At 45.2% G+C, this 72,089-nt stretch overlaps 1 protein-coding gene across 1 annotated transcript; it reads right to left on the bottom strand.

The window, feature by feature from the left end:
• Positions 1-2,001: 2,001 nt before the first annotated feature.
• ATP1A1 (ATPase Na+/K+ transporting subunit alpha 1) lies at positions 2,002-35,361 on the bottom strand. The gene is made up of 23 exons (XM_065408078.1): positions 35,237-35,361; positions 26,701-26,814; positions 25,689-25,748; positions 23,816-24,019; positions 23,310-23,423; positions 22,584-22,718; positions 22,249-22,366; positions 20,743-21,011; positions 19,664-19,862; positions 18,254-18,363; positions 16,994-17,128; positions 16,275-16,467; positions 15,542-15,717; positions 12,180-12,316; positions 9,310-9,460; positions 8,396-8,564; positions 6,965-7,119; positions 6,457-6,580; positions 5,465-5,610; positions 5,198-5,328; positions 4,621-4,722; positions 3,335-3,426; positions 2,002-2,327 (listed from the first exon to the last, which is right to left on the bottom strand). Exons 1-23 carry the CDS (start codon positions 35,246-35,248, stop codon positions 2,299-2,301), a joined length of 3,075 nt encoding a protein of 1,024 aa, XP_065264150.1. The 5' UTR covers positions 35,249-35,361; the 3' UTR covers positions 2,002-2,298.
• Between the last annotated feature and the right edge of the window lie 36,728 nt (positions 35,362-72,089).

A 72,089-nucleotide genomic window follows, 5' to 3' on the forward strand; every position in this document is an offset into this window, starting at 1 on the left:
GTTATTCCCAGAGATGAGATCAGAGTTAAAGCTACGTTTTAACAATGCACTTCCACACTTTCAATCTTCAGTCTTTCCAACACTGGGGAAGGGAGTTTGTATGAGTTTCATTAAAAAATAATAATCCACACACACCATTCTTAAGTTTCAGTGCCATGTGCACTCAGCATTCACTTCATTTAAGGATTAGCATTAAAAGTTTAAGCATGGTTCATACTGGAATTCTGAGGCATTTGCAAAGCCACCCCAGAAGTCCTTGATGCTACTCTTCCCTGGGGGGCTTCTTTCCTACTCTGCTTAGCTTCCCCTCCCCCACATTCTTTAACTAACCCCTGCTCTCTACAACTCCCAGCCCCATTCCCCCCCAAACGAACAACCCACCACTCCTCCATACATGCAAAGCCATGGCTACCTTCACCAGTTCACTCCAACTGAATCAAGTGCATTAAATATTGGTTATTTCTGCTTCAGATTCAACTTCAGAATGGTTTTCTCTTTAAATATGGACTCTGTCTGGGGTGTAGCTAGCAGCTCAGCATTGTTTATAAATACCAGGAAATTTCAGTACAGGGGCCATTAAAAAGCTGAACAGGAAAAATCCTGGGATCCAAGCTCCTGAAGTAGTTCCTTCCCTCCACAAAGGAAGGTGAAAGCCCCGTTGTTTAGGTCATTTAAAGCTGATGTGGCTGGGTATGATCTCCCCTCATTCTCTCAGATGCAGAGATAAGGCTCCAGGAAGTTACCTTGGTAACATACTTTGCAATTCTCTGCCACCTTTCATTTGAAGGGTTTGTCCCTTTTTAAAGATGAGCAGTAGGCAGTGAAATGGTTACACCGCAAGTCGTGCCTAGAACCCAGATCCCTCCTCTCCTCCCCCATGGGCAGTTTTCCTTCCAGTTCTTAGTGCACTGTACAGAGGTCCATGTTGAACTCCTCAGTCATGAGCACTGACCCTCCCCTGCCCCATGAAGCATTTTTCTGGACTTCTAAGGAGGCTCTCAAGAGGCTGACAGTCTGGAAGCAGCAGCTTGCAGTGACTGGAAAGGCTAGGAAAGGCTGTTTGAATTCTAGCAAGGAGAGTGGGGAGCACATTGGACAATTAGCAGAAACAAACCAGGAAGGAAGAAATCAAGAGGAACAATTCCCCTTAGGGATTTTGTTTTGGGGTTGGGGGGGATGAGGAGAAGAAAGTAGCTGCCCCATAGGGACATTACACATGCAGCTTTATCTCCATCACCGTTTCATACAAATTGCTCAGTGCTTGTCAAGCTTAAGGAACTATATTCCATTGTGATAGGGCTGAAATGCAGGTTCATGTGCATGAACTGCAGGTTTCCCCATTTCTCTTAATGCACCTTCTCCATGCGCCATAAATCTACAGCTTCCACTCTTAAGTACCAAGGCTTGTGCATTAGCACATCATTACAGGAAGAGTCCTAGGGATGAATTCACTACCAAGGTCAGCCAGCATCAGCTGGTGAATCAAAACAAGATGCCAATGTTCCCGCTGCAGTAAAGAGGGGTTTAGAATTGTATAAAAATGCAGAAAATCTCTGCAGTCCTTCCCCAGTCCCTTCCACAACAAGATGTGGTGGCTTGGCAGGGTGATGTCTCTGCTGTCACTAAGCTTGAACGGGGAGGAGACAAAAGACTTCATTCATAGTCTCAATGAGAAAAAGCAACCATGAAAGCTGCTCCAATTAGATTGGGAGAGGGAAAGAAGGAAGATGTAATGTGGATTTTTGATCTAGGGGATCCCCAAGAGTTTTATGAACCACATAACAAACCTAACACTTATAGGGCAGAATTTAAAATATGGTGGCAACAGGTGCCAGCATAGAATTGATCCAGTAGAGAAGTTGAGTTGCTTTGATCATCGTGAAGCAGAACGTACCAGGAGCTAGTGTCTGCACCTCCATGGGTTTTGAACACTCTTATCCATACGTTGCTCTGATACAAGCACTATTTGATACAGCATATGTACAATACACACAAGAAGCATCCTGTTATAATCCATCTTTATTTGTAAAAATCCAAATATTAAAATCTTAACATTTCTCTCCTTTTAAAAAACAAAAAGGCACATAAAAAACTACTCCCATCTTTCATCGCCGTAGACTGATATGTCAAAGAAACTCCCTCCCCCCTCTCTCCGCCAGTCCACGTTTCTTCGGGTTCACTTCGTTCTTCATTTCGTTCTTTTCAGGGCACAATTCTGCATTCAAATGCTGAAAGTACACATACACAGGGGAGGTGGAGGGCTGTGCTGTGCACGGACAGTGGTTTTGCAGTTGAATTTTAGTAGTAGGTTTCCTTTTCCACCCAACCTACAAAAAGAGAGAAAGAAAGAACGAACTAAGTCAATCTCATGAGGCCGTTTATACATAGGGTGACCAGATGTCCTGATTTTATAGGGACAGTCCCGATTTTTGGGTCTTTTTCTTATATAGGCTCCTATTACACCCTCCCCCTCCCCCCATCCCTGTCCTGATTTTTTAACGTTTGCTGTCTGGTCGCCCTAGCTTAGCTTGTCCATTAAACGTCTGAACTCTTAGGTGGAGTAGCACAAATGAATGTCAATGCAAGATTAAGTGACCTTGCTGTAATGGAAAGTCTTTCAAAATACTTGATGACTTGCAATTTTCAAACTGCTCTGACTTCCCTGAGCTAGACAAACATGAACCATTATTTTCTAGTACAGTGTGTAAATACTTCCAGGGAAAGGAAAGAGATTGGGGAGGAAGTATTTCGTAATCTGAGCATATTAAGAACTCAGATGTTAGAGAGATTAAGGCCATAGTAGCAAATCTTCAGGGTAGTTCTTCCCTCCTCCCCCCCCCCTTGCAGATTACTGCCCTTCATGCTGTTCAGCTAGAACAGGATTTTTGTGGGGGGGAAGGAGGCAGTGGCAAGAGGGGGAACAAAATACTGAATCAGAACCTTATTTGTTAGTGATGACACCAGAACAGTGATAAGGGACAAATTTAGATGAACTTTGCCCATTCCTATGGCACGTTCACACACAGGAAGAACTGGGCTTCAAGACTAAAGTATCACTATTCAATTGGTATTGTCCCTAATTTGAGTTTAATCACATTTTATAATTACGACAATCTCATTTTAAAGAAATGAAGTGACAGTGCAACTCCAAAATGTCAACCCCTATAAGCAATGGGATATATGTGAAATGGCAACTGGGGATTCCCTCTCCTCCTCTCCAGCATTGCAATGTTGTGCCCTGATGCCCAGAGACAAAGAACACACTGCTCAACAGGGCTGAGATTTTTACTGCATATGTAACAGTGCTCAGTTCACTGGAACCATATATTCTTACCTCCAGGGCTCCGTCTGATGATTAGTTTTCTGACCTCATCATACACGAAGATAAGGAGAGAGTATGGGAAGGCACAGAACCACCAGCTTGGTCTGTTTCGGGGAAACAGACATGAGTAAGAATACAGACAGTACATTGCAGAAAGATTCATTAACTGGCATTTGGCAGCAGATCTTCACATTTATGCTACGAATTGTGTAGATCACTGAATGGAGGCAAGTCCAGACCTGCCAATACAGTAACTTCTGCAAGGGGCTCTGCTGAACCAAGAATCACCAGGGCCAAGAATTACCACTGAGTTTTCCCACAGGAAACTAATCTGATTCCAGATAAAGATTCCAACAAAGGTGTGCCACTGCACCTTTGTCCCGTTTAGTACTAGCTCCTCCCACCCCCACCACTGATTTAGGAAGATTTCCTTCCAAGCACAGGTAACCTTTGAACCTTCTGAATCCAAACTATCACAGCACAAGCCACTCACACGGGAGACTATCATATCTAGGAGCTGCAGAAGTGGCACCGGTGCCTCAGCATCACACTGGGTGACACTGTACAGCTGGGAATGCCAGCTTTTGTAGATTTAAAAGTCCCAGTAATTTTCTCATTGAGACTACATGGGGTAATTGTAAGTGGTTGTTTAGTTTTGGATAAATTCAACTTCATTCTGCTGCTAAATTCCCCATTCTGGTTTCAATCAATCAGATACAGGATATTTTCCACTTCCTGCCTTGAAGAGTTGTTGTGCAATATTAAACAGATGCCACAACCCACTGCAGCAGAGGACTGCACTTCAGCAACTGGGGAAGGGAGGCCTACAGACTGACAAGTCACCTATAGTATCTTTCATCTGAGGATCTCAAGGCGCTATTCCCCTTCCTGCACATAAATAAGCTCTACTAGTGTAACTGCAGGCACCCTAGGGAGTTGTGCTGCGTAACTACACTGGCATAGGTGAAGTGGTACAACTTGTGTTTAGACAAGCCCTGTGCTTTGAAGAGATATCATCATCATGGTCACCTGCCAAGGAGGGGGAGGGGGAGGGGGAGGGGGAAAAGAGAGAGATGGATTTCTGGTGGGCAATGTAAGCTAAGCAGAGAGACTACCAGTGGGTGACTTAAGAGGTCATTCTCCAGTCTCGATCCAGTGAAGAGTTCCAAAGCTACATTTTATAAGCTACTCAAACTCTTGGAGAGTCAATTTATGCAATCACATCTTAGCAATATGTGTTTGTTCTGTTGCAACTGTTGGGGAGTAACTGTGAGCTGAAATATCAATACATGACTTACTTCAGTGGATACATCCTTAAAGCAACATCCATGCCAGGACAATAAGAGAGGAAGGCAGCCAGGGCAGTCTCCTCAAAGAGACCAAATATTAAGATCTTGTTCCTAGGAAAGACAGAAAAGTTAGTGCCAAGGCATCTTCCTCACCAAACATGCAGATTTTCACTGGGGAATCTGATTCGCTAGGATATTCTTTGTACAAAACAGTTATGGAATTATACCCTCTTTATTTCACCCTTATTGACTACGTTGTGAAGGCCATGTGAAGATATTTGAGAATGAGTTATCTTCAGATGTTCTTACAGCCAAGGATCAGAGACAGTCAGTTGTCCACCTAGTCACATTCTGTCTGATCACAGAGAACTGTGGATTGCTCAGAAGCCATAAGCCTCTCTACTTGACCCATTAATGCACCTAATCAGCACTATGCCACTATTAATGCACCTTATTTAATTGTTTGGTGCTTGCTGAGATAGGCCCAGCATTATACTGAAGAGACAGTGAAGACTATTGCCACTGCCTGCCAGCTGCAGCAGCACATGGACTCCTCCTTAAAACCTTTCCATCCCACACCACTTACTTCATCCCTTGCTGGAAGACTGAATTCCTTCTGGTCTTACAGATGACCAAGTCTGCCCACTGCACCACCACGATGCTGACAAAGAAGGCTGTGTGGCAAGTGAACTCCACAATTTTCCTCTGTTCGTAGGTCTGGAAATGAGGAGGAAGAGCGTTAGTTCTCATACATTCACCTTCTCTATTCCATGTGCAGATCTACTTGTATCCCAATGCAGGATATGCACATTAGTAATTTGGCTTGTAGACCCCACGCTGTGCTCAAACTTACCCACTGCTGCCCATAGCTGTCCTCCACATCATTCACCCACCGGTCATCCCATTTCACTCTGATCCCTATCAAGGAGGAGGGCAAGAACCCATTCTCTGCTAGGATTACAAAGTACGTGAAGAAGCCTCCGAGGGCCTGGATCATACCTGATTGGATTAGAAAGTAACAGATAAAGCTATGCATCCTGTGAAACATGGTCATCACAGACAAGTGATTTGCTAGACAGGAGTTGTTTCTTACACGGAAGCCCCAGGCACATTAAGTCCCTCTTTTCTCATTTACTGGACCCCTAACTACAGGAAATTTGCATTTCTGCAGCTATAACATTCTGTTCCTTTGACCACCATCCAACATCTGTTCCTTCCCCCTCCCCAAGGAAAATGTCCCCAATTTTGTACAGTTACCCATGTTCCATACTTTACTGTAAAGGCCTGAAACTCTGGATCAGGGACACAGGATGAAAACACCCATTTTAAGCCTCATCCCATGTTCCCCACAAACAGCTACATTAATGAAGCTTCAAGGTCTGCTGCAATTAACCACCCTGTGACCTGTGGCATATTTTTGTACTTCCTTTCATCAAGCCTCTAATGATGTGTGTACAGGGGTATACTGGAGAGAATCTTTTACTTCTAATTAAACTAACAATGGGATCTATGTTCCTCCAAACAAGTCTGAACCCAAGGAGAACTAGTTGGCCGCCAGCTACTTTGCAGTGCTGTGTAATTAAATAAAATTACTGTGAAAGTGATTCAGTGGATGAAGTAAGCTGCACAAGCCACCACTATGTGCAGTTGCCTGAAGTGCTCTTAAAAGCCTGAATTTCTGGCTTCCCAAATACAATATGGCCTATGTGGCCAAAAGCCTGTACCCTACAGAAACCTGATAGCAGCAACTGCCCTAGACTGATTGCACAATCCCCCTTGAGGCCAAGCCAGCCCCCCATCAGTGCCGAGCACAGTCCCAAAGGATGAAGCGAAGCAGCAGCTTACCAATCTGCCCATAGGCCATACTGATCAGTCTCTCGTTCACTAGCTTGTCCGTTTTGGGGTTTCTGGGCTGTCTCTTCATGATATCGCTCTCAGCTTGCTCATATGCCAAGGAGATAGCAGGAACCTTTGGGGTGGAGGACAAGAGTTGGCATATTAGGGAGCTTTGAAAACAACATGCTTTTCTATTTTCAAAAAGGAGTGGGCGGCTTCCCCTCTGTCCCATTATAGTGACTAAGAAACATACAGGCCTGTTGCCAAATAATGAAGTTAGACTGAGGGCCTATATGTAGTACCTTGCCCTTATATTGGCCCTGAGAGAGGAGCAAAACACTTTAAGCCATCAAGCTTCGATTCTCAGGAGACAGGTAAACCGGGCTATGGAAAGAGTATCTACTGACCAGCTTTGTTTCAGGGCTAAGAAACAAGCTGGTTCCATATTCTCTTGAATCTGAAGTTCTTTAGGGCTATGTCGAACCCATATGTGCCCCTAGTATTCTAAGGTACTTACCATGTCAGTGCCCAAGTCAATGCAGAGAATAGTGACTGTTCCCAGGGGCAGGGGGATGTTAGCGATGATGAAGATTAGGAAAGGTGTGATCTCAGGGATGTTACTGGTCAAGGTGTAAGCAATGGACTTCTTCAGATTATCAAAGATCAGACGACCTAGGAAGGAACAAATACAGATTCTTTACTACCACATGGCAGCCAGGCGCTTACAGAAAGCTTTATTCCTAAAGCTAACACACCAGTGCTTGAAAGCCTAAACACACTAGTTTTCCCTCTATGCAGAGCTTCTATCACAAGCTGCAGTGCGGTGGAAGTTCGGGTATTCTATTCCAGTGTTTTTCAACCTTTTTTTGGGCAAAGGCACACTTGTTTCATGAAAAAAATCACGAGGCACACCACCATTAGAAAATGTTAAAAAATTTAACTCTGTGCCTATATTGACTATATATAAAGTAATTCTCTTGAATAGGAATCAAATAAACACAAAGAAAGTATTTTATAATTACTTTATTATGAAATAGTAAGTAAACAGAAATATGAAAAATTATAAAATACTTTATTCAGTGCGCAATATTTTTTTCCCACGGCACACCAGGCAACATCTCGCGGCACACTAGTGTGCCGCGGAACAGTGGTTGAAAAACACTGTTCTATTCAAGTAATCATGAAGGCAGTATCACTATCTCAGTTCACCACCAACAGGTTTCCTTTCTCCATATTCAGTGGAACCATCTTATTTTCAAGTTCATTGGGGGAGTTCAGACACAACTGTTCCTGTGAGTCCCCACTTCCAACTGCCAATGCCCTCTCAAAACCCAACACCTTTCAGTCATCGCAAGCAGCTGTGGCTGGGAATTCAACAGCATGCATGGGGAGAGGGAAGCCTTATGGCTGGGCTGCCTTCCATTTCACTTCTGCTGGAGGTAAACAGCCAGATCAAAATCAGGATCCTTACTTCCACAGCTACCAACACATATTAGAGAACAGAAGGGGGATAATAAGTTAACTAACTCCAGACCAGGCCCGGAAGTCTACACAGCAATAAAAAGGTCCCGAGTCCCGCAAGCCCGAGCTAGCTGGCACAAGCGAGCCACAGTTTTTTCTTTGCTGCGTAGGCATACCCTTAGTAACCCTAACTGTAGCTCAGAGAGCCCTACCTTACAACAGGCTTCAGACCTAATCCTAGCCTTGGAATCCCTTCACTTGGTAGCCAGGGGAGCCCGTAACCCAGATTAAGTACAGATCCCAATGACTTTTTCGGGAGTAGAATTTCCTGCTTGGGTAGGTTTTGTAAGACTTAACTTGGGTTTATAATTCACTTTCACAGTAAAGGGAAGTCTTTCAGAGATCTAGTTTATCCCACAGGGTACCGCCAAGTAAGTGGCTACACTTAGTGTGCTAATTGAAGTTCAACAGGGGCTTGGAAACTCACCTTCCTCTACACCAGTTACAATGGAGGCAAAGTTGTCATCCAGGAGAATCATGTCAGCTGCCTGTTTAGAGACGTCAGAGCCAGCAATACCCATGGCAACACCAATGTCTGCTTTCTTCAGAGCTGGGGAGTCATTCACACCATCACCAGTAACAGCTACAATGGCTCCCTATGCACAGAGAAAGGGAAAGGGAAGATTTCAGTTCCTACAATAGGAACGTGCAAACTTGTAACATTCCCTTGAGAGTGTCCCAGTCTTCCACAGGTATTACCGTTAACCCTTCCCCAACCCTGATCAGCTAGTTTTCTGAACAGGACGACGTAGCTGGAAACAGCTCTTTTAGTGCTATGTTTGGGACCCGATCAAGGTTGTAGGTGACCAGTGAAGGATCTTTGAAAAGACAGCCTGTGTCTTCTTTGAAGTACAGAAAGCTGGTATGCCTCTCTGAAGCCTGCAGTCAGTCAGGAATTTCATATCTGGACTTGCTGCTTTCTCTGGAGAACACATTTGGTCTTAGGGTGGGGTGGTGGTAAAGCCTCTCCCCTCCAAAGTGTTTAGACCTTAAACCTAACTTCAGCAACTACTTTTCCCCTTGCAGGTCACTTCAGGGCTGTGCATCACTGCAGGCCTCATATTTGAAAATATATATCATACACCTTTCCTCATAGTGTCCATATTCACATATGAAGTCTATACTGAATACCTAGCTGTGGCTCAGACCAGCATCAGAAGATGCTTCTGCAGCTTTTGCTGTTACTATAAAGAAAACCTTGAACAACTGGGCAGACATACCCCAGAGTGGTGAGAGATGTCTAGGCCATGCTGTTGCTCTTGAACATGCTGCATACTTGAGCTGGTAGTTTAAAGCGAATACTTTTATGGATGATCAAATAGCTTAGCACTTTCTCCTTACCTGTCGCTGGCAACCTTCCACAATTATAAGCTTCTGCTGAGGAGATGTCCTGGCAAACACAATTTCCGTATGATGAGTCAGAATGTCATCTAGTTGTTCACTAGTCATGTCCTTCAGATCTGTGCCATGGACAACACAGGCCTTGGCATCCCTAGGATTTAACAAAAACACTCACACACCTTCCATTAACCCACAACTCTTATACACACTACAAAAGGGAAGTTGCAGCTTTTAATATACTTAAAAGTACTGCCTTCAAGGAGGAGATTCCAAATTTTATAATGTTTGGGGCATCATATCTTGTGTGACCAACTCTTACCGTAGGAGAGGGAAGAAAGACTGTTCCTGTGTTCTTCTACAGTCAGTGTTCCCTCTAATTTTTCCCACCCATGTGCCGAATGAATTTTGTCATGTGCACCAATATGGAGGTGACACATCATTTTCATATTGGTGCACATAAAATTAATGTGGTGGGGGTGGGGCCGAGGGGTTCGGAGTGTGGGCTGGGACAGAGGGTTGGGGTGCAGGGGTGTGAGGGCGCCAGCTGGGGGTGCGGGCTCTGGGGTGGGGCTGGGGATGAGGAGTTTGGGGTGCAGGAGGGTGCTCCAGGGCTACGGCAGGGAGAGGGAGAGGGCTCTCCCCCAACAGCAGCACCTGGCTGGGGGGGGAAGAAGCGGCGCCTCTCACTGCTACAGCAGCTCTGGGGCTGGGGCTGCAGGAAAGGCACCCCTCTCCCGGCAGGTCCAGGCCCCGCGGGGTAGGGGCGCTCTGACCATGACAGAGTTGGGAGCTGGGCTAGGTTGAGGCCAGGGGAGGGGCACCCCTACCCCAGCAGGTCCCTGGGTGGGTTCCCTGAGCGCCTGTGTGGCACTAAGAAGGCAGCTGCACAGCTTACAGGAAACCTAGCCTACCATTACAAAATAGTCTAACAAACACAGCTCATGTTATGTTCTAATATTTTAGATTTTCTTACCCACGTAAGGTGTATATTCATGCCAGACTACATTAGACCACCAGCTCTTATGTAGTCCAGCATCCCACCCATTACTGGCCAAATGGATAATACATGTAGCTAATGATGCTACATTGTACATAAGGGGAAATTACTTTCTGACCTCACTGCCAGCCACCAAGACCCCCAAACATGTGGTACAGTTATTCTCCTTAGCCTGTATGAGCACATAACGAGTGTTATGAAGTTACCCTCTCAAAAATCTAACCACAATATTTCATCTTCCTCAGCAATTCATTCCACGGGCCATCTATTCACAGTTCACAAGTGCTCTGTGGAGATTCTCCAAGCAAAACAAAGGCTTGGTCAGGCTAAACAATGCAGGCAGCCCAGTAACCCTATAAGCAGCCAGCTTATGAATAGGTGAATTTGCCTGATAAATATTTCAAATGTTGTGCTCTCAGGTAGTGAAGGCGCCATGTATTAACCAGTGAGGGGAAGTGAAGTCCTGAAGAGAACCTAAGTAATCTGTCCATAGGACTGTTCTCATTTTGGAAATCTATCTACCCTACTTTGGTGCTATGGACCTTAAGATCAGTTTTGAATGCTATCCCCAGAGCTCCTCAGTTCCTCTGCCCACCCAAAAAATTCAGATTTGGAACTCTTGAGGGAACAGGGTATTGTTTTGACTTCTGAGAATCTTAGCCACCTGGTTTGATTTTAAATTTAAAATATTTATCTTTGGAGTTGAATGAGAGGTCAAATTTTAAGAGAGAGTTCTAGTTACGTTTCCTTACATTACAAGTAAGGAACCTTACACTCAGCATAACTATTTATCCTGTTTGAATTTTTGCAGGCCACTCAGCTTAGATAGTTAAAACAGCCTAGTCATTTTCACTTTTCATTTGAGTTCTTCCATGAACCTTTAATCAATGTTTCAGTGTCTTGGACCTCAAAGGGGGCTTTTAGTCCAGTTTTGACATGTAACTTATTTATAATTAAGCTTTTCTTTAATGAAGCTTGGCAGAATTCACTTATTATTTTTATAATTTCAACTGGTAACTGATTTTTTTTTATGCATATAAAGATTTTTTTTATCTACTTAAATTTTCACAGTTATGGGAAATTATGGGGGAGGATCCGACAATAATTTAATGACAGTAGGCGTTGACATTCAAAAAGTTAAAACTATAATCAGTAAGACACAAACATCAGATATAAAAATTTACAAAATACCGTTAAAACAAACTTAGTTCTCAAAGCAGTGCTTTTCTTACTTTGCTTATCTCAAAATTTCAATTACTGATGGATTTTTTCATCAGTTTGTGCATGTACAGTGAAAACGTTTTCTGGTATTTACCAATAAAACAATCTAATCCTTCCAAGCCTAACAATATTGTTATATTATAAAGAAGTTTAAATAAGTTTTGGGTGAAAACTGGACTAAAGCACACCTTTAAGTACTCAAGCCACTGAAACATTGATTAATCTTAACATTAAATACATCTTCAATGGCGATTTGGTCAGTTGTTCATCTGCTAAATTCCCAGTGAATAATTCCACAATCTCCACTCAGGACACAGTTACCAGTGCTGGCAGCTATGAAATCAGGAAGGTGTGTCCTGCTTTTGGTTTATGCCCACGAACGTAATCCAAACAAGCTTTTCGGGTTTTGCGTCAAAGCTATTTGCCCTTATGTAAAAATCTAGTAGTTACTAGAACATTTTGGAGTCAAGTGAACATTTCATTGGGCATGTGACAAGTGCCAAGAAACACCATGTGCAGCGTTAGACATGTTAACTTCTAGTCTCAGATAAAGAAAAGCGAAGAAGGGATTGTGCAGGGGAGACATGAGAGGCAGTCTTTATTCTAAGACCGCCTTTTCCTTTCTATCTACAATGTTTTTTCTGTTCAGTACCTGGGGTTGACCTGGCTGACTGGGATATTCAGACGAGCAGCAATATCCTCTACTGTTTCATTGCCCTCAGAGATGATGCCGACACCCTTGGCAATAGCTTTGGCTGTGATTGGATGGTCTCCTGTAACCATGATAACCTGCAATGCAAATATCAGACATTGTGAAAGCCTAACCCATCCTGTCAAGCAGCGCTCTGTAAAAGAGAAACAGAGTGCGTACTGAAGGAGTGTTAACATTTCCTTTTGTTGTCCCAAGTAAATTGCAATAAAGATTAAGTCTTATTTCCAGAGTTGCTCTATTCTTGTTGAACCCCGCCATGTCAATTCAGACTGCGAGAGAGTCCGCAAGGTGACGTCCGTGAAGCAAATCTGAGCTCAGCCAGATATTTAATAGCCACTGCATTACAACTGGCCCATTTGCTGGGGATCTCAGGAGGCCAACAAGATATGAACAGGACATAGAAATAGAGCTCTCCATCCCCAGGTGGTTCCCCCGAGGAAGGAAAAAAGAGAGCAGTGTGGGGAAGCTTGCATTTCCTGGTCAGGAAGAACACTTCCATCTATAAAAAGAACAGGAGTACTTGTGGCACCTTAGAGACTAACAAATTTATTAGAGCATAAGCTTTCGTGGGCTACAACCCACTTCTTCGGATGCATATAGAGTGAAACATATATTGAGGAGATATATATATACACACACACACACACACATACAGAGAGCATGAACAGGTGGGAGTTGTCTTACCAACTCTGAGAGGCCAATTAAGTAACAGAAAAAAACTTTTGAAGTGATAATCAAGATAGCTCAGTACAGACAGTTTGATAAGAAGCAAGTGTGAAAATACTTACAAGGGGAGATAGATTCAATGTTTGTAATGGCTCAGCCATTCCCAGTCTTTATTTAATCCTGAGTTGATTGTGTCTAGTTTGCATATCAATTCCAGCTCAGCAGTCTCTCGTTGGAGTCTGTTTTTGAAGTTTTTCTGTTTTAAGATAGCCATCCGCAGGTCTGTCATAGAATGGCCAGACAGGTTAAAGTGTTCTCCCACTGGTTTTTGAGTATTATGATTCCTGATGTCAGATGTGTGTCCATTAATACAATCCATCGGTGATCTTCCAGAAAACACCATCCTGGCCACTATGGACGTAGAAGCCCTCTACACCAATATTCCACACAAAGATGGACTACAAGCTATCAGGAACAGTATCCCCGATAATGTCACAGCTAATCTGGTGGCTGAACTCTGTGACTTTGTCCTCACCCACAACTATTTCACATTTGGGGACAATATATACCTTCAAGTCAGCGGCACTGCTATGGGTACCCGCATGGCCCCACAGTATGCCAACATTTTTATGGCTGACTTAGAACAACGCTTCCTTAGCTCTCGTCCCCTAACGCCCCTACTCTACTTGCGCTACATTGATGACATCTTCATCATCTGGACCCATGGAAAAGAAGCCCTTGAGGAATTCCACCATGATTTCAATAATTTCCATCCCACCATCAACCTCAGCCTAGATCAATCCACACAAGCGGTCCATTTCCTGGACACTACTGTGCTAATAAGCGATGGTCACATAAATACCACCCTATACCGGAAACCTACTGACTGCTACACTTACCTACATGCCTCCAGCTTCCATCCAGGACACACCACACGATCCATTGTCTACAGCCAAGCTCTAAGATATAACCGCATTTGCTCCAATCCCTCAGATAGAGACAAGCACCTACAAGATCTCTATCAAGCATTCTTAAAACTACAATACCCACCTGCTGAAGTGAAAAAACAGATTGACAGAGCCAGACGAGTACCCAGAAGTCACCTCCTACAAGACAGGGCCAACAAAGAAAATAACAGACCACCACTAGCTGTCACCTTCAGCCCCCAACTAAAACCTCTCCAGCGCATCATCAGAGATCTACAACCTATCCTGAAAGATGATCCTTTACTCTCACAGATCTTGGGAGACAGACCTGTCCTCGCTTACAGTCAACCCCCCAACCTAAAGCAAATACTCACCAGCAACCACACATCACTGAACAAAAACACTGACCCAGGAACCTATCCTTGTAACAAAGCCCGATGCCAACTCTGTCCACATATCTATTCAAGTGACACCATCATAGGGCCTAATCACATCAGCCATACCATCAGTGGCTCGTTCACCTGCACATCTACCAATGTGATATATGCCATCATGTGCCAGCAATGCCCCTCTGCCATGTACATTGGCCAAACCGGACAGTCTCTACGCAAAAGAATTAATGGACACAAATCTGACATCAGGAATCATAATACTCAAAAACCAGTGGGAGAACACTTTAACCTGTCTGGCCATTCTATGACAGACCTGCGGGTGGCTATCTTAAAACAGAAAAACTTCAAAAACAGACTCCAACGAGAGACTGCTGAGCTGGAATTGATATGCAAACTAGACACAATCAACTCAGGATTAAATAAAGATTGGGAATGGCTGAGCCATTACAAACATTGAATCTATCTCCCCTTGTAAGTATTTTCACACTTGCTTCTTATCAAACTGTCTGTACTGAGCTATCTTGATTATCACTTCAAAAGTTTTTTTCTGTTACTTAATTGGCCTCTCAGAGTTGGTAAGACAACTCCCACCTGTTCATGCTCTATGTATGTGTGTATATATATATATATATATATATATATATATATATATATATATATATATATATATATATATATATATATATATATATATATATATATATATATCTCCTCAATATACGTTTCACTCTATATGCATCCGAAGAAGTGGGTTGTAGCCCACGAAAGCTTATGCTCTAATAAATTTGTTAGTCTCTAAGGTGCCACAAGTACTCCTGTTCTTTTTGCGGATACAGACTAACACGGCTGCTACTCTGAAACTTCCATCTATGGGGCTGTCAGCAATACTTTTAGACCAGCTCGGGTTAAGAGACAGGAGAGAACCAACAGAATATTAGGCCCAATTTTGTCTGACTCAGACCAGTTCAGCCATTGGTATGAAGAATTTGGACTCTCCATCAAAAAAAATTTTTTCAGTCTGCTATTTGATTAGCATGGACCCTGCATTACTCTGTTAGGTTAAATGGCAAACTTCCAAAGCATTAAGTGTCTTAGCCTTTAAGAATGGCATCAGAGTGAACTGGGCCCAGGGAAGTATTCACTACTAGCTACAAATCTCCAGTCTCAGGCACATGCAGTACACATGTACCCACATGTGGAACACACAAGGATCAGCACTCGAAGGAGAACCTAGTTTCTTCCAGGTCTGAATACTGGGCTCACTCATTTCATTTGTACTTTAGCTTATGTCATCGCACACACTTAAAAAGAGAGATACCTTGATTCCAGCACTTCTGCATTTGCCAACAGCATCTGGCACAGCAGCACGAGGAGGGTCAATCATAGAAATCAACCCAACAAAGCAGAGGTTTTCTACAGGAAAGTTGATGTCATCTGTGTCAAACTGGAAGCCTTCTGGGAATTTATCATCTGGCAGAGCCAAGTGGCAAAAGCCTGCAGCAAGTCAATAACGATGATTAGTTTGTGCCCCTAAGCAGGCAAGTTTAGTGGTGAATTCACTTATTGTGAATAACAGTGGTGAGGAGCTCTGTAAGTTAGTGCCAGGTCTTCTGCTCAGGAGCCCAGTCAATGTTATTCAAAGTAAGCATCACTCCTGCTGGCTTAAAAGTTTTCCTAGACTACTGGCTAGTTGCCAATGCCAGGTGACCGAGCACTACTTAGTTTACATGAAATGGAGCAATTTTTAATATAATGCAGCCCATGGAAATGATAGGTTCTGGCATGCATTGATTCATTTTGATCCAAGCAGTCTGGCTACCCTGTATGATGGGACCCCAAAACGTCCATGTAGGCTGCACCCAATATTAGAACAAGTGCATATCCCTCCCAAGGGACAGATTCTTTCCAGATCAATGCTGAAGTGCCCTGTAAGTTAGAGACAGTTGCATTGCCAGAACAGAACACAACCCCCTGTACTTAAATCCATGCTTCTGTGGCATTGTGTGTGGAGCCCAAGCCACTGGCAGTGCGCTATGACTACATTTCCTTACCTAGTACTCTCTCCCCAAGGCCGCCCAATTCAAGGTAGGCATTTTGAAAAGCATCTTTTGCCTCCTCATCCAGCGGCTGTTCTTTTCCATGGATCAAAATGGAGCTGCAGCGGTCCAGGATTCTCTCCGGGGCTCCCTTCATCACCAGCAGGTAGCGAGACTCTGATGGATTGGCATTCATATGGATAGACAGCTAGGTTGTAAGAGAAGAGCTTTTACAGCTTTATATATGTACAGCATGAGATTAATGGGATTGGTCCCATTAAAAATGCCACACAGAATGGTTAGTTTCCACAGTGATTTGGAAGAGTTGTATAGGCAGAAAGTGCTTAACACTCATTCCAAGTATTTAATAGTGAATTGGAGAATTAAGGCAGATCCCTTTAAGGTACTCTGGAAACACAGGAATTCTGGCAAGTCCTCTCCCACAACTTTGGTTATATGTGGGTGTCGAGAACTCTCTAGCGTGTTTCATTTATTTTAAAAGATCACATTTGCAATTTGGTTAGTTCCCCAGACTGAACCTCTCCTAGTCTCCCATCACAACACTGAGATACATAACAAAACAAAAAAACAAAACCCTATTGGCAGCCAATGCAATCCCATTGCAGACAGTGCTGCATGTTATACAGGGCTGATCTAGCCCGAGGCACTTTGTATAAACTAACATATAGGGGCTGGGAACCCTTCTTCCTCAGGAGGGTCTTGCTCCCTTTTACCTGGTATTTGTTGGTAGAGTTGAATGGTATTTCCACTACTTTGGCATTCCTTTCTCTCATCTCTTTGACAGAACCACAGCACACTTCAATACATTTTAGAAGTGCAGATTCAGACGCATCACCTGCAACTGCCCTCTGTTAAAATAAAAAAAAAGTTTCACACATTGTAAACTTGCATGCGTTCACTCTTTCAGTGAGGAGACAAAGCATCTCAAACAAGGCTGAAGCCGAAGTCAAGTAGACCTCTAGAGTGTGGAGAAAGTTATGTAACCAACAGGACAATCTAAGAAGAGTTGTGGCAGACAGGTATTACAGTAATAAGAAATTACTTTTTAACGGCTTCAAGTCATGAACGAAGAGATGCAAGAATCAGGATTACAATAGGTATAAGATTTCATGGTAGCGGATTGATATTAAAAACAGATAGAGGATTTATAGTCACAGAACCAGTATTGCTGAATAGTCAAGACAGTTATTCTGTCCTACATGGCTTCTTCTACACTGTTATCAAGCATAGTATCTAAGCACCTTCCAGTAATGCATTAAGTGACATAATTAACATGTCAAATGCTGGATACAAAAGCAGTGCTTCACTTGTGCAGACATTAGACTAGGCTGGATCTTAGCATTTCTCCTCCACAATTATCGCCATGTGGCATTTGCTTTAGTGACCTACAGTTATGTCAGAAGGTCAGACAACATTAGGCACAAGTGTACTGTGAAGTTAATGAAAGATCCTATGACACCTGCTCACTCTGCTCCTATGGCCACCACTGCCAGTTTCTTTAAAGCGAAGTATACTTTTATGGAACCCACTCCCCACATACTATGCGGGAATAACCAAAAGAGGAGAGAGAAAAAATGCACCAAGCTGTGTAGGAAACCTTGCTCTGGCACATTCCTAGCCTGATATGTTCTACTCCCTTAACCTGCAGACGTCAGGGGTCAGCCGAAGGCAAAGATCATGCGGCAGGAGCCATACATCTCAGAACCACCTCCCACCCCTGCCAGAAGCACAGAAAGGGAAATTGTTTCTCCAGCTTTCCTCTATGGGTCTGTTCACAGGAAAAGCCAGGAGTACCAGCTGGCCTTCCCTCCCTACATGTCCACTGCAATCCCGGGACTGGCGGGCATGTGACAGACAGGGCATAAATTGTTACTGCACTGCCTTCACCAGTCTAGACAACTGGATTGTAACACCAACAAATCAGAGCAAAAACGGTTGTCAGGATAGTTTAGAATGCCTTTAACTGAACTCACCTTGAGAATAGGTACATTTTCTTGATTAGCCTGGAACACAGCACGATTGCAGAGACCTGCAACTCTGGACAGAGCAGCCCAGGTAAGAGAACTCTTGTCAAAGGAGGCACCTGGAAGCAGGGGAAGAAGGGAAATGTTATGGTGCCAAATAGATATGGGAAAAGGCTTCATTCAGCTCAGCGTAAAGTCTCAGTCTTTTCTACCTCAGACTATAAGAAAGCTCATATTTGTCCTACTGGGTGTTTTGCATCTGCTTCTTTTCCCCTAAATTTTAGTCACTCATCTAGTCACAAGTTACTCTGGGGAGCAGGTGGTGAGTAGGGAAAGGCCTGGGGATTAACAGAGTAGCTAAATATTTTAAGAATAGGCTTCTGTAGTCTAGATTCTATAGACTACTAGTTATGTTTTCAGTAGTAGCAAGGGTCAGACTGACTTCCTTTCATAGATCGGGACACTAGGAATCAGAATTCCTGGGTTCCACTCCCGCTCTCCCACTCATTGTTAGGGAAGTCCTGGCCTCACTGTGCCCAGTCTGCAAAATTAATTTAAGTTCTATCACAGGGATGACAATTAAAGGACTCATCCACTCCATTTACCCCATGTTTATTGTTGAGGAGCTTCAAATGACAAGAATTGAACACGGTTTCCCTGGAAAGAGTAAACCAGGCAAAAGCCTTTTAAAAAGTCATTTGCTAGTTGGGAGGGACACAACTATTAAGCCTCAAAGATTTTTCTTCATTGAATAAACACTGGTTTATTCCTACTATCGTCAGCCCAAATGTTTATACTGCACTTCGTGTGCTTCCAATAATGCTTTGTATTTATATAGCTTGATACTTTGCACTGTATTAAACATGGTTAAGTACTAGTGTAGACTAGACACAACCACTTTCAAAACTGGATCAGACAAGCACGATCAGACCTAGGGAAAATCAAGTCTTCCTCACCAGTGCAAGTTCACCTGATAACTAAAACAACATTTTCTAGTTTAGAAAAAAATTAGACAGTGGCAGAGCTAGGACTGAAACTCATGATTTACAGGCACTTTACATAATAGGTTTGTAAGATTCTACTTTGAGTGGTGATAAGACTTTGATATCTTGCCAAACGATAACATCAAGGTCCTAGATCAAATCCAAAAACTGATTTGGAACTAGGGGAAGTGATCTTTCCAATGCTCACTGTCTAGGAGTTATCAGTTCAATGAGATATACATTCAGGATAAAAGAGGAAGTTAGCATGGGGCCATAATGAGGTTTATATTGATTAACCAGGAACTGTAGCAGACAAGTTCTAAATCCTTCCAACTCTGCACTCCAGACACCAAAGTCTTTTTACACTATCTGTAAGCTAAGACACCTCTAGCACAACATGCTAATTAGAAACTTCAATTGAGAGAACTTTTCTTACCGCTCTGGTTCTCTGTGGTGTCAGCCTCATGAATCTGATTGTCAAACCACATGTGGGCAACTGTCATGCGGTTCTGAGTCAGGGTGCCAGTTTTGTCGGAGCAGATGGTGGATGTGGAGCCCAGGGTTTCCACGGCTTCCAAGTTCTTCACCAGACAATTCTTACGAGCCATACGCTTGGCCGTTAGTGTCAAACACACCTGGGAGAGGAAGTGAGAAAGATGGAAGAATCAGACAGGTGCTTGTACACTAATTTAGTTCTACATAGCCCACAACTGGCACTAGAGTGCAGTAATTTTGCGTTTAGAAGCTGCAGTTACCACTCCCTCACAAGAACAGAAAGCACGGATTCTTAGACTTGTTTAAATTTAGACCAGACTGTATTTTCTCCTTCATAAACCTCTCCTAGGATATCACATCCTGGGTCAGAACGCCTTAAAATGAAATGCCAATAAAAAAAAAAAAAAAAAGTGTACAGAAACTACTCAAGAACATGAGAAGTTTCTGAAACAATTTGGCAAATCAGGCTATCTAAAGTAAGTGGAAATGGCCTTTCCCAGCCATTCAGTTGGGAACTCAAAGGCATGAGAGTAGGCAGGTGGAAGGTACCTTTTTACTTAAACACAACCCCCCGCACCACACACACTATTTTGAAGTAAAGAGGTTAAATGTCACCACATTGGATAGTCTCCTGCTTTTCACTGTATCAGAAAGGGAACTGCATTTACAGTCCTGACCTTTTGACTAAAGAGAGTTAATAATAGTCTTGCAATATGAAACTTATTTTATGATTTAGTAATTTGGGGCCCCATCTACACTAGCTGAAGAGTTTCAAAACTGTGGTTAATTTTGCAAAAGGGTTCAAATGTAGTTTGGATGAGTTGGTACTAGGCAGAAACATGGGATTGTTTCTCAGACTAAATTAATCACTATCACAGGTTGGCCCCACCCACACAGACCAAGACGACTGTTCAGCAATGAGAATACCCTTTGCTATGCTACGGTTTGCCTTCAAGTACAATCTGAGAAAGATTAAGTGCAACTGCTTTCAAACCATCTTGATATTCCCCACCAGCTCACCGTGACAGTAGCAAGCAGACCCTCAGGAACGTTGGCAACAATGATTCCAATGAGGAAGATGACTGCCTCCAGCCAGGTGTACTCAAGGATCAATGAGAGGATGAAGAAGCTGACTCCCAGGAACACAGCCACTCCAGTGATGATGTGGATAAAGTGCTCGATCTCAGTTGCAATGGGAGTTTTCCCCCCTTCCAGTCCAGATGCGAGAGTGGCAATACGGCCCATCACAGTATTATCTCCAATGTTAATGACAACACCACGGGCAGTGCCTGGAAGTGAGAGATAACAGGCTTTAATAGAGTACTCACTGATGCCAGACACAGAAAGCTACTTTGCTCTGGTTTGAGTTTGGAGGTGCTTAATCAGATCTCCATACATTTATTTAAAACGACCGTGTTTGTTCACACCACAATAGCCTTTACGACCTCATCCACATCAAGCATATGTGAGGAGGAATCTCTAACCCAGCCCCAGAGCAGGAATTCTTGTGTAAATAAAACCACCACTGCCATGCAGCCTTCCTGCACACCTCCTCCCTTGGATTCCAATTAGGGAACAAGGACCTGCTGCATGGCAGTGCACCCACAGGGTTTTTAAGAGGGCAGATAGCTTTCCGACAAAGGGATGACGAAAGCCAGGCACAAGCAGGCACAGACTTTTGCTTGCTTATTACGGCAGAAGGGGGGAATCCCTTCCAAATGCCAGTCCCTATTTTGGGGCCTATCCCTCTGGTACAACATAACAAGTGTCAACCAGCTACAAAGTACAACATTTCTGCTCCAACACTGGACTGATAGAGTGATCTAGGCATATTATGTGTGTTGCCATAAAGGTATGTACGTGCATATCTGAGGGCAGAACTGAGCCCCACATGTTTACCAAAAAAGACACTACTTTTTATTTGTAAATCCTCATTGCACTTTATCTGGTTACATCGGGGCATGTCTGTCACACAAATGACAAAGGGAGGGGCTAATTTATACAATAGCCACTGAGTCTGCTGAAGAATTCTGCAGGAGGAATACTAGTTCTGTTTGAGGGGCACTGGAATTCTAAATTCTCTAAAGCAGCTGCGTTATTTTCAAACACAACACCTGTGTCTGAATATTATATTAGTGCCCCAGACCTCAATTGGGCCTTTGGGCGAGAACGATGCCAGGGGAGCTGTACAAACCCATGTTCCTTTTCCTTTTTAAAGATTTGAAATAGTTAAATTAATAGAAGTTGAGTAAAGCAACATCTTGGAGGAAACCAGAAACTCCAAGCTAACATTGCTGCAGAAGCTTACTGTCCAATTACACACTGTCAATTTCCTATCAGAAACAGCCTCTCTCAGGGGCTATACCCTGGTTGTTTGCATGGGAGTTGGAAGTGGAGTCCATGTGCTTCCAACTACTTAAAGCTATACATTAAACATTTATACTGCCATAGCAGTTTCTTGATTTAATGTTTTAACCCCCCCATGTTACATTAGTGCACATTTTATGGAGTATTAAAGCCAAGTACCTTCTACACAGTTGGTGGAAAAGAAAGCAATATTCCTGGTCTCCAGTGGGTTCTCGTTTGTGAAATCTGGAGACCTGGTCTGAGGCTCTGACTCACCAGTGAGTGAGGAGTTATCCACCTGCATGGAAGATACATCACACTGTTTCTTGCACAAGCGGACAAATACACAGGAAGGAAAAGAAATTTGAGGGGAACACACTGGAATTCTAGGGCACTTCTATATTATCATCGAAAAAACTAACGTCCCATAAATTCAGCATTGAATTTAGCTAGTTAGAAAAGTGACTCCCTTAGTATGGAATAGGGTTTTCAGAGACATTTGAAAATGCACCCACCTTACAGCCATGAGCACTTATGATACGAAGATCAGCTGGAATTCTGTCTCCTCCTTTCACCTCCACTAGATCTCCAACTACAACACCTTCAGCATTTATGCTCAGCTTCTCACCATTTCTGATCACAAGGGCTTGCTAGAAGAGTCAAGGAATACACTACTTTAAATAATTCAAAAAAGGCTTCAAGGGGCCAGCGGGTCTTTCCTCTCATGGTGGTAAGTCAACTTATTTACCTCATATGGGAATGTGGTTGAAGAAAACAGATGGGTTTAGTTTTCCTGTCATTAAAAGCTCCTTCTTGCCATGGTGAAGAGGGCCTATGGCAGTTATGTGCGACATGGGCTATTTAATCCAAATCAGAGCTAAATTTCTTTAAGTGCTTTATAATCAGGCCAACAGAAGTCCAATATACTAAGAAGCTGCAGTCAAGTGCTTTACTGGACACCAATAACTGGTGATACTCATCCAGCGAGGAGTATAGCTAGCGTTTGTTATTGTGCACTAAGTAACTTTGCTAATGCCAAGAGAAATATGAAACTTCCACTTTTAACAGATGGAGACCCATACTGACAGGTTGGCATTAAAGAAGTCAAATCTGCTAAAAACTAGTAAAATACTCCCTAAATCCAGTCACATCTTTTGCAGTGACAGCAACATTCTAATCTGGTTAACAATCCTGAGCTAGCTAAAGCCTGATCGACCGCTGGGTGATTAGACATTACATACCTGAGGCACCATGTTCTTGAAGGATTCCATGATCTTAGAACTCTTTGCTTCTTGGTAGTATGAGAAGCAGCCAGTTATGATAACAACAGCAGCCAACACAACACCCAGATACAACTGCAATGAACAAAAAGTCAACTGAGAGCAGATTCTGACTGAAGGGTTTAGTTATCAATTTCTAACGCTTACACTAAATTGGACAGCTACTTGCAGTCTTTGCATAATGTCTGCGCACAAGTTAATCAAGAGCTACAGTCAATTTTATGTTCCAGGAAACAGCTGAAACTTCCGTTAATGAGATTGGATGTAAGCTGGAATTCAGCTGCTGAAGGCATGGATTGAAGACCATATATGTAGAAGCACAGAAATTAAACTAGAGTGAGACCATAGTTATGAAAATACTACCATTCACTAAAAACCTTAGGAAGAGTTCCTGGACTGAAGGTTTAGATGCAAGACAAACAACATGTCTAACTCAATGCAAATGAGCCTAGTACATAAGTACTCACATTATCATTATTTGCCTCCTCCTCCATTGCAGCCTGGATGCCATAAGCCAGAAAACAAAGAACAGCTCCAATCCACAATAGAAGGGAGAATCCTCCAAACAGCTGCCGGCAGAACTTTACCCATTCAGGAGTGGTAGGGGGAGGTGTGAGGGCATTTGGGCCATCCCGAGCCAAAATCTCAGCAGCACGAGCAGTTGTCAAACCCTAGAACGCAGGTTGGGAAGGTAGTCTAGTTATAGCACTGCAGTAAGGTCACACCACCAGGCTCTTCCTCAGTTTGAGGCACTGTGGTCAAATGTGATTGAGCAAGCCATTCTGAGCTCATTGCAAGAATGAAAGCAAAGGCCTGCCTCTGCTTTGCTTCCCGCTCTGCTCCTGCAAACTAAAGGAGAGAACACTTTCCTTTCAATAAAAGAGCAAAGACAATGGGAGCTTATGTAGCCTTTTAGTGTCTCCAGGTAACTATTTGTACTACAAATCTGCACAATAAAATAACCTCACTTCTATTTCCAGCTCGCAGATGAAAGTACAAGCTGGCCAGGTGAAAGGAATGGTACAGGAGTTCACAATGATGATGGGCCTTCAACGTCAAAGGTGTGACGGGACCACTATTGTGGAAGTTATGATCCCCTACCCCCACCGCGAGAACGGTCCACAGCAGACTGTCAGAGGCTCGGAAGTTATGGTACAAGCAAAAATCAAAATGGCCTTCTGTGGCTATTTTGATTTTAGTCTTCCCGAAAAAGTCTCTCTCAAGTTTTCAAAAAGCTTGACTTGTATGAGAATTAAGTTTTTTGCCCTACTGTGTTATAAAAGACCCAAAATAAAAGATATCTGCTGCATCAAACCTTGTAGGAAACAGCTGTCAACAAAACAGTACCAACCAAGGTGTGAAACCAGCATTGTACCCTGCTCAAAGTGCTGACCAATTCATTTATGTGATATTAATCTTAGTAAGCTAGCATATTTTACACGTTTCTACAAGTCTCAGAAAAAAAACAGTCAAGTGGGAGATAAGTGATGTAGAATTTTTTTTGAAGTTTGAAGATTTTTTTTTTTAAACCAACTAGCTGCTACACCATCTACCTACAAGATTTTTTTTTTTTTTTTGCCTGAAAGCTGGAAAAAAAATTTTTCCCCCAAGTTGCGTGCGCCCTATACAGTCAGTTTCTCTCTTGCGGAGAGGCCCCTTTTTTAGGAGAGTAGAAATATACTTGTACAAAACAATCAGGACATTAAGTTGCTCTTTAAACAAGACTATTTCAAAATGCTCTATCCCTTTAGTTATCAAGTAAAATAACTCAGTGGGGGTTTGCTTCTTGTCTCTGTTTCCGGCACCCTTTGTTATAAAAGTAACATTTTAACTACATGCGTCTGACGAAGTGGGTATTCACCCACGAAAGCTTATGCTCCAATACTTCTGTTAGTCTATAAGATGCCACAGGACTCTGTCGATTTTAACTACTGATGGTCAGTGTTACGTTTGTGGCCATGTCCTGGTTTACAGCAGAGGATTACCAGACAAATACATGTGCAAGAGAACACAAGCAAGAACACTCAATGCAAAACCTAAGAATCAACCTGACCTTGGAATACTTAAGAGGCAGATGAATAAATCCCAACTTTGTTAACGAACAGTCACTAAAATATTTGAGCCAATCAGTATAAAGGGAGGAAGAGGAGAAATATTTGTGAACTCTAATGCTAAAACTGTTAATGCACAGACTCCCTCAGAGGCTGGAAGATTAACTGGAAGAGTGGTGCTAAACAAATTTGACAGCACCCAGATCTCCCTTCACAGCAGGCTTATCATATTGGTGAAGCTGTTCCTTTTTAAAAGTTGACAAATGGGACATGCAAAAAATCTACCTACCCGACTCAAGTCTGTTCCGTATTTACGATGAAGTTCATCAAGGCTGAGTTTATGATCATCCTGGAGGAAAGAGAGAAGAGATTGGAGTGGGAATGTGTAATAACAGTCCATGCATAACAGTGAGCAGAGGCTACTTACTGGCTTTCTACTCTCCATTCCCTTGCCAATAATAGCTTCATAAGATGGAGGTTTTCATGGCAAGGAAGAGAGTTAAAACTGAGACGGTTCCAAAGTTGTAACTTCACCATTTCATTCCTCTCACCCTACTTATCACTATTCAGAATAGATTTATTCTAGGCAGCATTGCTGAGTGTTGTTAGAAAGATGTCGTGCTCCATCCAAGAGGCGGTTGCATTTCTAATGATGTAGAGTAGCCTGAAAGTGGTCTGCATCCCAGGAGGTTTTTTGGGTGTTTTTTTTTGTATTATTATTTTTTTTATTTTATTAAATGGAAGGGAAGAGGCATACAGAAGACTTGCTAAGCAATCCAACCTCCCCTTCCTAACATGCACAGCAAGCTTGCAACTGGTTAAGAGCTTATACACTTTTGTTTCCACATTGTACATCACAGCAAGGAAACACGATCTCAAGTAGAACCTGGTGAAATTTAGATACTAGCCAAATGTGATGCACAATTCACTCATTGTGGACAGATGTCCACAGCACTAAAATGGATTAGCAGTAATGCACACTACTGCTGACAGTCTCTGCAGGGGCCAATGTTTAAGTCTAGCCATAGAGACTGAACTCACTGGCTAAATAGGCAGTTGCTCCACAGCAGACCAGAGTCACACTGGCAGGACAATGTGGAGAAGACTGCACTTCCGCTACCCGAGCTGCACTTACTCTGGGGTATACATTTATACTACGGCTGCACTGAAAACTTACTAGATGCCTTTAGTCTCTCTAGCAATGTTAGATTTTTAAAGGTAGGCACCTAAAGACAGAGTGTTTTCAAGGAAGTGCATGTTGTTGAAGAGCCACCAATTCTTCCCCTTCCTCGCTTTCTTACCAATGAGACTTCCTTTTTCAGTTCATCCATATCCTTCTTTTTCTCCTTCTTCCCCTTTTTCTTACCCGCACCATGTTCTGATGTAGCAGTAGGCTCATACTTGTCACGTCCAGTCTGAGAAAAATAAGGTGTTTTGAGAAATGGCTGATGTTTAACTACTTCAGTAGTGTGTATGGTTTCTATATTCCCCATGCACAGAATTTCATGTCAGTCAACTATTTACATTTAAATTATGCTACTTTCTTAAAAACAAGCTGGTAAAAAGACTAGTCTGCTCAATAACATCCCAATGCTGCACGGATTACTGCCAGGGATTGCACAAGTGCTGGCTGAAGTTACTAGACAAACAGTAAGCTGCACACTATTCACAGATCAGTTTTGAGGTCTGAGCCTCAGTCCAACCAGAAGTGATCCACATCACAAGAATCCAGCTCCAGACTACATACAAAATTCCTTCAGATGTGTATTAACTCTTTGTTTTCTCATGTATCAGGGGGTAGCCGTGTTTAGTCTGGATCTGTAAAAGCAGCAAAGAGTCCTGTAGCACCTTATAGACTAACAGACGTATTGGAGCATGAGCTTTAGTGGGTGAATACCCACTTCCGTTGCATCCGACGCAGTGGGTATTCACCCACGAAAGCTCATGCTCCAACACGTCTGTTAGTCTATAAGGTGCCACAGGACTCTTTGCTGTTTTCTCATGTTAATCTAAGCAGGGCTTTGGAGCTGTGCTCCGGCTCCGCTCCAGCTCCAGGCAAAAACCTGCAGCTTCACTGCTCCGGAGCAGCTCTGGGCTCCGCTCCAAAGCCCTGAATCTAAGGGGGCGAGTGTGGGGATGATGGAGCAGGAAGAGAAGAGATTCAATAGTTTAATCAATCTGAAAACAGATTTGACATTTCATGCATCCCCAAAACTTGGCAAGAGTTCATTTCAAGACACTTTCATACTTGCTCTTTGACAGTCTCCCAAACAAACAGTGCAAATTATTTTTGAAGACTGGTTTTATTTTATAGAGCAGATCCCCCTATAAATATTTTGGCATATAAGCAGGATGTGTGTTATCACAAAAAATAACAAAAAATCCACCCACGTAGAGAGCTGCATATGCCTCATGGAACAAATTGATTATGCTTACATAAGTCTATTTTCAGACATCTTATTCTCCTTAATTACATAGGACATTTGCATGAAATTGTGGTCTTTGATGCTTAGTTCAGGTTGTGGAGGGTAATAAGCAGCAACAGACAAGCACCTAAACAATAGAAATTGCTACAGACATTTGTATGAAAACAATCAAGAGACAAGGGAAGAGAGAAGTACAGGACAATTAAGAAGCAGAAACATTTCTAAATAAAAAAAACAATTGGAGTTTCCCTATGAGGCACTAGTAGCCCTAGGCACTTTGTGTCCCTGCCTATTGCAGTGGGACCATGAAATGCAAATACAATCTCCCGCTCCACCCATCTCAAAGGTAGATTTCCATACTTGCACAAACCTCTAGTGACACAGCTCTTCCCCCTCCCATTTTGCGCAACATCTAACAATTACTAACATTTTCCCTTGGCACATTTTCCACCACTGTTAAAATGACAGGCTCTGATAAAACCTTAAACTGTAATGGCTAATATGAGAAATGGATGATAATAAAACTAATACAATAACCTATGTTGTGCATGCACCTCTGATCAGAAACTGGATTACTGGTAAGTTAGAGTAATGCATGCCAAGAACCTGTTAACAGGGTCCAATATTCAAGTATTAAGAATGACCTTTCACAAAATTAAGAAATATTTAATTACACCAGTGGTTTCAAACTATGGCCCGTAGACCCTGGGGGTCTGCAGACTATGTCTAATATTTCCAAAGGGATCTGCACCTCCATCTGAAATTTTTTTAGGAGTCCGCAAATGAAAAAAATAAATAAATAAAAAAAGGTTGAAAACCATTAAATTACACTGTACATCTGAAAGTGAAACTGACCATAAACTAAACAAGTGAATCCAAGCAGTCTATTTTCATTGCCCAAGCTGACAGAAAAGATTCCATAAAGCACCATATTCCCTTCTTCACTGGAGGTGAGCATTTATGTTCTTCATACTTCTGCATGCAGCCACAGGAGAGCTGTGCAACAGTCAAAAGAACACTGCAGGCTATTTTTAATGAATGGAGTGGAACTTGTCCTTTACCTCCTCTTTTATCTGTAAAGAATGAAGTATAGCTAAAGATTGTCAGCATTCTTGACATTGTCTTCACCATACTAAAACCACATTTTTTTTTAAAAAGGCGAAAGCAGTGTTACATGCTTAGGACAGCACTGAACTTTTAAATACTGACATTCCAAGATCACAAGAATTTGCTACAAGGCAATTTGAAAGATATTTTCAGAGTACAGAAAGTTGCCATAATTTCAATCCACATCCTCCAGCCTAACACAAATTATTTGACTTTAAATTATGAATGGATACTAGACGTACATTGTGTACAGCAGAGGGTAAACATTTCATGATCTTCCTGCAGCTTAAAAAGCCAGTGTGATTTCCAAATGTACATACAGGGTGGGGTGCACAGTACTGTGTAAAATCTGTCTGCTTCACATTACTTTCCCCAATACTTTTGTAATTCTGCCTGTTCAGAAAGTAGCTGGAGGTTAACTTGCTCATTTCAGCCTTTTATTCCACCCTCCACCCCAATCCAAGGTCACATGCTGAGGGCACTCTGACCCAAGGACACTGCCCAGAATCCTGTTTGAATGAGTAAAGTATACTGAGTGGTCCTTGCAAGGCCTACACATCAAAAAGCCAATTCAATCTAGCAGTCTAAACTGAAAGCATAATTCAGAGTTCATACTGCTCTGACTCACATTTCTCATTTCTACTCTACCATTTATTGAATGTTTGTTTTGTTTCAGTACTGAGATTTTCAGTCTAAACATGGATACCATTCTGCTCTCACCCTGAACCTAAAGCTACAGCAGCTAGGCAGTTTCTGCAAGTGGTCTTAAATGCAGTTATATTTGAGTGTGATAATCTTGTTAGGGATTGAAAATGGATTTACCCCTAGCCAGGTTGGGGAGGGGAGGGAAGGAGATGCCTAAGCCAGTAGTTTCTATACAAGTTAAGACTGCACTGAAGTTGGCCTAATTTGTGCTTGAACACCCATGATTCCTAGAAAATTCAGTGAGAATTGCAGGAACTTAGGTTTTCATTTTTCAAAAGTGAAAAGTTCCAAGCCCTTATGGTTGCAAAGAACACCCACACTTCAGGTGTTTCATTTAGCCCAGGGGTAGCCAACAGGCATACTGCGAGCCAAATCCAGACTGCCAGTCGTTTTTGACTAGACCGTGAAATCTTATTTACTTTTTGTTATTGAGGTGTGAAAAATATTTCTCTGGAGTCTGGACCTTGACTATACCTTGACCAAGAAATTTGGACCTTGACAAAAAATAATTGACTAACCCTGATTTCGCCAAGTGACAGTAATCCACAAGGAGCTACAAAAGAAAACTATCCCTGCAAGAGGTTGGGAAATGTCCCTGCTTTCCATTGGTCCAGTCAGAGCGTTTTAGCCAAAGCTTTATAGGCTTTACACAGACCAGATCTGTGACTATGTTGGATCCCAAATAAAAGAGAGCAGGAAGCCTAACAGAGCAGGTTATGGTAGACACTTTAAATAACAAAAGCAATGATTCTTGGCATGGGAGAAAGGCAGCGGAGAAGCATTCAGATGTACCATTCTATAATGTCTCAATGCTGACTGAAGTGATGCATGATGAGAGCCAGAGTAAATAAATAAATAAATAAAAAGAATTGCTGGAGACCTGCTTTTGATATTTACATTATCAACAGTATGGCAACAAGGCCCTGCTGCCTCAAAAACAGTTTCCAGTAATTATGTTCTCCAGATGAGTCACGGGCAAGGACCACTTTCCTAGTGATAGACAGCAAAACTACCCCTCATCAAATTTAGGAAATGCTATAGCTAAGCCTTTCCCCTTCTGTCCCCTCAAAAAAAGCCAAGTTTGAATGTTCAGCTTCCTGCTTCTGGTTTTACAGAACACGGTTACGCTGAATCAGTGGCTCTCAACCAGGGGTACCTGTACCCCTGGCGGTACTCAGAGGTCTTCCAGGGGTACATCAACTCATCTAGATATTTGCCTAGTTTTACAAACAGGCTACATAAAAAGCACTAGCGAAGTCAGTACAAACTAAAATTTCATACGAAATGACTTGTTTATACTGCTCTCTATACTATACACTGACACGTAAATACAAAATTTATATTCCAATTGATTTTATAATTATATGGTAAAAATGAGAAAATAAGCTATTTTTCATAATGGTGTGCTGTGACACTTATGTCTGATTTTGTAAGCAAGTAGTCTTTAAGTGAGGTGAAACTTGGGAGTACTCAAGACAAATCAGGCTCCTGAAAGGAGTAAAGTAGTCTGGAAAGGTTGAGAGCCACTGCTCTGAATGACTAGCACACTGCCACAGAAGTTTTACTGAATGGCTAGGGAGACCTCATTACACCCCAGTTGGACACAATGAGCAGACTTGCTATTTTCAGTCCTATACTCAACTTCTCCCTCCCGCTTTGTGAAAAGAAGTGTGTGCAAGCCGCACTTAAAACCAGCTCTGTTCAAAAGCTGGCCCATTCATGGAATAAAAAGACAACAAATGCTAGATAACCCTCTGTGTTCCATGGAGCTATTTTCATCAGAACATAAGCAGAGCTGGCTTCTGAAACCCAGAAAACTCATGACTGAGCAGTCCTTCCTGATTTGTGGGGCTGTCCTAATGTGAAGCATGATTTCCTCTTGCTGTATGACAGCACGCATAGGCTCCAACATTCAAGACAATATAGAGCACACTACTAGCCATGTAGCGTCAAACAGATACAGCAAAAAGGAGAACATCATGTTGGCCAACTTTTTCAAAAGTGCAAGTGTTTTTAGGGGCCCAACTCAACACTTTACAGGGGCCTGATTTTCTGTAAGTACAGAGCACCTTCTGAAAGTCAGAGCCTTTTTAAGGGGTCAATTTGGGAACCCACAAATCAGTAACTGCTTTTGAAAGATCCCCTTTCTCAGCTGCTCTGTTCACCCCAAACTTTGCTAGTTTCTGGCAAGAAAAGAAGTCTATCCAGGGCTAAGCAGGCTTCAATTTTGAGTCACACTTCCAGAGGTGAACCTATACCCTTCAGTGAGTGTATCCTACAACCAGTTTAAAAAAAGGAAGTGGAGGGGAGAAGTAACAGAGTAAGCTGCTGCTCCTCCTTAGGCAATTTTCAGGCAAGAGGATATAAAAAGCAGGTAGGGATAATATAGAGAATGAGACTGTCTCCTGGTTACCTGTTCCTCACAATCCTGTGCCTCTTGAGGGGACAGGAACTGAGCTCCTGACAGCTGTACTATTTGGGCTGAAAACCCAGCTAAGCAGCCAGTCATCAGATCCCTCCTCCCCCACTACACCAAGTAAGTAGAGTGGCTGTTTCCATCAGCTTCTTTTCATACCCCCTCCCTTCCCCATATATAGCAGTTACAAGGAGCACAGTTCTCTCTTCCCATGAGCTGACACTTGGATTGGAAAAAAAAGCTTTTCCTGTTTGGACAAACCAAGCAAAGATGGGCGAACAATACTCAAGTGGTTAAACCGCACAGTCTTTCCTCACTCAGTTCCATTTCACATCCCTTCCTTTAACAGGCTCTGATTTGACACATTCGCTAGAACAGTGTTGCAAAGTCACAAGATAGTACACACATTCTGACTAAGTACACACACACATACATACACACAAACTACTCTGTCGCAAATTTTCCATTAGTACCCCTCCCGCTCCTTTGTTTTAAGATTCCATACTAGGTCAAACAGTCTTTTAATATGCATAACCTGCGTCACTTGAATTATATGTAAGCACTTAAAAATGTCAAGACATTAAAATAAACAACAGTCTCCCATGTTAATAAAAACACAACCCCCACCACTCAAAATATCTTAATCCACCCCCTCCCCCCCCCCCCCACCACTCTGGCCTTTGGGCTATAACTGCAATGAACAGTTTCTACAGGATGTTCTGATAATGTGTTTGAGTCAGGAGCTTTACAAAACCAATTTACATAATACAGTAGATTAACTGTACCTAGTTACAGTGGTTACATGAGGTTTGTAGGTGCCAATTACCCTTTTGGACCACTGTAAATAATTAAACAACCTAACAGACTGAGATAGGTTATACTCTCCACTGTTTTTCTGGGCTACTAAAGATCAGAAGGACTTTTCTGAAGACAATTGTTTTAATTAGTGTCTGCACAGTCTTGTGTTCTCATGGCTCTCCTACCATTCGTGTATTTATGTCAACATTGTGACTGCTAAATGGCATTGATCAATCCAATGTTAGGTCAGGTTTCAGAGTAGCAGCCGTGTTAGTCTGTATCCTCAAAAATAACAGGAGTACTTGTGGCACCTTAGAGACTAACAAATTTATTAGAGCATAAGCTTTCGTGGGCTACAACCCACTTCTTCGGATATGCATCCGAAGAAGTGGGTTGTAGCCCACGAAAGCTTATGCTCTAATAAATTTGTTAGTCTCTAAGGTGCCACAAGTACTCCTGTTATTTTTAATGTTAGGTCAGTCAATGTTTGTATAGCACTTTGGAAACAGATCACTGTAACTGCTAATTATTACTACTAAATAAGCAGAGTCATTTTAAAACCTCCCAGGAAATGTTTTAAGAACCTTAATAGAAAAAGTTTCCCTCCACTCCCTCTTTATGCTGGCTTCAGGACACACAGTTCTTCTCTGTCTGCTCCAAAAATCTTGGCTTTTGCTTTCTTGGCTTCACTCAACCTTACATTTTTTTTTACTAAGGGTTTTTTATTATTATGAATAATCAGCCATAAGAAGCTCTTTTCATTGTCAGTTACAACCTGGCAAGCTGAAAGGAATCAAAAATGCTGATACAGCCCCTTACCCAAGAGGGGAGACCTACACAAAGCATTATGTTATATTATACCATGCCAGCAGTTAACAGGTTTGGTGTGATGCAATGAATTTCTCAATCCTGAACACCTTCCTTCCCTCCCCCTTTTATCACTGGCTCTGGCTATTGCTAAACAAGCAGTACCTATTATCATGCAAACTTTCCCCTCCAGGCCTTGTACTTTAAAGAGTGTAAAGTACTTTTATAATAGCCAGAAGATATTTAAATGGCCACAGTTTCAAGTTTAGCTCCAGAAGGGCATCTGATAATGTTACCATACAACTAAGATTTCTTTTCCATCCTGACCTGGGGACTGTTAGTATAACCTTCAACCTGGAACATGCATTCACCCACACCATCCACAGGCAAAAGCCCTTCATAACCTGAAAAATTTAGCCAATTTGTTAGCCACAGAGACAATGGAGAGGAAAAGAGAAAAAAAATTAAAGTGATCAGAAATGTTACACAGAACCTGGTCAGATGAGGCACTCTCCATTTTAACAGACTGATCTGCTCACCAGGTTTCTACAATAGCCTAAACATTAGATTAAAAGAACAGGAATACTTGTGGCACCTTAGAGACTAACAAATTGATTTGAGCATAAGCTTTCGTGGGCTACAGCCCACTTCATCATGTTCTCTGTACGTATATATATCTCCTCACTATATGTTCCATTCTATGCATCCGATGAAGTGGGCTGTAGCCCACGAAAGCTTATGCTCGAATAAATTTGTTAGTCTCTAAGGTGCCACAAATACTCCTGTTCTTTTTGCGGATACAGACTAACACGGCTGCTGGCTGCTACTCTGAACCCTGTCGTTAGATTAAAGTCCCCCCCTCCCATTTTTTCCCTATGCAGCTTTTACTCATGTTAGAGCAAATTTAATTCTTTTAAGTGTTATGACAAACTAAAATCAGTTTCAAAAACTGAAACCTCCTCCTCTATTTCTATGATGATCTGATGCTTTTCAAAGAAATAAACTGTAGAGTTGTAAAAAAACAGCTCTCCTGGTGTGTGTGTGTGTGTGTGTGACACATCACATCACCCCCTAGTGGTTTATTCATCGCATACTCGGCATCAGCACTGCCTGATCCCTTGCGTGGCCACCACTGAAACGCCAGGCAGCAGCTATTCATTGCCTGGCTGGGGTCGGTCTCTCAGACCTTCGGGAACCAAATACAACCATCGTCCCGGCCTCCCGCTCACCCCCTGGGATCAGCTCCCAGGACTAACCCGGAGCTCGCTCTGACCCCCCCGCTCCCCCGTGCAAACGGCCCCGTCACTACTCGCGCCCCGGCGAGTCGCTGCACAGCGACAGTTTGCCCCGGAATCTGGAGCGCAGCCCGTCGCGCAGCCGGCAGCGCGCGGGGCAGCCCCCCCGCGGCACCGCCGGGCAGGGAGCACGTCCCGCCGCTGGGCCGAGACCAAGCCAAGCGGCTCCTCCCGCCCCCGGTGCATCGGCCGGGAAGGGCCCCCCCGGGCCACACCCGCCTGGAGCCGGCCGGGGCCAGCGCGCCACAGGCCCGGCCCGCCCCGCCGGGCTGCCCGCACTCACCCCCTTGCCCATGGTGGCGGTGCCGGGGTTCACTTCTCGTTCGGGGCCGGGGCGTGCGGGGCTGCCACGTGTCCTGCGCCGCTGCCGGCTGCGGTGACTCCTGCTGCTGCTGGGACTCCGGGGCTTCCCCGGCCCGCTGCTGCTGCTGCCCCCGCCGAGCTGCTGCTGCCCCCGCCGAGCTGCGACTGCGGGCGCCGCTTCCCGCCGCCTAAAGAAGGCAGCGAGGCCCCGCCCCCGCCCCGCCGGCTTCGCGTGTGAGTGAGCGCGCGCTAGGGCCTGGTGTGCGAGTGCGGCAGCGCCTGTGCCCAGCGCGCCCCCGGGCATGGAGCCCCAGCCTGCATCCTGCCCCAGCACCTGTAGTCCGCCTGCCCCCATCGTCCCAGACCTGTAGGCTGGTCGCGCTAGGCTCCCGGCTGGGGGAGTGGGCAATACCCACGTGCTTCAGGAAGAGGCAAAAACTGCATATATCCACAGGGTCTACACCTAACAGACACTTACGTAAACGTGTCTCAGGGAACACTTCCTGGTATGAGGAAGAAGTCACACTGTACTGAGGGGGTGGGAGTGTATTAAGAAGTGACAGACACCCCATGCTCCTTTCTAGTGACTATAATGTTAGGAAGAAGTGACTGATATGACACACCCTGACCCATCCACCTACACCCTTTCAGAATATATGCACAAAATACATATAATGGTAACGATGATTTCATGCAAGAAAGAGGTTTAAGGAGGTCAGTCTATACCGGGGTCAGCAACCTTTCAGAAGTGGTGTGCCGAGTCTTCATTTATTCACTCTAATGTAAGGTTTTGCTTGCCAGTAATACATTTTAACGTTTTTAGAAGGTCTCTTTCTATAAGTCTATAATATATAACTAAACTATTGTTGTATGTAAAGTAAATAAGGTTTTTAAAATGTTTAAGAAGCTTCATTTAAAATTAAATTAAAATGCAGAGCCCCCCAGACCAGTGGCCAGGACCCGGGCAGTGAGAGTGCCACTGAAAATCAGCTCACGTGCCGCCTTCGGCACACGTGCCATAGGTTGCCTACATCTGGTCTATACCTACAGTCTTACACCATGTGCCATCATTTATACTTGTATAAAGTGAGTGTAAAACACTTCTAATGAATGGCATAAGTGAAGAATTTTTGATTGGGTAGCATTTTTACAAAAGCAGCAGGTGCAATGGAGTGGAGAATCAAGCCCTGCATGCATGGCTGCCATGGATGTGCATGGACATGCATGGAATGTGGGATGTATGTCAAGACCTCCTCATTCTTTAACACACAAAATCTTCTTGTTGCTATTATATCTATGTTGAATCTTTTCAAGCTTTTTGGGGGCTTGTTGACCTACCACGTTGTCTTTAAGTGTCCAAGCTGACTATGGACTCTAGTGTTTGTTTGTTTTTTTAAAGAATTATTCTCCCGAGAGAGTGATACGACTGAAATATGGTCTATAATCAAATAATTTCCAGGAGCTGTAGCCATTTGTAAATAGAAGTGTACCCTTTCCTCCTTACCACTGCTCACTGTTTCAAGACTTTAGGATCTGAAGCTGTGCCAGACTTGCACAATCACTAGCAATCATTATTTGCATTCATTCAAACTGGTCTGTGGCAACAGTCTTCAAGTGCACAATGGGACCCATCTGTACCATATCAGCTACATTGCATAAATAAATATTGAGTCAAACCATACCTTTGCAGATATAGGTATCAGCTCCTCACATTTAGGAGTCAAGCCTGTTCACACTATCATTTCTTTTGCTTGCCATTAAGACAATCCAAGTAAATGTAGACCAAAGAGCACCCTATGAGAACACAACTGGAAATGTCGCTGTCCTCAGCAAAGAAAAGTCCCTGGCTATGTTGGTAGTCCCTGTTAAGCAGTGACAGTTTTTAAAGATTGTAACCATTACCATTCTACACCCAAGCCTGGTCAGCACTAGCATCACTTCAGCTTCACTGGTGTTCGCAATACTGGACTCTACTAGAGATGGGCCACTAGCTGCTGACACCATTTTAGGCACCATGTTGATTAGACCCACTCTGAGCAGGGTTGGATGACATGGTACTTGAAATGCCAGTGGCCCTGCTATCCCAGGATTAAAGCCTTGATACAGCCTGTTCTCAAGGCCAGTAACTATATATAGATTATTTTTTGCCACAAAAAATAGCTTCTGAATAACAATCAGCTGAGAGATTGCACTAGATTTTACTGTGCCAACTTCAGTGCTTTCAAGCATAGTTATGACCAGAAAGTTGTGACTAGTGCAGTATTGCCAACCCCAACTGTTCCAAAATCATGAGTCAGGCTCACCAAAAATCATGAGATTGGCTTTAAAATCATGAGTTTATGTAAAAATAATAGATTTGGTGTGCTTTTTATTTGCCTTCTGCTTTTTGAGCCTTTAGGGCAGTGTTTCTCAAATACACCTCTACCCCGATACAACGCTGTCCTCGGGAGCCAAAAAAATCTTACCGCGTTATAGGTGAAACCGTGTTATATCGAACTTGCTTTGATCTGCTGGAGTACGCAGCCCCACCCCACCCCCGGAGCGCTGCTTTTCCACGTTATAGTTGAATTCATGTTATATCGGGTCGCGGTATATCGGGGTAGAGGTCTACTGCCACTGTGGCCGCATGTGACCACCAGGGGCTTTTCTTGCAGCCACAGCCTCCTGGGCAGTGATGGGTGTAGGGGGGAGCACGCAAAGCATCGGCCCCTCCTCCAGGGCCATCAGTAGTGGTTGGGCCCTGCCCCTCTCTATGTTTTTCCTAAAGTTAATTAAGTATTTTAGGAAAAATCGAGAGAGTGGCCACCAGCAAGAGTTGGTGGTTGCACTCTGAGGCCACCAAAAATTTTGTTGCGAGAACCTCTGCTTTAGGGTGCACTGAGGTCACATTTTGAAGCTGTCTCTGCAGCCAGGCAGGGCCGGTGCTACCATTAAGGCAAACTAGGCGGTTGCCTAGGGCGCCAAGATTTGGGGGTGCCAAAAAGCAGTGCCCCCATTTTGTGTTTAAAAAAAAAGTGTTCCTGGGCTGGGCTGCCGGCGGCACGCTGACACGTGCGGCTCAGACTCCCTCTCCCAGCGCAGCGGCCGCTCCATGCAATTATTGTCATTGCCGGCGGGGGCGGCATGCTTGGGGAGGGGGCGTAGCAGAGGTGAGCTGGGGTGGGGAGCCCTGCGGCAGCTGCCCCTCCCCACCCTGAGGTACCACCCTCGCGGCAGCTTCCCACCCCCCGGCCCAGGGAGCCGTGCGGCAGCTCCCCACCCCAGCTCATTTCCGCTACTTCCCCTCCCCGAGCGCACGGTCGCTGCAGCTGATTGGCGCCGCAAGCCTGGGAGAGGAATTAGAGCGAGGCTGGGGTGCTCGGGGAGGAGGCGGAGCAGAGGTGAGCTGGGGTGGGGAGCTGCCGCACGGCTCCCTGGGGGGGGGGGAGCTACCGCAGGGGAGGGGCACCTCAGGGCGGGGGGCTGCCGCGGGGGGGGGGGGGCGTGAGGTGGAAGTTTCGCCTAGGGTGCGAAACATCCTTGCACCGGCCCTGCAGCCAGGGGGGCTAGAAACTTACTTTGTCTTTAAGAATGAAGACTCAAATCATCACATATCCACTTGGCTCCAGGAGCTGGGGCTTTACGGAAAACAGACTCATGACAAAAATCACAGGAGTTGGCAACACTGAGCTTGAAACAAACATTATTGTGGAAGATTCCATGGCTTATGCTAGGCAGTAAGTCAGATCACAAGGGTCCCTTGTGGTCTTAAAAAAGCTATGAAAAGTGACTATAAAAATTCTCCTTACTCAGCAGGTTTGCTCCCTTTGCTTACAAATCCTATTTTAGCCAATCAAATAAATTCATTAGCCCAGTAGACCCCATTCAGCCCTGGCAGTGAGAGTTAGGGACACACAGAAAGACCCACTATTCTGCCTCTCTAGTCACATTTCAGAGCTGAGCCATAATGAAAGGTATCTTGATATTTAAGGGAGACCTGCCTGTACAGAGGTAGCTTTTCTTCAAGAAGTAAGCTTGGTAATATTACAGAAATGTGGATCCTTAAATAGCTCAATTGCAGGAAATGGTGCTAGCCAAAGAGAGAATGAAGTCTTGTTTTCAATGGAGTGGAAGAGCTAGAGTTCCTCCTGGATTTGGTGTAGCAGTCAAAGTGGATGGACCTTCATTTTATTGAGGAAGGATATCCAGTCCTTTAATGAGGAGGCTTTAAATTCCCCAAACCAGAATAGACTAGAGATCATTAAAAAGGGGAAAATGGGAGCATGCAAGATTCTATCACTTTATCGTCCTGTGCAGTTAAACTGCTTCCAGCTCACATTCCCTCTCTGTAAAACGGGGATCAACCCTATTCAAATAATTGTAAAGCAGTTTGCAAGCCGTGAATGAAAGATGCAGTATATGTAGGAAGCATCACTGTTATTTTATTAAAATCATTTCCACAGCATCAAACTGTGATGTTTTAGACAGAGCATTCTGGCTTTAGATAGGGGAATTAGCAGCATGTGAAATTTAAAGAAATAAAGATTCTGGGTCTGATCCTGATCTCTGAGCAGGGTTAGAAAAGATGGTGGTTGAAATGCCTGCAGCCAATCTACACTAAAACTACCAGCGTAGCTGCCATGGTGGGAGATTTCCTGAACAATGCTGGTGCAGATGAGGTATAAGAGAATGCCTGTCATTTCTGAGGCAAGAGAGTTTCTAAATAGAATGATTTAAAATGTCAATGTTTTCTATGAGGGGATCTGCCTGGACAAGGCTGTTTTGAAAACTGATTTTTGCCAAATCAAGGTAGTCAAAGAAAAGAAATGTCTCTTATTGCAGTTAAAATTTAGATCGACCTAGCTACATTGCTAAGGTGTGAGAAAAATTCACATCCCGAGTACCATTGTTAAACCAACCTAACCCCTGGGTGTAGATGCAGCTGGGTCAATGAAAAAAATGCTTCCATCAACTTCTCTACCACCGCTTGGGAAGGTGGATTATCTACTTTGATGGGAAAACCTCTTCCACTCATGTAGGAAGGGCCTGCACTACAGGCGCTACAGCGGCACAGCTGCAGTGTCCTTAAGTGCAAACATGTCCTCAGACCTCCTAACAGAAATAAAGCTAAAATATTTTTATTACTCCAGTTTATTTGGTTACACCCCTTTGTTTATGTGTAGGACCTAAATTAATTAATTCGTGTTTGTAAAGTGCTTTGAAGATGGAAAGCACTATGTGAGTTCTTAATTTTATTATTACTGTTAAGATGGGTATGTTTATTTTATAACAAATGATTGAGTGATCTATCAATTTTAAAGAAGGTTTCTGTGTTGTGGGAGATACAATTAATATCTATGCTAACCCATTTTTTTTAAAACTAGGTCTTATGTAGGAAGTTAACAGGTTTACAAACCCTAGCTATATGAATATCAGACAATACAATAGTCACTACAGCAGTGAGCTTTTATTTAGAGAAACATTATACAGTAATATAATCATTGAATCTCTCTTTAACAGGGTGTTACCATGCTAACCCAGGTTTTAATGGCATAATCTATTAAATAAACATTCCATTTTAGCCACTTCATCCAGGGGGATGGGGGGGGGGGGAACCAACTCTATTGTTAAGCAAGCATTGTTTATGATGTTCCGAACGCTTTGTACTTGTTAGTCACCATACTGCCAGAGATCTCAAAGCAATTTACAGACATTATTTTAGCTCCACACAACCCCCCCCCCCCCCCCCATGTGCTAGGCAAGTATCATGATCTCATTTTACAAATGGGGAAGCCGGCCCAGAGAGGGGCAATGACTGCCCAACATCATGCAGAAAATGGGGTGGAACTGGGAATGGAGGTCAGCTCTCCTGACTTCCAGTCCTAGACCTTAAACACAAATGTCCTTGCATCACAGTCTTATCCTTCCTAAATCCATTTGAGTCCCCTGTTAAGAAACTGACCTGCAGCTGTCATTCTGATCTTTCACTATATAACTAGGAGAGACAAGGTAGGTGAGGCGATGTTTTATTAGATCAACTTCTGTTGGTGGAAGGGACAAGCTTCTGAACTTCAGAGCTCTTCTACAGCTCCGCAAAGCTCGCAGTCGCAAGCTTGTCCTTTCCAACCAAAGGAAGTTGGGCCAACTAAAGCTATTATGTCACCCACCTTGTCGCTCTAATATCCTTGGACCAACACAGCTACAAAACTCCAAACAAGTATATAAGTCGGGTCGTGCCAAGCTGGTACAATGAAACTCCTCTTATTGGCCCCTCTCCCCATACTTGTTTCAGTTATGTTACTCAGGCTAGGTCTACACTACCCGCCTGAATCGGCGGGTAGAAATCGACCTCTCGGGGATCGACGCTCTTACTCCACCAGCGAAGGTGGGAGTAAGAGCCGTCGACGGGAAGCCGCGGAGGTCGATTTTGCCACCGTCCTTACAGCGGGGTAAGTCGGCTGCGATACGTCGAATTCAGCTACGCTATTCGCGTAGCTGAATTTGCGTATCTTAAATCGACCCCCCCCGTAGTGAAGACGTAGCCTCACTTTGCATCACTTGCATGAAAGACTCCCCCATTTGTGAGGTGCCTTGACAAGGAAAAGCATGATTCAACATTTTATTGGTCAGAATACATTCCCTGGTTCCAATTCGATCTGAATGAAAAAGGGTTCTGCTGAACTAGGACAGGAGAGCTCCAAGGCAAACCCAGGTGTTGATGATTCAGTAAGCAGCACTCTGTCCCAGCCTAGGATTTAAAAGGGGGTGATGTTCGCTAATACAAACTAAGTAACACGTATTAAAAGTCTAGTGTAGACACGGCAGTGCATACCTGTACATGTTCTACGCTGGTCCCGTTAAAGCCCATCTTCCCCTCTAGGTGTCAGCTCAACCAGGTTAACATGCACTAAAGGCTGAGTGTCTTGCCTATGCTAGATTTAAAAAAAAAAAAAAGTTAGCTAACATATGCTAACATTATATCTTAAATCCTAGTCTAGACCAGTGGTTCTCAACCAGGGGTACATGTACCCCTGAGGTACAGAGGTTTTCCAGGGGGTACATCAAATCATCTAGATATTTGCCCAGTTTTACAACAGGCTACTTAAAAAGCACTAGTGAAAGTCAGTACAAACTAAAGTTTCATACAATGACTTGTTTATACTACTTTATATACTATACATATACACTGAAATGTAAGTACATTATTTAAATTTCAATGGATTTACAGCTCTACCCTGATATAACGCGACCCGATATAACAAATTCGGATATAACGTGGTAAAGCAGTGCTCCGGGGGGGGGGGGGGGGGGGGGGGGCTGCTCACTCCGGCGGATCAAAGCAAGTTCGATATAACACGGTTTCACCTATAATGCAGTAAGATTTTTTGGCTCCCGAGGACAGCGTTATATCGGGGTAAAGGTGTATATGGTATAAATGAGAAAGTGAGCAATTTTTCAGTAATAGTGTGCTATGACTTTTATATTTTCATCTGATTGTATAAGTAATTTTTAAAGTGAGGTATAACTTGGGGGTACACAAGACAAACCAGACTCCTGAAAGGGGTACAGTAGTTTGGAAAGATTGAGAGCCACTGGTCTAGACAAGGCCCTTGATTCAAGAATGAACCAGTGCCTGAACCTGTTGCTTGGAAACACTATGCTGCTGGAGGTGCCAACTTTCAAAGATGCTTCTGTGGCACTTTTCAATTGGTGTGTTAACCCTCCTCAAATTCCAGTCACCAGCATTACATTCTACCTACCAAAATTCAATTGGACACAGATTTTTTTTCCTCCCTTACTGTCCAAAACCATTGTGTGGTGTTGCCATGAGCTCCTAAAGCAGCTAACACGTTCCACTGCAGAGGAGGCTGTGTTGCAGTAAGTGACCCCTGTATGTAGTGCACATTACACACAAAGCACTGTGCTGTAGTGCCTTTCGCAGCAAAGGCTCTCAATGCTGGACACTGTTAAGATGCAATTTATAGAACGATAAACTGAATTGTTTTCAGGGCAAGGGTGTGTTACTAGCATTTACTTTAGCTTTACATGTGGAGGGGGGCCCTCAAAACTCAGTATGTCCATTCTTTTCTTTATAAGTGCCGATGAAAGGGACTGGATCAACAGTCCTTGAGACTGCAGTCCTCGATCAATCCAGAAAACAGATACCGCCTGGGCAGCAGGTTCTTAGGTTGTGCTGCCCAGGTACTTTACCCCTGACCTGGACAGAAGCGTCTCATCTAAGGAAAACAAAGTCTTCATGAGTTTGACTCATCCTTGACCTCTCTGCTAACCTGCCTGCAAAAGGGATAGTTCTTGATTGTTGTGGTGGTGATCTGATGCGGAGACCTGCCTCCTAGGAATTGGACTGAAACGACACACTTTTTCCACTTATAACTAACCAGCTGTCAACAATATCAACTTTCAGTTACAACTTGGAGGTGAAAAATGCCATACCCTTTTTCCAAACTCCAGAGCCATTCAGCCCCATGCAGTGTAGCAGTTCTGCCACTTTGCCCCAATGGACTAAGTGTATAAAGTGTCCCATACTCCTCACATGTTGTGATTGCAAATGCAACTAAACTAGAGTACAACACTGCAAATTCACCACTAAAATGTCTTGGGTGAAAACAGGCTAATTCTACTTCTGCTGGTGTAGATTAGGAGTAACCCCAGAGCAGTCAATAGAGTTACTTCTGTGTAAGAGTGTTTAGTTGCTAAGGGCAAAAATAGAAAAAATACCCTCTGCCTATGCTTTGTGTGGAAAGTAGTATAGCAGTATAACGGAATCAGTAAGTCTGTGGTTTCAGCATCTAGCTGTGCAAGTTAAAAAAAAGCACATTGGGTAGTGGAACTGGGTGGCTCAGAGGATCAGCAATGGTGTAGAGAGACTTTCACCTCTAGATTAGTGGATTAAATTTAGCCCTGGTTTATTGGGCTGAAAGTTTTCTATCTGGCAACTTCTCAGGGACTCCAATGTCATAACCACATTTCAGCTGCCAAGTTCCACCCTATAAGTGGATACATTTCAATGGCAGATGAAGTGAACCTCAGATGGATTTTACAAGGTAAATCACTTTGAGATTCAGCACATTATATAAATGCATGTATTAGTTATTAACATGTGCATAACATTTAATAGCTACATAGCACTTTTTGTCAGAGTGCTTAACAAAGGTGAATTTTATTAAATTGAGGAACAGAGAGGGCAGACTTGCCCAAGGCCATGCAGCATGTCTATCAAAAAGGATCAGGCAGGTAATGGGACACTCGTATACTCTTAAGTCAGGATAAGAACCCAGGAGCCCTGACCCCCAGTCTCCTGTTCTTACTGCTAGACATGCTGCCTTCCACACATACATATACCTGCTTTTACAATGTACTATATATTGGCATAACAGGGAAGCCAAGCTTTTTATTCATCTGACTGAGCCTAAACTCAGGACCATGCTGGCTCAGAAGCTGGGGGTATGTGTGCGTGAGAGAGTTAAAGAGTATATGAATGTCCCATTACCTGCCTGATCCTTTTTTATTGTGGGACCAATACACCTACAAGCATTGTGTGGGGTATTGCAATAGGGGCCCTCAAGTATATATAAACAGCTCCTCTTGACTTCAGTTGGAGTTGTTGCACATACATATGTAGGGGTAATCTTTGGCCTTTAGACAGTAGAATGACCTTCACATCAGAATAGCCAAGGACCTGCAGCTCCCATTAAGAAGCGGTTTCTCTTTTCTCCCCATCCAGCCCTCCCCTTATCTCTGAAGTCTTCAAAGAATGGAATTACTTATAGCCCACAAACCAGGCAGCAGCAGCAGGGGAGATAAAATGAGATATGTTTGTCCATAGAGAGTAGCACTCTCTATGAATGAGGTTAAAAAGGCAAGCAAAAGGGATTTGTGTTTTTTAAAGGGTAATTCACTTACCGAGGACACAGAACACAAGGTGATTGTGTGTAACTGCATTTCCATCGACCTCCCGGGCTGTAATTACAGCTCTCGCACCCCCTACTGGCTTGTCTTATAGTTTTAATGAGATCATTTTAGAAGATAAGGTCCGGATTCCATTAACAGAAAACTAACCCAGGCCATTTAGCACACGTAAGCATCAAGGATACCAAAGACAAACATACAAACGCTGGCCATTCTTTGCTAATTTTCTTCATATGCTTTTCCCCCCCTCTGGGTGAGGAATCTAAACATTTTGCATGGTTGATAATACTTTGCATTTTTCTAGTGCCTTTCATCTAAGGCCTTCAAATCCCCTTCAAAACATTAACAATGAAGCCTTGTGCCACTCCCTCCTCGCTGCTCCTCCCTCCTGCAGTGCATGTAAGTATTTTTACTTTCAAGTTGGGGCACCTGAGGCACAAAAGGTGAGAGGCAAACACTTCAAAAGTGGCCAGTGGTTTTGGGGTGTCTCAGTCTTGGGGCTTAAGCAAACTGCACCTCCAACTGAAGGACATGGGAGCGGCAATTGCCCAGCACTTCTGAATATCAAGTTCAAGGTGTCTCAAACTAAGCTCTCAAAAACTGAGGCACTCCAAAACAAATTTTTAAAAGTGGCCTGAGTGACTTAAGGGACGCACAACAAATCAGAGCTAAGACTGGAACCCAGGAGTCCTGACTCGCAGTCCCTGATCTAACCACTAGACACACTCTCCACAGCTATGTGTGTGACATTTGGAAAACCTGTACTATAGGATCCCATTCTCTAGCTGTAGACAGACTCTGATGCCTCTCTCTTTGCCAATTAGTTATCTGGAAGATAAGCAGCTTTGAAATCCCTAGACTCCCTGGAACCACAGCTTCAAATTGCTCCAGGGTTGTCTGAGCCCATCAACATTCCAAGGCAGATAAGCTGAATACCCTGTAGCTTATACTGTGTTCATGCTTCTTTTGAACCAGACCCTACACCCATGGTCCTCTGTGTACATTAACTGCCCCAAGGCACCCTTTGTAAGTGTAGGGGTTGACCCCATCATCCTCAGCCAAAAATATGTCTTCTACATGTTCTTAACATGACTATGGTGATTTCATTTTGATCATGTATGAGTGGTTCATTATATTAGAGCTGGTTGAAATTTTTGCATTTTTCCCCATTAAATGTTTTTTCTAGCTACCAGTAATGTATAGTTTGTAGAATAGCTTGGTATCTACAATAAAATAATCTTACATTTATAAGAGTATTCCATATAAAATAGCTACATTAAAAGAACATTAAACTTGCAAAGTGAAGATGTCAGAAAGTGGCAAAGTGCAACCTTAACTCTTCCCTTTGTGCATATGCATTATGATATAGTCTTCATTTTCAAATATTGGCATAGAACACCTGCTTCCTTCAGTCTGAATGGTGCCCAGTGAATGAGGCTGGGAGATGTTCAATATTTATCCTCGTTCAGTAAACGTACCCCTGCCTCATTCACTGTACTCAGTGGGTAGAAATGTGTTCTCAGTTACACCTGTGTGCATTTGGTTTTACTCCAGATTTACATAATGGTCCGTATAAATAGAATTTGACCAAAGACAAGCACAGATCTGGAAAACCGGTCTCATTCACTAAGCACCAGACAGCCTCTGTACTGCATAAGGCTGGGTTTCGGCAGGAATAACAGCATGTGAGCCTGTAAATAAAGACTGTGCGCCAATTTTGCTGCTGGTGTAAATGAGTACTAGTTTAGTGACTCCAGTGGAGCCACCCATGTACACTAGCAGAGAATTTGGTCTTACATTGCAAAGCATCTGCACAAGGAAGCAGAGTTATAGTTACGATTGCTCATGGAGCTTTGGCATTCACCGATTTTTGAATTCTTCCTTTTGCAAGCTTGATGTTCTTGGAATGTCCTTTTATTTAAATAGCATTGCCTACACTTTTAAAAAAGAAAACCAGTAAGATAGAGATGTGATTATTGTGCTGTATGCAATACACCTTAAATCCTTTCAGAGGCTGAAGCTGGTGCACCTCACTTACTGAGCAGGGCATCTTGCTGGGAGCACATACTACCAGTCTGCACTGGCTGCCTGTTGGTCTCTGGACAAAGCTTAAAGGGTCAGTTATGACCTATAAAGTCCTAAATGGGCTGAACTGGCCTACGAGGGGAATTGCCCCTCTCTCCCCACACACCATACTCCTACAGCTCCAGTCAGCAGGGGGGTTCAAACAGGATCCCCTTGTTATAAAAGAGAAGGGGCCTGCCAGCAGAGTGTTCTCCGAGGGCTCCCTAGGACTCTGGAACGGACTTCCCCTCCTTGGTCTGAAATAGCCCGAATTGGGTAGCCTTCCTAGCTCAATGCCAGCATCATCTCTTCGATAGGGTGTTTGGAAAAGGCTGAGAGTATGCTTTCCAGAACGATGAAAGGGTAGAAAGGAGTCTATGTAGGTGGCTGGCTGAGTTCCTGCTGAAATGATCAATGCTGTAAGAGTTTTATTGCATTAATGATGTGTTTGGGCACCTAGAGCCTTGGATGACCATCTTTTTAATCATTTAGATTTAAAGACATCAATAAAATATTTGAAACTATTTGCTAGACAGCCATGTCCTGCACAAGATGTGCATTCTGGCCCTGATTCAGCAAAGCTCTTAAGCACTTTGCTGAATCAGGGACTCATCAATCAGGCATGTCACTCAAAGAGGCAGGGACTACGCTATAGCCCTGCATCATTGCGTGGGCACTTTTGCACAGTCAGTGCCCATATTAGTAGACCATATAGAAAGGAGGATTCTTTAAGGATCAGAACTCAAAACTCTCAATGCCCAGGCCTGTGCCCTATCTACTATATCAGGATACATTACCAGTTTGTAGTGTTAGTGTCTGAGCTCTGGTGCCCGAGCTCAGTTTTGACTGAGGCTGTTGTGGCTGCACTGAATTATTTTCTGGGTGCTTTACAAAATAGACTTGTGGAAGGTTTTTCCATTCTCAGCATCCAAGCTTTATCAAGTGAGTGTTGAAAGTACTGCATAGCAAAAGTGATAAGGACACAGTTGTGCTATTTCACTTTGGGATAATCCAGTTCCCATGCAGATTTTCACATTGAGAGAAGTGGATTATTGCAAAGTGACACCAAAACAACAATGCCAGTTTTGTGGAAGTGCTACAGATATAAATCTGACACTGTATTTGCTCTATTTTAATTGCCCATAAAGCAACACATTGTAAGCTAGAAACTAAAACAAGAGAGGAAATCACTTAAGTGCATGAAAAAGTTTTATGAATGAGAAGTAGGCAATGTAGTTTAGTGGATATAGAAGGAGCCTGGGAAGCAGAACTCTTGTTTTTGGCTCCCGAGCCCTGCCAGTAACTTTCTATGGTACTTATATGGTCCCTGTGACGTTGCAGTCTATATGATTTTATAAAAATATGCTAATGAGTGAATATAATGTAACTGGAATATGCTTCATGCAAAAGGTCTCTTGTAAGGTATCATTACAAAGCTTATAATCTGAGTGATCATCCTATTTGTATAAATGTATCACTCTTGTATCTGAAACTAGAAATATGAAATATAACTGAGGGCCTATTGTAATTATGCAAAGTGTGGGCCATTAATGGTGGTTTGGAATCTTGACTCCCATTAACCAGGACAATTGACTGCAGATAGCTCTGTTTTTACCTGTATGCTGACAAGTGGGTAATGAAGTCTTGCAGTGACATGTGATCAGGTCACCTGAACTGGAATCCATCTTTAACCTGGTGTCTTTCCATTGAGAAGGAGAGGGTGGGAACCCAGAAAGGGACAAAGGATTCCCGCCTTATGCAAAAGATTATATAAATGGGTGGAACAGAACAAAGCAGGGAGAGCCATCATGAAGAATCCCCTAGCTACCACCTGAGCTGGAACAAGAGCTGTACCAGGGGAAAGAATTGTGTCCAGTCTGAGGAGAGGAAAACAAAACAAAACAAAAAAAACCTTACTGAAGCATCTCTGAGGGTGAGATTTTCTGTATTCAGTTTGATTAGACATAGATTTGCAGGTTTTATTTTGCTTGGTGACTTTGTTCTCTGTTACTACCTGGAACCACTTAAATCCTACTTTCTATATTTAATAAAATCACTTTTTACTTATTACATACTCTGAGTTAATTATTAATACCTGGGGGAGCAAACAGCTGTGCATCTCTCTATCAGTGTTATAGAGGGCGAACAGTTTATGAGTTTTACCCTGTATAAAGCTTATGCAGGGTAAACTGATTTATTTGGGTTTAGACACCATTGGGAGTTGGGCATCAGAGTGTTAAAGACAGGAACACTTCTGTTAGCTGCTTTCAGGTAAACCTGAAGTTTTGGGGCAAGTAATTCAGACCCTGGGTCTTTGTTGGAGCAGACAGGAGTGTCTGGCTCAGCAAGACAGGGTGCTGGGGCCCCGAGCTGGCAGGGAAGGCAGGGGTAGAAGTAGTCTTGGCACATCAGGTGGCAGCTCCCAAGGGGGGGTTCTGTGATCTAACCAGTCACAGTCCCCATTGCCGCAGTATCGGAGCGCTTCACAATTTTAATGTATTTATCCTCACAACATCCCTCTGAGGTAGGGCAGTGCCATTATCTCCTTTTTATAGATGGGGAACTGAGACACTAAATGACTTGCCTAAGATCACAACGTCATCTTTGGCAGAGCAGGGAAATGAATATGGGTCGCCTAAGACCCAGGACAGGCAATCTAATTTTCAGACCCTTATTCCTCTCTAACAGTAATTTACTGTGTGACCTGGACAACTCACTTCAGCACTCTGTGCCTCGGGGATTAATACTTTTCCCCTTCTTTACAGGAGGGATTCATCTCTAAACTGCTGTATGTAAATTGTCTTGAGATCCTTGGATGGGAAAGGTAAAAATTGGGTTCTATTCCCTGTTCTGCCACTGACCTACTGCATGACCTTGAGCAAATAATTTAACTTCTCCATTTTCCCTCCCACACCTGGTCTGACTTGTCTTGGAAGTTATGGCTTCACTGCATAAAGTTGTTGGGGTTTTGCATCAAGATAGTTAAGGGCTTATCTACACTTAAAATGCTACAGTGGCACAGCTGCGCTGCCATAGCACTTCAGTATAAACACTTCCTACACTGACAGGTAATTACCTCCCCAAGAGGCAGTAGCTCGGTCAATGGAAGAATTCTTCTGTTGACATAGTGCTGTCTAAGCGGGGACTTAGGCCGTCTTAACAACGCTGCTCGGGGTGTGTGGATTATCACACCCCTGACTGACGCAGTTAGACCGACCTAATTTTCTAATGTAGACCAGGCCTAACTTTAGATGCATTTTATATCAAGAAAGCTTAGGATGTGTCTTCATGGCAGAGACAACCCAGGCTCTAACTCAGGTGTTGCTCTTAGCCCCACTCCCATCCACAAACACACACAAAAAAATCACTGACCAAGTTTAGCAGCGCTTTCAGTTGGGGCTAGCTGGCTTGCCTGGGCCAATAGACTGAAGTCCACTTTCACGCAGGCTGGTAACCCACCCACTCTGCAGGAAAAATGTAGGCTAAATCTCACAGATGCAGATAGTATTCCAGTGCCTTTCCACTATTCCCCTGTGCACACAGACAAGATCTCCCACAATTCACTGGGAGAGAACTCACAGAGCATCACAGCTCACTGCAGCACAGATTTCCCCCAGAAGTCCTAGTGACACACATGGGTAAATGCAGCATCAGTGAGGACCTAGTAACTCAGGTTGGGTTTTGCACTGTGGCTGCTCGCACGCCAAGTTAATCCAAGTTAACTTTGCAGTGAGGACTTATGTGGAGACAAGGCACAGTCATTTTTTAACTTTGCCACAGCTAGTCAAGGTCAACCCTATACATTCCACTTGGAGTTGATCTCAAATAGCTACATTGAAGAGAACATTATAGTACCTTGTCTTCACTGGGATTTTCCATTGAGTTAGCTATGCCAATGTAAAAACAAGTTGTTTGTTTTTTTGGCAGGGATGACATTGCCCTAGATTGAGGCATAGTCTCTCACTATGTGTTTGTACAGAGACTTGCACAATTGGGACCCAGTCAGGACTGAGGCCTTCAGATGCTTCTGTAATGGAAAGAATGATGGTGATGATGAAGAAACCAATTTCAGTGCATGCATGTTTTATTTTTGTACAGTGCTATTTTTAGCTGAACTAATAGAAAACATGACAATTAAAATGCTATTAAAATAAAGAAAACAGCATAATAGAATCCTCCACTCCCCAAAACTGAATGTACAAAAAATAAGCCTCATTAACAAATACACTTCCCATAAAAAGTACTAGAAACACATGGGAATAAAGTGAGACGGCTATGGGTATAAGGAGTTTGATTTCATATTATGAATACATTCCTGTCATCACAGTTTTGAGCTGTGGATTATCCCACTAAAACACTGCACAATAAACATACTTCATCAGCAAAAGGTATCCAACAGAGAAACTATAGCCTAGAAAATATTATTTTATGTTCTCACAATGCACACATCCCAGAATGGGCCAAATCAGTCCTAACAAATTTCTCTACCAGTAGTAGACTTGTTCTCAAAAATGTGAATCCTAATTTATGAAGGGGTTTTAGGATGAGGTTTAGGTTCAATGATGGTGTATAAATATAAAACTATCTTTCAACCCAAAGAACTTTAAGTGTACAGTGATCACTTCACTCTCCACTGAAAATGCACTCATTTCTGGTCTAGAACACAACAGCTGATGAACAGGACTCAACAATATTACCCAACAGGTAAGAAAAGGGAGTGAAAAAGACACTCATATTCAATTCTAAGTGCAAGTGGAGTTCAGATGATAGCTAAAGGTGACATAGCTGCAGACTCTTAAAAGAAAGGTTTGATTTACCTATTTATTTATTGTATAAAAGACCCTGAAAATATGACAAGTGTATTTTCTATACTTAAATCCAACTTTTAGGGATACAGTCTATTCTTTGTTACATGGATGACAGTGCAGAGTAACCCCTCCCCAAATGTCAGTGGGGTTAAAACTCTATCCTATAAAGCCAGGATAACCCATAACATTTTAAAAGTAAAGTTGTGTGAGAGTACTTCACTTTTATGTGTTTTGAGCGTATGCCACAGATGGCTGCTTATTGTGACATAAGGGGCACTACATACCAGTTACACCATCTGCAGATGGCACTGCTCAGGGGGTTTGTTAGACTGTTGGACACAGTTGCTTGTACCTGTAACAGCTTTGATATGTGCCCCAAAGAGAGAGACAGCAGCAGTGATCCAGTTATTTTACTAGGGTGGTCAGTACTGAGTATGGGCAACTCAAAAGCAGGCTGGATAGTGACTAACAGCATCCATCCCATATCCCCTCTGTATGGCCAATGCAGAGTTGACCCTGAGGTGGAAGGGGCTCATTAAATGGCTGCAGCCCCCTTTCCCCCTTCATCCTTTCCCCCTCCCAGTGTCTGAATTGGTGGGTACAGCTCAGCTCCCAGGCAGATGAAGGGGCTGTTGTATTTCAACCAGAGAAATGCCATCAGTTACAACCTCACCTTTCTCTAAAAACCTCCAGGGGCTTTCACAATCTAAGTCCCACAACAGCCTTGGGAATATTATCTCTGTTTCACAGATAGGGAAGACAGAGGCACACAGAACAAGTTGCCCACTGTCACAGAGCAAATCCATGACAGAACCAGGCATACAGATTCTACCTGCCTCAAGCTTTCACCACAGAATCATCTTTCCTCCCTGCCCCCACTCAGTTGGTTATCTAGTCAGCATCAGCTGGAAAAGGCAAGGTCCCCTATGTGAGCTAACTCTCTCCCCACTGCCAAAGGGGATATTCAGACTTGGCATTTAAAGAGGGGGAAGTAAAGCATTTGCCTAGGAAGAGCATTGAGTGGGGATAGCAGTGGAAAACAGCTCAGACCTTCCCTTGTCCACTGCAGGAATAATTCCCTTAACAGCCCCTGCATAATGCAGGTTAGTTAGTGCAGCTGGGAGTTTCCTTGTATTGGTTTCTCACCTCATTATTGTTGTGCATAAGTGCTGAGCACAAAATACATCACAGCACATTCTACCCCCCCAGAGGCTCCTCTCTAGAGAGGGGATATGACACAGAATCTCTCACCCTCTTGGTTGTTCAGTACTGAGCTCTGCAGATTAGCTCCTCTGAGACCTAGGATCCAGGCCAGTATGCTCTACTCTGGGAGCAAAGATCTCTCCCACACATCATTTCAAAACCTTCCTTTTATTGGCCTGTTTCTTACTGAGATTCATTTGTTAGCCCCTCCCTTCAGGACTGACACCTGGTACTATGCCTTCAGGCTGTGGCAGGTAATTTTCCTCCCTCAGGAATCTTATTAACTCCTTCCTCCCCTTGCTGTGGATGGAACACAAATCCAGCCACACAATGCAGAGGTGGGGCGCAATGGAGAACCAAGCCAAGCCCTGTGGATCTGCCAAGAGTAGCACCATCCCATATATCATTTAACAGTCCAGCTATTGCACTTTCCTGGAGACTGAATTTCATAGCTCAAGCTGATATCCCTGAGATTCAGATCTCTTACTCTCCCTTTCATGACCCCACCCCCATTCTCCCTTTCTGTTACAAAGCTAACTTAAGCACTCAAATTCTGGGCACCCGAAACAGGGATACACCAGCCCATGGGATTTTTTAAAATTAATAACACATAAAAGAGTCAAGACCCATTCTGTAATAATCTCTGATACTGCTGCACTGACATCCTCATAGCAGGATCTGCAACAGGATAAGCAGATGGGCCAGGTACGGGCCAGATCAGTTTCTGCTCACCTTCCAACTTTACATGCTATGGCTCCTCTAGTTACGCAGGTAAAAGCATTGAAACCAAAATCACTACCAATGCTGTGCCCTCCCTAGCTCATCTTTCTGGAGGGAGAGAGAAGGAATTCCATCTCTGAAGGAGTTGTATTACAAGGTTTCTCCCCTCCTGGTTGCTGGCTCTAAAGTAATCTTGGCAATATTGCTTGCAACCCAGTCCAGGTTCACAAATGTTTCAGCGAATCTGATATGAGTCTTTCAGGTCTCTAATACCACACTTTATTAACGTTTCATACAGCTCTTTCTGTGGGTCTATCTGTGGTTATAGGAGGTGCATGAGCCTGAGACATCAAGTTCAGACTGGAGCTTATCCAAAGTTTGAGGTTGTTCAGAAGCAGGGTTACAGCTCATTACAGTGAGCCAGGAAGCTGGGATTCAGATACAAACTTCCCCCAAGTCTGGGGATTTTCAGATCCAGACGACTGATGGTCTCCCTGCAACATGTAAATTGCTCCACTTGATGTCCCTGGAATTTGTTTGTGTTGGTGGCAAATTGGACCCAGGGATTTTGGTTCAGGCTCGTAACAAGGATGTGGATTCTGAGCGGTGCCCAAGCTGCACATGGCTGTATGCCACCTTTGTGACCACCAGATTCTGGGGCCTCTGGGGAGCTGACTCCCACTGAAAGCGAGGGCTTGTCTACACTTGAAATGCTACAGCAGTGCAGCAGTAGCGCTTCAGGGTCGACACTACCTATGCCAACGGGAGGGGTTATCCCATTGGTGTAGATAATCCAACTCCCCAAGAGTCGGTAGCTAGACTGACAGAAGAATTCTTCCATCAAACTAGCGCTGTGTACACGGGAACTTAGGTTGTCTTAATTACATCATGCATGGGTGTTGATTTTTTACATCCCTAAGCGATGTAGCTGGATGAATCTAATTTTCTAGTGTAGACCAGCCCTTAGAGTAGTCCAAAGGTCGCTCTAATTTATGCTGGGCTCTGCATGGCCACAAGGGTCATTCTGGCAGCTAGGAAAAGCTAAAGTCTAGAGGTGTCATGGCCATGCCCCATTTCACCAGCCACGTCCCCTGGACAAAGACCTCCAATCCAAATCCCTTTGAATTCCAGGTTTGAATCCCTGGATTGGAATCCAGCCACTATCAAGTTGATTCTGGGTTAGATCGATAACCTGAAGGAACCTATTTTCCAGTCAGGATGAAGCTGAAATCCAATGAGAGACACTTCCAGGGCCAGTGCAACCACTAGGTGAACTAGGCGGTCGCCTAGGGTGCCAAGTGGTTGGGGGTGTCCGAGATTTTTCCTCCCTCCCCTCCATTCCCCTCACACAGAGTGTGGCGCGGCTGATTGGGTGCCTGGGCCTGATTTAGCCACTCCCATTGGCCTCCAGCAGGCAGAGTCCCTCCCCCGCTCCCCCCTCCCCTTGCCTCAGCATAACGTCGCCAGCACGCTGTGAGGGAGGGGCTGTGGGCTCCGCAGGGCAGCCTGTTTGTTTTGGCTCCACGTGGAGCCAGCGGCTGGAGCGGTATGGTGGTAAGGGGAGTCCCGGGGGGGGCGGGGGGAGGGTTGGATGGGTTGGGAGTTCGTGGGGGGGCTGTCAGGGGGCGGGTGTGTGGAAAGGGAACTGAGCAGTCAGGGGACAGGGAGCAGGGGGAGGGTTGGATGGATCGGCAGTTCTGGGGGGGTCTCTCGGGACGGGGAGTGGTTGGATGGGGCGTGGGAGTCCTGGGGGTCTGTCTGGGGACGGGGTGTGTGGATAAGGGTTGGGGCAGCCAGGGGACAGGTAGGGGGTAGGGTCCTAAGGGGGCACATAGTGTGGGGGGTCTCAGGAGGGGGCAGTCAGGGGACAAGGAGCAGGGAGGCTTAGGTAGGGGGTGAGGTCCTGGGGGGCAGGTAGGGGGCAGCCAGGGGACAAGGAGCGGGGGGGTTGGACATTCTGAGGGGGGTGGGAAATGGGAGGGAGTGGATGTGGGTAGGGCTCTCCCCCCGTCCTCTTTTTTGATTGTTGAAATATGGTAACCCTAAAAAAGTGGTGCCCTGGCTTGGCAGGGAGGAGCCGCCTTCCGGAGGTACCAGAGAGCCAGTGCGGCACAGGGGGGCAGCAGCCCTGCAAAGGCAGCGGCACCGCTAGCAGGGAGCAGCCGCACCTTCTGCCCAGGCTGCGGCCCGGTGCGCCCCCCCAGGGGGCTCCTGCAGGCTGCAGCAGTTGCATGTGGTCGGCGGCCCCCGTGCGCCCCCCGGCTCCCCTCTCGCCATGCTCGGGTTCTGCGGCTCCCAGGCATGTGAGCTACCGGGGCGCAGGGCCCTGAGCCTACTCTGGGAGGGGCAGCGGCAGTGGCGGCTCACACTCCCGGGAGCTGCGGAGCCCGAGCGTGGCAGGGGGGAGCCGGGAGGTGCACGGGGGCTGCCGCCCGCATGCATCCACTGCAGGAGCCCCCAGGGGGGTGCCAGGTGGGTTGCAGCCAGGGCAGGTGCACCCCCCGGCTTACCCCTAATCGCGCTCGGGTTCTGCGGCTCCCGGGCGTGTGAGCCACCGCTGCCCCTCCCAGAGCAGGCTCAGGGCCCTGTGCCCCAGCGGCGGCTCACATGGGGGGGGGGCTGTGCACCCTCCAGGGGAGTTCAGGGGGCGGGGAGGTGGAACCCTGGTCTGGGGAGCAGCCCCTGAGCACGGCTGGCCCCTGGGGTCTATAAAGGCTTGTTGGGATTTGCCCCTTAATGAACCGATGTGCGGGGTGGGGGGGGGGAGGGGGCGCAAAATGTCCTTGCACCGGCCCTGGACACTTCTAGCACAGCCCACGGTTCTGAAATGGTTCTCATGGAACTTTCGCCATTCAAGATGGCAGATATCTCATGAATTCAGCTGATTTCTGCCACACTGTTTTGCACTAAAATCCTATGGAAAGAGAGGATGAGTTGGGTGCTATCAAGTCTACATACCCAGACCCTTCAACCCCAGACCCAAACTGCAGGTTAAGTAGACTCTGAATCACAATCCTTGGCTCAGCTCTGATTTTAACTCTTTCTTTATTGACTTAGTGCAATTTCTGCTCTCTCAGTTATACCAGTGTAAATCCATAGTGAGCTCCATTGACTTTGCTTGAGTGACTCTGGACTCACACCATTGTAACTGAGATCAGTTTGTGGGAGTATTTACAGGGGGTTGTCATTCTTGGGCTTGCCACCAGGAAAGTATGTCTCCCATTCATTCCATATAGGGGCCGCAGCAGTGGATGCCCGGTTGGGTGTGAGTGCATCAGAGATCTAGGCTATAGGATGTTGGCGATCCAGGGCTTATAAGTTTGCAGATGATACTAAACTACTCAAGATAGTTAAGACCAAAGCAGATTGTGAAGAACTTCAAAAAGATCTCACAAAACTAAGTGATTGGGCAACAAAATGGCAAATGAAATTTAATGTGGATAAATGTAAAGTAATGCACATTGGAAAAAATAACCCCAACTATACATACAACATGATGGGGGCTAATTTAGCTACAACGAGTCAGGAAAAAGATCTTGGCGTCATCGTGGATAGTTCTCTAAAGATGTCCACGCAGTGTGCAGAGGCGGTCAAAAAAGCAAACAGGATGTTAGGAATCATTAAAAAGGGGATAGAGAATAAGACTGAGAATATATTATTGCCCTTATATAAATCCATGGTTCGCCCACATCTCGAATACTGTGTACAGATGTGGTCTCCTCACCTCAAAAAAGATATTCTAGCACTAGAAAAGGTTCAGAAAAGAGCAACTAAAATGATTAAGGGTTTAGAGAGGGTCCCATATGAGGAAAGATTAAAGAGGCTAGGACTCTTCAGTTTGGAAAAGAGAAGACTAAGGGGGGACATGATAGAGGTATATAAAATCATGAGTGATGTTGAGAAAGTGGATAAGGAAAAGTTATTTACTTATTCCCATAATACAAGAACTAGGGGTCACCAAATGAAATTAATAGGCAGCAGGTTTTAAAACAAATAAAAGGAAGTTCTTCTTCACGCAGCGCACAGTCAACTTGTGGAACTCCTTACCTGAGGAGGTTGTGAAGGCTAGGACTATAACAATGTTTAAAAGGGGACTGGATAAATTCATGGTGGCTAAGTCCATAAATGGCTATTAGCCAGGATGGGTAAGAATGGTGTCCCTAGCCTCTGTTCGTCAGAGGATGGAGATGGATGGCAGGAGAGAGATCACTTGATCATTGCCTGTTAGGTTCACTCCCTCTGGGGCACCTGGCATTGGCCACTGTCGGTAGACAGATACTGGGCTAGATGGACCTTTGGTCTGACCCAGTACGGCCTTTCTTATGTTCTTATGTCCTATATGCGGCTGCCTGAGGGGAAGCCAGTGCAGGGGGTGGGCTGTAAGGACCACAAGTTCTAACCATGTCTGTTTCCTTCCCCTTGTCGATCACACAGAATGTATTGTAGCACGCCCAGGGCTGAGGATATGGACTTGCATTTTGCAGGCACAGCATTGTGCACTGGGCTTACAAAAGAGCATGTGATTTGGTGAGAGGCTTGCAGCTGGGCCTTGAGAGGGACGTGACTTTGTCTTGGCAGGACAGAGAGGGCATGTGCTGGGACCATCTCATTCCCCTCTTGCATGGGCTGGTGCCCCAGGAGATCGCACTGGGCATCGTTGTTATCCACCTAGAGGAGGATGACCTTAGAATGTGCTCCAGCCTCAAACTGATTTTGAAGGCTAAATGGGAGTTATCAGACATTGCTGTATAGCCCACAGTGCAGCTGAGCTTTATAGAGAGGGTGGAGTGCGCCTCTCTGATATAGGCACTGATTTGTTCCTGGATGGTCTTGGTAGTGGGTTGGCCGAACTTCTAGGTAGCCCATGTAGGATGGGGTGGGGTGGAGGCAGCCAAGCTGATGCTGGTGCCTTCTTGTGGCAGGTGCCTAGGTCAGGAACTCGCTGATTTAGGCTCCCGATCCAAAAAGGTAATATAGTGGGCATCCTGAGGGCATCTCCTTAGGAACTACCCGGGGACCGGTCCGCCAATGCGCTTGATGGTGGTGATGTCTGGGCAGGGCCGGCTCCAGGCACCAGCCCACCAAGCTTGTGCTTGGGGCGGCACCTGGAGGGGGGCGGTGCGGCGCGGTGCTCCGGCTCCGGCCGCCGGGGAGAGCGGAGCCGCAGCGGGCTCGCCGCCCTCCCCCGGCGCTCTGGCCGCCGGGGAGAGCGGAGCCGCAGCGGGCACTCCGCCCTCCTCCCGGCGCTCTGGCCGCCGGGGAGAGTGGAGCCCAGGCCGGGCTCTCCGCCCTCCCCCCGGCGCTCTGGCCGCCAGGGAGAGCGAGCCCCGGCCGGGCTCTCCGCCCTCCTCCCGGGGCTCCGGCCACCAGCGGAGCCGCAGCGGGCTCGCCGCCCTCCCCCCCGGCGCTCCGGCCGGTCGGGGAGAGCGGCCCGCGGCCGGGCTCGGCGCCCTCCCCTGCCGCACTGAGGGGGGGGGCGGTGGGAGGCTTTTTTGCCTGGGGCGGCAAAAAAGCTAGAGCCGGCCCTGTGTCTGGAGGTCGAGATCCCCTCTCGCCTCAACCCCCAGAAGGGGGAAGGGATGCTTGTGGGTGAGTGGAAGGGCCCATAGACCTTTCTAATATGATGGCTGGCTCCCCTTGAGGTGGGAGCCCACCAAGAATTGGCAAAGGATCAATGGAGTGTGAGTCACTGCGCTGGGGTGCCCCCCAACCAGGGGCGGCTCTAGGCACCAGCAAAGCAAGCATGTGCTTGGGGCAGCCCATTTGCAGGGGCGGCAGGGATCCAGCATGGGAGCTGAGAACCAACAGGGGGCCCTGGGACCTGTAGTTCCTTGGTTAGCTCCCTGCCTATAGAGCCAGCCCTGGAGCAGGGAAAGAACTACATTTCCCAGCATTCCCTTGGCCACTACCAACAGGAAAGAGGGGGAGGGAGGGAGGTAGCTGAGACCTCATGCTGCAGTGAATGGAGAGCTGCACTGTGAGTAGGGATACCATATTTTAACATTCAAAAAATAGGACACTCCACGGGGAGGGAGCAGCCCCACCCTGCCCCCATCCACTCCCTCCGACTGCCCCCCACAGAAACCCCAACCCATCCAACCCCTCCTGCTCCCTGTCCCCTGATCACCCCCTCCCGGGACCCCTGCCCCTAACTGCCCCCCAGGATCCCACCTTCTATCTAAGCCTCCCTTCTCCTTGTACCCAACTGCCCCCTCCTGAGACCCCCCCCCAACTTCCCCCCAGGACCCCACCCCCTACCTGTACCCTGACAAACTCCCGGGACTCCCATGCCTATCCAACCACTGCCCGTCCCCTGACTGCCCCCCCAACCCCTGACCCATCTAACCCCCCCTTCTCCCTACCCCTGACTGCCCCCCCCCGAACCTCCGCCCCATCCAACCCTCCTGCCCCCTTACCGTGCCACTCAGACCAGCGTGTCTGGCTCCACGCAGCGCCAAACACACTGCTGCATACATGCTGCCGTGCTCCCCCGCAGAGCCACAGCCCTCTCCCCCCACCCCCACCCCCAGCACCTGCCTTCCAGATTTGAACACCTCAAAATTCAGGAGTGCTGAAGCTCAGTTTGGGCAGCTGTTACTTCATTTCTCCCAAATCAAATATACTGATCCACTGTAACTTGCTGTAGAAAAAGTAGGATAAAATTGAGCAAGAAATGCTTCCCAGTGGTTATTAGGACTTGAATTGCTATTTTCAACAGCCATTGCCTTGTTTGTTTGTTTGTTTGTTTGTTTAAAAGGAAGACAGTGATATTGCATTGGCAAATTCCCCATAGAAAGAAAGAGAGGAACAAAAGAATAATAAACGCACCTCAACTTTTCTTCATTTATGTAGGACAGTCTTATAATATGCATCCAGATATCCTCCAATCACACAAGCTGAAAATTGTTCCACTTCACTGCAGTTCTGGAACCATATGGGAACCAATCCTGTCTGTGTTCTGTGCACATCTAAAATTCCTGCTGAATGACCTGCCCTGGGAGTGAGTTACCAGTGACCCAGGGCTGCGGCGGAAGGAGGGTGCAGGTGGGCGGGGGAGCGAGCCCAGGGCTGGGGCGGCAGGAGGTGTGTGTGGGGGGCAATGGTGGGGGGGAATGAGGGAGCCCAGAGCTGGGGTATCAGGGGGTGTGGGTGGGGGGGAAGAGCCCAGAGCTGGGGCAGCAGGGGGGTCCGGTGAGGAGCCCAGGGCTGGGACGGGGGGCAGCCAAAATTTTTTTTGCCTGGGGCGGCAAAAAACCTAGAGCCGGCCCTGCCCCCAACGAGAACCTGGGATATAATTTGACTAGTTGCAGCCTGGTTAAAACACATACCACACATCCTTGCCTTCGTCCATGTAGTGAGTACACCAAGGATGTGGTGGTTGGTTAGATTACCTTTGCTATTACGCTTCTATTTCCCTTCAAGGCATTCCTTTTTTTACAGAGATCTGATAGCAGTGTGTGCTGATTAACTCACTCCTTGAGTAGATTGGCAGTAGGGGACTTGGCTTACTTGCCTTAACCACATAAAACCAGAAGGATCCTGATTCAGCAGAGATCTGAGCGCTGTCTGGTCACAGCAATAAATTTAAACTGCAGCTAAGTACACACACTTCATTTTCTGCCACAGCCCTCTCTGAACAATACACTTGCTAGTAGTGGCCATGGATTTATAACAGGCCTCTTGTGTCCTGGGGCAAGGGCTGAACTAATGCAGAACAGGAAAAATGAGGTTTCTCACATGCAATGGAACAGAAGAAAAAAGAAAGGCTAGTGAAAGGTAGACGAGGCAGTGCCAGCTATGCCTGGGTCCCCTTGCAGTCATGGAGATCTGGCCACAGGGGATGAGGACTGCCATCTTTCCAGTCTACCATGGTGCTTTGCTAGCTACCTTATGATACCACACATGGATTCCCATCTCTCGGGTCAAAACATCAAGTTGTCCCCTTGTGATTACTTTTTCTGAGCCCAGAAAGTGATTTCAGGATCCACTGATGTCACTGTGATGCTGGTAAACCTGGTGCCAGCTCTTGCCAAATCTGTAGGCATCAGTTGCCACTAAATTCATTGCTGGAAACCAGACCAGCTCACCTATATGTTAATAGTGTTTAAGATAGGTGTTAGACTGATAAGGATGTGTTTAGTGTTTAGACTATAAAATGCTTGTAAGTTGCTGTGTGCGTTAATCTTACGTGTAACGTCTGTATTCCATGCTACAAGGTAAAATATGTTTATTTTATAATTGTAAAAATGCCTGCTCTGAACTTGCTCTCCCCACCCATCCAAGAGGGCTATCAAAATTAAGTGGGCAGTTGTAGGAAAAAAGCTGTGTTGATTACCTATTCACCCATGGAGTAAAACATGCAGAAGGCCTCCTCCCATCTGTTTGAATGCTGGAAAAGGGAAATAAAGACAGATGAAAAATCTTCATGTCAGCTCTTTGCTGTTTGGACTCTTGCAAGGGCTGGAGCTAAGAAACAAAAGCATAGATCCCCAGGCTCAACCTGGGTTAGACCTGAAAAGACATTCAATGCTGACAGATTACTACATTTCTGTTAACTTTTGGAACCACAGACTGAACTTATTGGTATGTATATGTTACCTGCTTTAACCTGTAAATAACTTTCTCATTTCTTTTTCTTAGGCCTGGTCCACACTACCCCCCCACTTCGGACTAAGGTACGCAAATTCAGCTATGTTAATAACGTAGCTGAATTCGAAGTACCTTAGTCCGAACTTACCGCGGGTCCAGACGCTGCAGGCAGGCTCCCCCGTCGATGCCGCGTACTCCTCTCGCTGAGCTGGAGTACCGGCGTCGACAGCGAGCACTTCCGGGATCGATCCGGGATCGATTGCCTGCCGTCGGAACCGGAGGTAAGTGTAGACGTACCCTTAGTAAATAAAACCTTAATTAGCTTGCTATAGGATTGGCTAGCAGCATTGTCTTTGGTGTGAGATCTAAAGTACAAATGGATCCGGGGTAAGTGACTAGTGAGGTCTCTTGGCATTGGAAGCAACCGGAATAGTTTGTGATTTTTGATGTGAGTGACCAGTGTTCCCTCTAATTTTTTACATCCATGTGCAGAATGAATTTTGTTATATGCACCATATGTGCACCATATGATGTGTGGTGGGGGTGGGGATGAGGGGTTTGGGGTGTGGGAGGGGGCTTAGGCCTGGGGCAAAGGGTTGGGGTGTGTGGGGGGGTGAGGGCTCTGGGGTGGGACCCAGGATGAAGGGATTGGGGTGCAGGAGGGAGCTCAGGGCTGGGGCAGAGGTGGAGGGGGTGCAGGCTCTGGGGTGGGGCGGGGGATGACGGGTTTGGGGTGCATGCTGCCCCAGGGCTACGGCGGGGAGAGAGGACTCTCTCCAGCCCTCTCTCACCGCAGCAGCTCGGGACTGGGTGAAAGGCACCTCTCCCCAGCTGTGGCAGTTCCGGTGGGGCTGGGCTGGGCTGGGCCGGGCCAGGCCAGGCCGGGGGAGGGGCTCCTCTCCCCGTCCCTCAGTGGCAGCTCTGGCGGGGCTGGGCTGGGCTGGGCCGGGCCGGTGGCGGGGCTCCGTCCTGCCCCAGTCACCCCTCCACCTCTGGAGCACAGTTCTCCCTCCCCTGTCCTGCCCCATTTGCCCCTCACCTCCCGGGAGCACAGCTCTTCCTCCCCCACTCCTGCCCCAGTCACCCCTCACCCCCCGGAGTGCGACTCTCCCTCCCCCGTCCTGCTCCAGTCACCCCTCACCACCCCGTTAGCTCTGCTCAGCTGGCAGGGGGAGGGAGGTGGAGAGAGCAGGGAGTAATGGGGGAGGGGGAGAGGCGTAGGGGTAGAGCCTCAAGGGAAGAGGCAGAGCAGGGGCAGGGCCTTGGGGGGAAAAGGTGGAGCAGGGGGCGGGGGAGGTTCTGGCGCTCAGTGTCCGGTTTTCACAAATTAGAAACTTGGCCATGGCCACCCTAATTATAGAACATACCACCAGTTTGGGATGTTTGCCCTGCTTTTGACAGTCTGCCCTGCGGTTGGCTGTCTCAGTCATAAGCCGCTCCAGACAAGCGTGACAGTCACTGCTGGTTATAGGATAATCCCTATTTTGTTGGGGTGATCCTGGAAAATCTGGCAGCTGTGCAGGGCTGGCCCTAGGTATGTTGGTGACTAGGCAAATGACGTTTTCAGAACACTTCTGAATTCAGTAAAGCAGGCTCCCCATTTCTTATCTTTTCCTGGTTTTCCTTCTCTCTCTTCCTCTTAAACTCCCCCATTCCTTTCTCCCTCTCAACCAAGAAAGTGCCTTCTGGCCACCTTGTCTACTCTTTCTCTCTCTCTCCCCCTCCCCCCTTCCCCTCCTCCTGGGGATCTGGGGATGGGGTCCCATAGCACACAGTCTCCTAGCCAGATGTATCTTTCCTGCAGTAGAACTCCTCACGGAGCCTCAGCGCCCTCACGAATGTGGTACTGTAGACAGCCATCTACCCAGGCCATGCCGAAAGCCATTTCTCAACTGGACTGGACATAGAACACTGTGCATTCTGTAGCTCCCAAAACACATACAAACCTCTTATTGATACTATCTCCATTTACAACAATAAATACTGCCCCCTCCCTTTGAACTGGTTTAGACATTATTAGTGACTTCATAGGTTTTTCTCCCTTAACAGTCATCTCAATTTATTGCTTTCACATTCAGTGCTCTGGCTCAGTAGGAGCATCTCTCTTGGCTCCCCCAGGATTTATCTGACTGAGTAAATTTGCAGAGCCTTCTGTGTTCTATGCCTCAGCTCACTGGAAAGACATAATGTATATTCTTTCTCCTGGTGCACTCTTGTTTTGGAAATGTCAGCATCCAACTTACTGCTCTCAGCTTACACTGGGGCCCGCTAGGCAGCAGTATTTGAGTTTACATGACTACAGTACACAAGTGAAACTGCAAGATGCTGTGCAAAATACAAAGAACCAGGAGAAAAGTGGCTCCTCAAGCTGTGAAGCCAGGAATAAAAATCACGTAACTTGGGGAGAAAGGAAAGACGTGGCAGCAACAGTTCCACAGCATGTCCAGCTTTGTAACCCTTAGGCCATGTCTACACTACAGAGCCTATGCCAGCTCTGCCGACATAGTCCCCTTGTGTAGCATATGTCAAGAGAAGCAGGAGTTCTGCCAGCAAAGCTAAGCCACCTTCCCAAACATTAGCTATGTCAACAGAAGCACTCTTCTGTTGTAGTCTTGTTTTCTCCCCCACCATAGGGTCAACCTCGAAGAAGTAAAGCAAAGTAAAAGGGGACTAGACTCAGGAGACCTGGATTCTATTCCTGGCTCAGCCATTGACTTGTTCTGTGACCTTGGGCAAGCCAGTTCACCTCCCTGATTTCTGTTTTCCCCTCACCCTTTGTTTGTCTCATCTATCTTGACCATAAGCTCTTCAGATCAGGGAAATGTCTTTTATGTGTTTATACAGTGCCTAGGCAGTGATGACCCACTGACTTTAATGTTGTGCTGGTTTATGGCAGCCTGCAGCCTAGGTCAGGCCATGTCTACACTACAAAATTATGTCAACTTATGTTGGCGTACAGCCACCACAATTATTAAATTGCTTGGGTGTGTGCTCACTTGGCTCCTTGGGTTGGCGGTGTGCATACTCACCAGGAGCTCTCGTATAGCTTGTATTGTCAGTGTGGGACATTGTGGGATGGCTCCTGAAAGCCAGCAACAGGCAATGTAAGCAATGAAGTGTCTACACTGACATTGCATGGACCTAACTACATCAACCATGACTCAGTGCCATTTGGGGAGGTAGTGTTATTAAATCGGCGTAGAGAGGCACTTACATCGGCAGGAGCCAAATTTAAGGGAAGACACTTCCAGAGCTAGGTTGACTTATGCTGTCTTGCTTCGACCTAACCATGTAGTGTAGACCAGGCCTCAGAGATGTATGGGGGAGAGGATTTTATTTCATATGGATATGAAACACTTGCTATTCTGAACATCCCTGGGGGAGACAGGTTTGAATTTAGCTGTGCCTGGGAGAGGTTTCTGAACTGTCAAAATAACAAAAATAACAAAAAACTGCATTGTAAAAAGAGTGAAGACAATACCATTATTTATTATTCCTGCCTTTCTTTGGACTTCTGGTTGTCTGAGTGCAAACACCAGAGAGATGGCTGGCACCACTCATGTCGGGATCAAAGATTCATCATATCTCTGTGTGGAGCGTAGCAAGCAAGAGAAAGAATGAGAGAGAGCAGTTTAGGACTATTATCCCAATAATCTTTTCACTAATTCTTTGCAAATATTTCTGACTCAGGCCAGGCCTATGCTGGAGAAAGTTTGCTAGTATAACTATTCTGGTATAGCCATACCGACAAAGGCTCTTGTAGGTGCAGCTTGTACTGGCAATAAATAAATAAATAAAATAAAATAAAATAAAAAACCCTTTTTCCAGTATACCTTGTATAGGTTTCATGAGTGAAATAATCTATACTGCCTTAAACACTTTTTATGCCTGTATAACTGTGTCTTACACTAGCGCTCTTCCCAGTACAGAAATGTCGCAAAAAATCACACCCCTACGCAGTGTTCCCTCTAATGTTTCCCACCCATGTGCGGAATGAATTTTGTTATGTGCACCAATATGGAGGTGATGTGTGACAGCTCTCTCTCCCCGCAGCAGCACCTGGGCTGGGGCAGACAGGCACCTGTCCCCCGACTGCGGCAGGTCCGGGCTGGGTCAGGGCTGGAGCTGGAGCGCCTGTCCCCCAGCTGCAGCAGGTCTGGGGCGGTCTGGATCAGGGGAGGGGCATTGCGACAGGTCCGGGGCTTGGGGAGAGGCATCTCTCCCTGAGGCATCCCTGAGCGCCTGCGCGGCGCTTAATAGGCAGCTGCACGGCCATGCAGCTTAGAGTGAACTTAGCCCCTAACCAACATTGCAAGGCTGTAGACCTGGCTCAAGATTGAATTTCCCAACAGAATCCCACATATTTTCCTTTACTCAACTCTGATTCAGTCCCTTCCCATTAGGTACTCCACACCACTAGAGATGCGGCCTGAACAAAACAAGTGGATCCAAACAACCCTGAACTTTAGCATTCAGATCTAGATCCAAACTCCATGGCTGAACTCTGCCTCTATAATGAGCCAACCTAAAATCCTGGATGAGAACAACTGTGGGAAAGCTCATATTTGCACTCAAAAACAAAACAATGTAAAACTTTAGAGCTTACAAGTCCACTCAGTCCTATTACTTCTTCAGCCAATCGCACAGACAAACAAGTTTGTTTACATTTACGGGAGATAATGCTGCCCACTTCTTATTTACATGTCACCAGAAAGTGAGAACAGTCGGTCACATGGCACTTTTGTAGCCAGCATTGCAAGGTATTTAAGTGCCAGATATGCTAAACATTCGTATGCCCCTTCATGCTTCAGCCACCATTTCAGAGCACATGCTTCCATGATGATGACGCCCATTAAAAAAATAATGAGTTAATTAAATTTGTGACTGAACTCCTTGGGAGAGAATTGTATGTCCTCTGCTCTGTTTTACCCACATTCTGCCATATATTTCATGTTATAGCAGTCTCGGCTGATGACTCAGCACATGTTGTTCATTTTAAGAACACTTTCTCTGCAGATTTGACAAAACGCAAAGAAGGTACCAATGTGAGATTTCTAAAAATAGCTAGAGCACTCGACCCAAGGTTTAAGAATCTGAAGTGCTTTCCAAAATCTGAGAGGGACGAGGTATGGAGCATGCTTTCAGAAGTCTTAAAAGAGCAACACTCTGATGCAGAAACTACAGAACCCAAACCACCAAAAAAAAAAATCAACCTTCTGCTGGTGGCATCTGACTCAGATGCTGAAAATGAACATGCATTGGTCCACTCTGCTTTGGATTGTTATCGAGCAGAACCTGTCATCAGCCTGGACGCATGTCTTCTGGAATGGTGGATGAAGCATGAAGAGACATGTGAATCTTTAGCGCATCTGGCATGTAAATATCTTGCGACGCCGGCTACACTAGTGCCATGTGAACGCCTGTTCTCACTTTCAGGTGACATTGTGAATAAGAAGCAGGCAGCATTATCTCCTTCAAATGTAAACAAACTTATTTGTCTGAGTGTTTGGTTGAACAAGAAATAGGACTGAGTGGACTTGTAGGCTCTGAAGTTTTACATTGTTTTATTTTTGAATACAGTTATTTTTTGTACATAATTCTACATTTGTAAGTTCAACTTTCACGATAAAGAGATTGCACTACAGTACTTGTATTAAGTGAATTGAAAAATACTATTTCTTTTGTTTTTACAGTGCAAATATTTGTAATAAAAAATAAATATAAAGTGAGCACTGTACGCTTTGTATTCCGTGTTGTAATTTAAATCAATATATTTGAAAATGTAGAAAACATCCAAAAATATTTAAATAAATGGTATTCTATTATTGTTGAACAGTGCGATTAATCACACGATTAATCACTATTAATTTTTTTAATCGCGCGATTAATTGCTAATCATTTATTTAATCGTTTAACAGCCCTACTAAAGACTATTGAATCAGAAAAAGCCCCACTGGAGGTGTGGGGGTGGTGGTAGGGAAATCACTCATGGCTGATGGTGAGACATGTGCTTGGCAGACACCTGTGTGCTGCACTGAGCAATGTCATTGAAGAAACAAAGCACTTTGGACTTTTGACATACTATACCTGAACACTCGGACGCTGCTCCCCTGATCTATGTTCCCCTCTGTCATTGCTTCTTGGAATGTTAGATTTTAACTCTGCTGAAAAATAACATCCCCAAGGCAACAATTGGTGGGAAAGAGTAAGGGGGGTGAAAAAAAGACAATCACAGCTTATGCCAGGCAAGAGAAGAAGGGAGGGGAGGGCTTGCATTGCATCATGCCTAGAGAAGACCAAAGGTCACAAGAGTCTACATAGGCCATGCCTACACTGCGGAGGAATTTTGCTCCACTGTTGTTTCTCCACCATAGATGCACTGGTGCAAACCCCTAGTGTAGACACAATATACCAGGGTAAAAAATCACTTGCACTGGTACTGCTTAGCCCCAATGGGAGACCTCCTAGGGGAACTGAGCTGTTGAAGGAAGTAGTGTCAACTCAGTAGGGCCCTTTCTACAGGAGATAGTGAGCAGTGTTGGGGGAAAATGGTTCAGACGCAGTATCCTTCTAAGGAGAGGTTGGTGGTTAAACCTGGGACTGAAAATCAAGAGATATGGGGTGGATCCTGGCTCTGCCACAGATTTTCTGTGCAACCTTAGGCAACACACATTGGATACATCTACACTGCAATAAAACACCCACAGCATGGCCACGGCTGGCCCAGGTTAGCTGACTCAGGCTCGCGGGTCTCAGGCTGCAGGGTTCAAAATTGCAGTGTAGATATTTGGGCTCGGACTGGAGCCTAGGCTCTGGGACCCTGCAAGACGGGAGGGTGAGACCCTGGGCTCCAGCCCGAGCCTGAACTTCTACACTGCAATTTTTAGCCCCACAGCCCGAGTCCTGCGAGCCCAAGTCAATTGTTCCAGGCTCTGAGGCTAGGTCTACACTACCCGCCTGAATCGGCGGGTAGAAATCGACCTCTCGGGGATCGATTTATCGCGTCCCGTCGGGACACGACAATCGATCCCCGAATCGACGCTCTTACTCCACCAGCGAAGGTGGGAGTAAGCGCCGTCGACGGGAAGCTGCAGAGGTCGATTTTGCCGCCGTCCCTACAGCGGGGTAAGTCGGCTGCGATACGTCGAATTCAGCTACGCTATTCGCGTAGCTGAATTTGCGTATCTTAAATCGACCCCCCCCCTGTAGTGAAGACGTAGCCTGAGACTCGGTGCTGTGGGTTTATTATTGCAGTGTAGCTGTACCTTTAATCTACTTGTGTCTCGGTTCCCCCGATGTAAAATGTGGAAAATGATACCATGTACCTCCCTGGGGTATTATTAACATGAGTGCTTGTAATGTGCATCAAGCTCCATTTTTGCCCACTCTGTTAAACCACAACCAGCTGGCACAATTTAAAAAGTGTTAAACTATATTCACACTAGGTGCTAAGTGGGTATTTCAAATCCTGGTAGCTAACTTGGTTAAAAAAAACATTTCTTCTCCTAGTCTAGACAAGGCCCATGAGACAAGGCCCATCACAATGTCTGACCTTTGCTTGTCTGCCAAACTCTGGCCTCTCGCTACATGGCAGCCGGAAGCACAGTCCCACAGCGCCAGCACGAGGCAACAGTCCACTTGGTGGGGAGAGGGTGGAGAAGGGTCAGTCACATGCAGGAGGAAAGGGCCCGCTGGATTGTCCTTCACAGGGACATGGAGGGACAGCTTTGCTAACACAGCTGGGGCAAGGATGGGCAGCTGATGCAGCTAGGATCCTGTTCAAAGCAGGTGAGATAAAATAAATCAGCCCTGTAGCTGTCTGGGAGCTAGGCTGTAAATTCCATTGACTGTCAGATAATGGGAGAGGGAGAAGGTGAAGGAACAAAGGGGACAGGAGCCATTTGAAGTTCCCCTCCAACAACGACTGTGATAGTACATCCCATCATCTGCATTGGCCATACACAGTGGACACTGAGATGGGAGGACATTGGTCACGCTCTGGCTCACCATTAATCTGCCCATGCTCAGTACTGACCATACGGAAGATAACGCATTCTCTGCTCTGCAGCTGTCTCTGTCTAGCATGTTGCTATGCAGAGAATAAGCTGGCCTTGTGGTTCTGGGATGGCAAACTCCAAAAACACAACTCTGGGTGTGTGTGTCCCTTCTTTTTTCCACTCCCCGCCCCCTCCCACACACAACTGGGTCCTTTTGGTGCAGCACACATCAAAGCTGTTACAAATACAACTGCCTGTGTCCTTCCGATCCCACACAGAACACGCAGCATTAGTGTGTGTTCTCAGTGGTGTTCCAACTACGGCCCGCATCAAGGCACACAGCCATGTGTTGGGACACATTAATGTGCTACTGAGGCACCACCAACTTCACTGGGTGCAAATAGTTTCTATTGCACTCTGCTCCAGAGTGTGGATTCTGCCTTTCCACCACTGTATGGTTTCCAGTCACCAGATTGGTCTCTCCACTTTGCCTACACAACTGTGAACTTTTCAGACGTCCTGGGGAACTGGGGGATTACTGAAGAACGAAGAAGAGTGAGTGGCGTGTCGGGCTTACGTAAAGGAGAAAAGCGTGACAATCGGGGATCATAGCACTGCCCACTGGGGTTTTGTGATGATGATTAATAAATACATTAACGACTCTGAAGCACTTTGAGATCTACTGATGAAAAGATCTATATAAGAGCTAGGTGCACCTTTATACTGGTACAGCTATGTCCACACTACAGGTGCTGGCCAGCTTTAATTACGCTGATATAGTTAAAGCGGCACAGCTTTCTAGTGTAGACAAGTCTATAGCCTAATCTCTAGCCCCAGTAAAATAATGAAACCCATATTGAGAGATTATGAAGAACAAATCATCTGTGAAGGCGCAATCAACTCCCATCAGGCACATCCCTGGGTGGCAGATAGGAGAATGTCTTACAGATTCAGGACAGCTGTGAATATCCAGTAAGCAGTTGTGGACCAACTGGCAGTATCTCTCAGCCAGGTGTCATCGGGTACCTGGTGGTGTGACTACCTCTGTAAAATACCACATAGTCCCTATGATGAGGACACCAAGGCGAATGAAGACCACCTTTATTCAAGTCTTGCTAGGGCACATGAGTGTGGTAGCCTTAGTAGGCAGCTCACCTAGAAGAAGGGAAACCCAATTTCAAACCAAGGTTGTAAGGCTTGGATAGCCGACCTGTAAAGCTCATCCAATAGATATGATTATGTGCCCCAACTGAAGACAAGTTGAGGGAGGCTAGTCTATGTTGGCATGCACATGTCCAGAGGCGACCTGAGAGTTATATTAGTAGGATGGCCCTTGCAATGATTGTGGATGGAAGATGACCAAGCGGAGGCCAAAGACTCGGTACATGAACCAGATATCAGTGTACCTTAGAGAGACCAATTTGCACAACAGCCAGATGTACAACCATGAGTTTTGGACGAAGACTATAAAAGTAACCGACCCCAAATAGGGAAATAGCAAGAAAGAAGAAGAAGAAAGAAAAAGATAAAGAATAAATCAAAT

Source organism: Emys orbicularis, chromosome 1 (genome assembly GCF_028017835.1).
Source record: "Emys orbicularis isolate rEmyOrb1 chromosome 1, rEmyOrb1.hap1, whole genome shotgun sequence".
Taxonomy (NCBI): domain Eukaryota; kingdom Metazoa; phylum Chordata; order Testudines; family Emydidae; genus Emys; species Emys orbicularis.

Excerpts from the sequence above, each read along its gene's own strand:
- ATP1A1 (XM_065408078.1), bottom strand. Across the intron at positions 25,749-26,700 it reads TGAAAAAGGAAGTCTCATTG|GATGATCATAAACTCAGCCT; the intron begins GTAAGAAAGCGA and ends TCTTTCCTCCAG. Across the intron at positions 7,120-8,395 it reads TGTAACTGGTGTAGAGGAAG|GTCGTCTGATCTTTGATAAT; the intron begins GTGAGTTTCCAA and ends GTTCCTTCCTAG.